Raw genomic sequence first — 72,089 nt, 5'->3', positions numbered from 1 at the left:
AAAGAGGTTTTTTTCTTTCTCTGTTTAGGGATAGGTGAGTTGGTGATTTCAATTATTATTTATATGCATTACCTTAGCACCTAGTAATCCTAGCCATCACCCAGGACCCCACAGTGCAAGGCGCTGTACAAACATAGAGCAAAAAGATGGTCCCTGCTTCCAATTTGCATCCATACTCCAGAAGGGAATGGAACATTCCCCTCCACCCTGCCCACTACAGCTGGATCACCTCAGATAGAGCAAGGTCCTGCATGGTGCTAAAGAACCCCTTGCAAAGTGATTTCTGTGGGAGGTGACAGTTCAGAATCTAGTAGGGGCACTAAGCACTTCACATGATTTGGCACAGAAAGACTTTTTTTTCCCTCCAGCTTGCGCTGCTGAATCAGACCATTGGTGCATCTAACCCAGCTACCTTTTATCTGATGGTGACTGGTTCCAGTTGCTTCAGAGGATGTTTTGAGATAATCTGTCTTCAGCAAAAGTTTCCTCCTAGCCCTCATTATAGGCTCGCTTATGCCCTGAAGCATGACGTTTATATACCTGCACTTCCTTTTCTCATAAACATCTGTCTCAACCCCCTTCACTACTTCTTGCCCCTAGTGTAGCCTTTACTATTCATTTTAAACTTCTTGGTTCATTCACCCATTGGATTCTGTTAACGACTGAAGAAAATTGGAATCTGTGGAGCTACTGACAGCTGCTATTCAATTCATTTATCAATAACAATCTTGGGGCCTTCTGGTGGACTTTGTATGAGAATCTCATCTTTACAAACATAAGTGAATTCATTGCAACACCCCTCTGAGGGACCATGAGTAATAGCTCCATTTTAAAATGTGAGGAATACAGGTAAGGGACTTGCTCATGGATAAACAGCAAGTCAGTAGAAGAACCTGTAATAGAACCCAGAAGTGCTGATTTCATCAGTTCCTTTTGCCAGCCAAAAGACCACAGTGCCTCTGTCGGGAGCAGCTGGACTTTGTCCTGAGATAAATGATTCACAGAAGATGTGGCTCTAGAACCTAACCTCTTGCTGAACTCTTCACTCTGTTGAACATCCACGATGACTTGAGGTTGCTTGTGATCTCTAGTTATAGTGTGGAGCAATCCAAAAGGCCAGCATGAAAGCAAAAATCTGTCCCTTTAGCCTTAAAATCTTTTGGATTAAATTTCAAATAATAAAAAATTAAGGTGCATTTCTTAACATTTTCATAATTAGGTGCATTTGATGCGAAGAAAAATAAAATCTAAGCACTTTTTTTCTCTTCTGGGTACAAACCCTCAGTTGTCCAGATACTTGCGAGTTACTGAACAGATAATCTTTTTAACGTGTTTAGAAAGTGACTCGTGGTTACTTTTTTTCCCTCCCTCTCCCCCCCCCCCCATTTATAGCAACTTTTCTCCTTCCCAAAACCAAGCCACAAGGCAGCTCTGTTCCCAATTAGATACAGAGATGGAACGGCTTGCGGGCTGGTGCAGCTAGATGTCAAGTTGGAACATTTTAGATCTTCACTGTGCTGCCCTTTATAGTAAGAGATTTTCTGCACTTTTGGGTGGATTTTTCAGACCCGTTTTTTTTTTCCCCCAGCAGGGCCTGATCACTCTGGGAATAGAAGACACTGAGCAAGTTTTCCTTCACAGATGTGACAGAATGCACTTTTAATTCTGAGATGGAGCAGCTTTTACCATTTCTCAGCACTGGAGCCTGTAAAACTCTGCTAAGATACTTTCAGATACAGCACCCGCGTTATTCCAAACCTTTGCCTTCCTGCAGCTCTGCCAATGTGCCTCAGCCAGGATATGTGACACCCGGATTGGCTGAGCAGAAGTTGACACATGCGTTTAGTGAGGTGGGAATGAAATTAAAACCATTAAACTAACTTCAAAACATGTGACATGGCCCAGATTAAATACAGGTCTCTAATGGCCAGAACACATTATATCCTCCCTCCACTCCTCATCTGATGTCATCTATGTAGGACTGTTCAAATCTATCTATTTCAGTATGTTCTCTATCCTGCTGTTAGCTGAGGAATTGGCTTTATGCAATAAAATGCAGGTTAGAAAGGGGATGCTACAACACATTGCAGGTTCATGTTGGACCCAGTAAGACCAAAAGCAAGCGACTGCTTCCCCTGATTGAGATCGCACATTATAAGATTAACATTTAATTGTCTGGCGGTGGTTCTAATCCAGTTTCCACATTTGCCTTTAATACTTGGGGAAAGACTCAGGCTGCCTTGTCCAGCCGGATGTACACAGTAGGTGAAATATTTGTATGGGGGACCATTTCTTTTTGTTACTGAGCACCTTTGAGCTACAGTGCACCCTCCCTTCCACTGAAGTACCTAGGGGTCGAGAATGCACAGCATTTCTCAAGATCAGGCCTTAGTCTGCAAGGTGATACATCTCATCCTTCTTTCCTATATATTTATCTGATCTAAGTAATAAGTCCACCTACTTTTCTTTATAGACTTCCATTTCCCTCAGTATCTGAGCACCTTTCTAACATACATATGTTTGTGTGTGTGTGTGTGTGTGTGTGTGTGTGTGCGCGCATAATATAAAAGAACAGTTGAAAGAACAGTTTTTCATTCACCAAGGAATGTATTTATAAAAATAATATTGCTGTGGTTTTTAGCTGAGATTTCCAAAGCCACCTAGGAGATTTAGACTCCCACCTCTGATTGACGAATTGTGCATCAAAACCCCCTCAGCAGCTTTGAAAATCCTCTGCCTTTTTCTTTGTCTTGTATTCCTCTTCTCTATGATGTCTAATAATACTTTGTATATGTGTATCCAGAACAAAACTGCTCAGAGTAAGTTGCTGACAAAGATCACTCTGTTTTCTCAGAAATTACAGCTTTTTCCATTCCTCTTCCAGACTTTCTTTGCTAGCAGTTCCTATTCTTGATCTTCAGGGCTCAGCTTGCTGGTGGCACTGGTGTGGAGTCAGACTTCCTGTTTCTGATCTCAACCATATAGTCCTAAACACCAGAGGTAGAAGCAGCTGAACGCCTCCTCATTTGGATTTTCTTTAATGGAAAGGACAAAACATAAGGGGGTTGAGGGAGAAATACAAAAGTCATCAAACACTGAAGGCAAAAAGGCAAAGCCACCCTGTTTTTCTGCTGTCCATGTGTCCTGCTATGATTTCCATGCACCAGCATGCAATAACATTCCTACAGCTGGTGCATCGGGAGTATCTGGAGAATGGCTTCTCCAGTGATGTGAGAATTTTTCGATTTCCCCTTTGCAATGCATGTCCTTGGGATGTATCATGCATGCATGCATGTGGATTTGCAAGTAATGGATGTGAAGATATGCATGTAAATACAAGAGTGGATAACTAAGCTGGAATGTATAGAAAGACAGATCCCCTGCTGGGCTAGACAAATATTTGAAGTCCAGGAGGCTGTGTAGTTTATGAACAGGTGTGTGCATGTGTATACACACACATGCACCTAAACACATGTAAGTACTTATGTCTGGGTATGTGTGCATTTGTGTTACTGCATTAAAGACCTAAACATATCCATGTGTGCTAAGGGGGTGTGCATGTAGTGTAGGGGTGAGCATATTTCCTTGTAGAAATTGTGCAAACGTAGGTGAATCTGTAAATGTATGCACAGGGTGTGAATGCACATGGACATTTTTGGGAGGGAGCACATTGTATGTACGGACCTGACTAGAGCGGGTGGATGTGTGGAGGGTGTCTGGGTACACATGGTTGTGAAGTGATGCATACATGTGCATGGATATTTACTGAACTATACAAAGATATGTAGACACGTTGTAGATGTTTGTATGTGTAGGGTATCATTTTTGTTTAGGAATAGAAGTGAAAATTGGCTGCCTATTAACAGGGGAGTGGCTTGCTGTGAGTGCCTGGAGTTTGAACAGTTGCTTCTGTTGCTGTATGATACTGTATGATACTGTATGATACTGTAACATACTGTGATGCGTTATGCCACAACGTATAATTCACAGGGACATAAAAGGAAATAATGGATTATTCCAAAAACATGGTTACAGGAATAAAATGTGGTTACATTATATAGTTAATTACAAAATAGTAAGAGAAATGCTCCTGGCATGTACAGGCATAAGGCAGACATTCATGTGAAGTGCTCCCTCATTCAGATCAGTAAAGATTTACCTGAGTCAAGCTCAGGAACCAGCTTTCATAACTGTTTCTCCTGTGCTTTTTTTTTCCAACATGCTTAAATACTGAGATTGGAACTGAAGTCACCATTTTTTTTGCTTGTGTTCTGCATTTTCTCTGTTCCTTTTAGTAATAAAATAGTCATAATTAATAATTGTAATTATTTTGCTTGTGTTTAATCACAATGCCCCCGAAGACATGGTGAGAGCTAGGGCCCTATGATAGTAAAACAGCAAGGAATCATGACCATGAATTGGCCATGGGAGTCTTCTCCTTGAATTGGCATTAAGAGAAACAATTATTAAGATTTGGTCCCTACTATTTCTTGTTTTTATAGACTGTGTATTTTTTTAGTAATCTTAGGTGTAAAATGACTTGATTCTCAACACCTTTAAAACACTCTCTTCTACTTTACAGTGCTCACAAAGCTTACGTTAATATTGCTAAGGTGCACCCAATGAAATATATTTGAGCTGATTGGGGGAAGCATGTCAAGGGCTTTGACTGTAGTGGTTTATAGTGGATCCTGGAGATAGGCTTGTACGTAGATAATTGAAAGGGAACCGCAAGCTGGAGTGAAAACGAGACTGCTGGAAATTGCTGGGTAGATTGCATTTTTGCCACCAGTGTTCCTCTGCAAAGAGTGCAGTTCTTTCCAAATCATGGTTGTTTTGGTTCTCACCTCACACCCAGGTGGATGGAGGATTTGAGGGTGCAAGAACATTTTTTTTCCTCATCGCACTTTTCTGCTTGAGTCTCAAAGGGTTCTGAGATTATTTATAGAAATTAATCTAATCTTTTCCTAATGCTGATTTCAAATCTAGCCATGTGATCTGGTGGTTATTTTCTTCCCTCTAGTGCTGGGAAAGGTGTCCAGTCAGTTGTTTCTCTAGTAGCAAAGTTGAAGCAAAGAAGATGGGTCTTGCATTTGGCCCTGAAGTTGATAAGAACTATAATGCTCTCTGAAGTTTTAGAAATCCATGGATGGTGCTAATACAGATTGTACTATAAATTATTTGTCTGAATGTGTAAGTTTTGAACCTTGTAGAAATATTAATTATCAAGAATGGTGAAACACTTTTCAGAGGCTGAGCTGAGCGTATCACCAGTAAAGTCTGGTCTGCTTTATGCAATCACTCTAATAATCCATTCTGAAATGTGGCTACTGCCTGTAGATTATACAGATGCAAGCAAACTAAAAGGCCTGGTCTCTATTAGCTGATCCTGCAACTCCTAGAATTTCCCACTGTGGCAGCTCCACTTGTGGGGATGACAATGAGCATTGGAGTTAACAAGGTGCTGGAGGCTGCTGGCCTTTTTATATCTGTATAGACCAGCTTTGAGCAGCTTTTCTCGCAAGAGGTCTGGTTCTTCCTTCTTCTGGTTGGGTCTAAGATTGTTGCAGGAGTGCTCTCACTCAAACCATTTCATCACTTTCACTTTTGGACCTCTAGAAGTACTGAGAGAAAGAGAGCATGAGAATGAAAAATGTTGGGTAGGGATTTGGTGGCAATACATAGGCCTGTGGTGAAGTGGCAAATTTGAAACTTGATCTAAATTCCTGGTTCAGGATCTTCAAAAGATAGAGGCAGTTTGCAAACTCTGGAGCTGGGCTAGGATTGCAAAGACCCACAATATTCGATGGTGGATAGATCTGGCTTTTACCTATTTCTAAAAATTAGACTTTTTTTAAACCTCACCCAAGGTTCAGTTCTCATTTTGCTTTCAGCTCTGGGTGAAGGTTTAAGTCTGTTGTTTAATCCAAATAAGTACACAGTGTTCTTGATCTTAGACATGGGATTTCCAGTTGAATCTGAACTTTAGTTCAACTTCTGACCTGGAGGAAATGATTTGGGATCCACAACTTCTTCCTTGTCTTTGTTCTCTGGAGCAACTACATATGATATCTTTCTCACTTTTTGCATTGTTAGTAATTTGGAAGAGTGGAGACAGGTTGTGCTTCCTCTGAATACTGGATATTTAAAATGCAAAAACAAATTGAACAGGGTTAGTTGGTCCCTCCTCCCAGACATTTCTCTTGGATTTGTTGTACTATTTTGCATAGATGCACAATGCAAGCTAGTGTAGATAAGGCTTGTTTTTCCTATAAACTCACTGGCATAGGAGTTCTTATCTGATGGCTGGCTTTTCAGACATACAACTTGGATAAGGATTTTTTTTATTTTTTTTCATTTTGTGCTGCAGCAAATGTCAGTTTATAGATTCATAGATACTAAGGTCAGAAGGGACCATTCTGATCATCTAGTCCGACCTCCTGCACAGCACAGGCCACAGAATCTCACCCACCCACTCCTATGAAAAACCTCACCCATGTCTGAGCTATTGAAGTCCTTAAATCATGGTTCAAAGACTTCAAGGAGCAGAGAAGCCTCCCTCAAGTCAACCATGCCCAATGCTACAGAGGAAGGCGAAAAACCTCCAGGGCCTCTCCAATCTGCCCTGGAGGAAATTTCCTTCCCGACCCCAAATATGGCAATCAGCTAAACCCTGAGCATATGGGCAAGATTCACTAGCCAGATACCCAGGAAAGAATGTTCTATAGTAACTCAGATCCCATCCATCTAATATCCCATCTCAGGGGATTTGGCCTATTTACCCTGAATATTTAAAGATCAATTACTTACCAAAATCCCATTATCCCATCATACCATCTCCTCCATAAACTTATCGAGTAGAATCTTAAAACCAGATAGATCTTTTGCCCCCACTGCTTCCCTTGGAAGGTTATTCCAAAACTTCACTCCTCTGATGGTTAAAAACCTTCATCTGATTTCAAGTTTAAACTTCCTGGTGGCCAGTTTATACCCATTTGTTCTTGTGTCCACATTGGTGCTGAGATTAAATAATTCCTCTCCCTCTCCTATATTTATCCCTCTGATATATTTATAGAGAGCAATCATATCTTCCCTCAACCTTCTTTTAGTTAGGCTAAACAAGCCAAGCTCCTTAAGTCTCCTTTCATAAGACAAGTTTTCCATTCCTCGGATCATCCTAGTAGCCCTTCTCTGTACCTGCTCCAGTTTGAATTCATCCTTTTTAAACATGGGAGACCAGAACTGCACACAGTATTCTAGGTGAGGTCTCACCAGTGCCTTGTATAACGGTACTAAAACCTCCTTATCCCTACTGGAAATGCCTCTCCTGATGCATCCCAAAACCGCATTAGCTTTTTTCACAGCCATATCACATTGGCAGCTCATAGTCATCCTATGATCAACCAATACTCCAAGGTCCTTCTCCTCTTCCGTTACTTCTAATTGATGCGTCCCCAACTTATAACTAAAATTCTTGTTATTAATCCCTAAATGCATAACCTTACACTTCTCACTATTAAATTTCATCCTATTACTATTACTCCAGTTTACAAGGTCATCCAGATCCTCCTGTATAATATCCCGATCCTTCTCCGAATTGGCAGTACCTCCCAGCTTTGTATCATCTGCAAACTTTATTAGCACACTCCCACTTTTTGTGACAAGGTCAGTAATAAAAAGATTAAATAAGATTGGTCCCAAAACCGATCCCTGAGGAACTCCACTGGTAACCTCCCTCCAACCTGACAGTTCGCCTTTCAGTAGGACCCGTTGCAGTCTCCCCTTTAACCAATTCCTTATCCATCTTTTGATGTTCATAGACAACTACAAGGCTAGAATCAACATATTGTATGTGGTCTATCAGGATTCTGGAGGCAGATGCTCAAGTCTGATCACACAAGCCCATCTATGAAAATGAATAGTAGCCTCTCTTGGGAATCAGAATTTTAAACCCTCCTGGATTCCCACTGCTTGTTGGCCATTTGTACTGCATATGCGTTTCATACCATATTTGGCTTGAGATGTAAAGCTAAGTCCTGACCCCTTCTGGTAATTAAAGATGTCATGACAATTTTTATGCGAGTAGGGAATTAATTCCAGGGATCTGGGTAAATTCTGACTTGGGTAATTGCATTCTGCCTATTTAAATTCTCTTGAAATTTCATTTGGATTTAGAAAAGGTATTCCTCTCTCTCCTTCCTAAATGCTTGTTTAGGTTTGCTGTGTTCTACCAGGCAGTTTCTCTGTTTTACCCCACTAGTTGCTACTTGTCAATGAAACTTCCCTTAGGATAAAAGCACTATGTGTGAGCTCATTATTGACAGTGCCTGCAAATATGTGTCGCCTGGCTATTAAGTTGTTAGTGTGATGATGATAATGCACAGGTCATAGTTTTGATACCCACTCTGGTCATTTACCAGTTGCATTTTGAGTGCCTTGATATTCTAATGATGGGCACTTCGGAAATACATAGTTATATACTAAATGCATATATTCTCTTTATTAGGTTATTGATGGTGACCCAGAATACAGCTATTCTCTGATCCTCCTGAATCACAGGCATGTTATCTCTGCAGTCTTACTGCTTTAATATCTCTTTCATTAAAATTTCTGTGTTCCTAACAGAAAAACAAACTAAACAGAACCAAAAACCATGCAATGAAATGAGAGAAAATAGACTGTGGAGCAGCTATTAAAAGGAAATGTAAAAACACAGGCTCCTGATCTGAGTGTTAAAGGGGGGTTACGCCTTATGTGGCAAAATGCCACCATGACAAAAGATTAGTCAAACTTTGAAGCTCTGTCTGAAGCTCCTTTTTCCATCTGAAAAAGGGACCTTCAAAGGCAAACTTCAATACTTGACATGCAAAGCCCCCTTTTCCCCACATTTCAGCCTTGCAAACCACGAAACAACCAGTGACAACAGAGGAAAGGAAGTCAACAAAATCATGTAAAGCATCTTGGAGTCCCTTTCATTCAGCTCTGAGCTGAAGGTGGAGGCTCCCCCCGCCCACCATTTATTATTTTATTTCTTGTGCATATTTTGTCTGTTAGTTAACTCCTCTTGTCTTCTACAAAGAGAAACTTGGAGCTAGACTTTATGAAATCTGAGCCTTTACAAACCTGTATGCTAGCAATATAGGGGCAGATTTTTCACAAGTGTTAAGCACCCAGAAGCTCTGAGAGAGAGGCTGAGTTGGGTGTCTCTGCTAACCTCTCCCTACTACCACAAAAATAAACAAACTAAACAACTTAGAAAGAAAAGGAGTACTTGTGGCACCTTAGAGACTAGCAAATTTATTTGAGCATAAGCTTTCATGAGCTACAGCTCACTTCATCGGATGCATGCTTATGCTCAAATAAATTTGTTAGTCTCTAAGATGCCACAAGTACTCCTTTTCTTTTTGCGAATACAGACTAACACGGCTGCTACTCTGAAACCTAAACAACTTAGGGCAGTTTGCACTGAGTAATAGGGCCAGGGATACCATTTCAGATTTGGGGGAGTCAACTTTAACTGTGATTCCTGGGGCTACTAAGGCACTTGAAAACTCTAGTTTTTTGGCAGATAACTTAGCAATTAACTGACAAAGAGCCCTGTATCTAATTCCTTTATAAAAGAAAGAAAATTAAATAAATATTAAACCCACTCAGCTCTAATAACATGTTCTGACATCTTGTGGCAAGTCACTTAAGGGACACTGGTTAGGTTTAAAATTTTAATGTATATTCTTACTTCATTACTAACTCTGTGGAGAGAGTGTCCCCATCAGGACTCCTGGGTTCTATCCCAGCTCTGGGAGGACAGCAGGGTCTAGTGGGTTACAGCGAGGAATAGATATATCTGGGTTCTATATAAGATTATCAGAATGGCCATACTGGATAAGACCAATAAGATCAGTATCTTGTCTTCCAGCAGTGGCCAATGCCAGGTGCCCCAGGGGGAATGAACAGAACAGAAGGTTTCAGAGTAGCAGCCGTGTTATTCTGTATTCGCAAAAAGAAAAGGAGTACTTGTGGCACCTAGAGACTAACAAATTTATTTGAGCATAAGCTTTCGTGAGCTACAGCTCACTTCCGATGAAGTGAGCTGTAGCTCACAAAAGCTTATGCTCAAATAAATTTGTTAGTCTCTAAGGTGCCACAAGTACTCCTTTTCTTTTTGAGAACACAAGGTAATCATCAAGTTGCCCTGTTGCCCAGTCCCAGCTTCTGGCAAACAGAGGTGAGGGATATTCAGAACATGATGTTGGGTCCCTGCCCACCGTGGCTAATAGCCATTGATGGACCTATCATCCATGAACGTATCTAGTTCTTATTGGAACCCTGTTATAGTTTTGGCCTTCACAACATCCCTTGGCAAAGAGTTCCATACGTTGACTGTGAAGAAATACTTTTGTTTGTTTTAAATCTGCTGCCTATTAATTTCATTTGGTGACCCCTAGTTCTTTGTGTAATGTGAAGGAGTAAAGAACACTTCCTTATTTACTTTCTCCACACCAGTCATGATTTTATAGACCTCTATCATATCCCCCCCAGTCATCTCCTTTCCAAGCTGAAAAGTCAAGAATTATAACATTCAAAAACCAGTAGGAGAACACTTCAATCTCCCTGGACACTCAAAACAGACTTAAAAGTGGAAATTCTTCAACAACAAAACTTCAAAACCAGACTCAAATGAGAAACTGTAGAACTGGAATTAATTTGCAAACTGGACACCATCAAATTAGGCCTGAATAAAGACTGGGAGTGGATGGGTCACTACAAAAACTAATTTCCCCCTGCTGATACTCACACCTTCTTGTTAACTGTTTGAAATGGGCCACCTTGATTATATTGGCCTCATTAGCACTACAAAAGTGATTTCCACCCCTTCTTGTCAACTGTTGAGAATAGCCCACTTCCAACTTAATTGAATTGGCTTGTTAGCACTGAACCCCCACTTGGTAAGGCAACTCCCATCTTTTCAAATGCTGGGTATTTATATTCTCTACTGTATTTTCCACTCCATGCATCTAATGAAGTGGGTTTTAACCCATGAAAGCTTATGCCCAAATAAATTTGTTAGTCTCTAAGGTGCCAAAAGGACCCCTTGTTGTTTCTGTCTTTTTAATGTCTCCTCATACAGAAGGTGTTCTATACATGTGATCATTTATGTTGCCCTTCTCTGTACTTTTTCCAAATCCAGTTTATATAGAGGCAATATGATATTTTTCTCTTATTATCTATCCCTTTCTTAATGATTCCCAATATTCTGTTAGCTTTTTTAATTGCCATTGCACATTGAGCAGATGTTTTCAGAGAACTATCCACAAATGACTCCAAAATCTCTTTATTGATGGTTCAGCTAATTTAGACTCCATCATTTTGTATGTATAGTTGAGATTATATCTTGCCAAGTGCATTACTTTGCATTTATCAACATTGAATTTCTTCTGCCATTTTGTTGCCCAGTCACCCACTTTTGTGAGATCCCTTTGTAGCTCTTCGCAGTCTGCTTTGGACTTAACTATCTTGAGTAATTTTGTATCATCTGCAAATTTTGCCACCTCATTGCATATCCTTTTTCCAGATCATTTATGAATATGTTGAATGGGACTGGTCCCAGTACAGATCCCTAGGGGACACCACTATTCATCTTTCATCACTCTCACTTTTTATTCCTATCCTTTGTTTCCTATCTTTTAACAGAAGTGCTTGGCAGCGCTTTTAGGATCATTTAAAGATCCTTAATTTACTTTAATGACAAGCCTTTTGTTATCCTAATCACCTGCCTCTGTTTATAAACAAACTCCCAGCCCCAAAGGCTGTGCTGCTCCAAGCTTCCAAACTCATCACATATCACACTCAAGTGTTGCAGTTAAGAGCTCATTCTGGGGCTAGGGTGAGTAGACAAAACTTGGGGTGGGCGGAGGGAATAGCGCCCTCCTCTGTACCCCCTTAATGGCGCCACTGAAAAGGGCCCCAACAAGAAACCAGCATCAGACCAAATGCAATTGCCGAGTCATTCAAACATCTTTTCTGGCTCTGATCCTTCTTCTCAGGTTTGATATTTCCAGACACTTAGTGCTGCTATACCTCAGGCCAAAAAACAAGTCACATTTCACTAGTTAAGAGATGTTGTGCTTGATCCGGTACTTGGTTGAGAGACCTCCAAGGAAAACTCAAGTGCTGCAGGAAGAAGCAGTAGAGATTCACTTAATGGTCCACTGACTCAGTGTCCCAGAGTGATGATGTGGAGGGGGGAATTAGTGATGCCAGTAATGCTAGGGGTTGTTCCTTTGAATGAGAAACAAAAATGAGGTCCTTGATCACTCTTGGTAATGAGACCCCATGGCCTCACCCAGTTGCCAGATTCTAGTCTGGGTAACGTATTGCTCAGTACCTGAAGTCTTAACTCTTGTTTTCATTGGGTAAGGCTTTCTTCACTTCCTGTCCTAAACCTTGTTGTGCAGTGTTTCATTGTTATGCAGTTACTGATGCTTCATCAGAGTGGTGATGGTGCGTTAGCCCTGGTTTACAAGACAAACTTACGTCAATATAACTGCGCAACGCAGTTATACCAACTGAACTCCTGGTATAGACAGGTCTGTGTTGACAGAAGGGCTTTTCCTGTTGACAAAGCTACTGCCTCTCGGGGAGGTGGAGTAGCTGCACCAACAGGAGAAGCTCTCCTGTTGCTGTAGGTAGCGTCTTCACTAAGCACTACAGCTGAGCACTAAGCTGCACCACTATAGTGCTGTAAGTGGAGACAAGCCCCGAGTACATGAGGTGATGTGTGTGTAATTTGTAAAGTGCTGTAGGCTCATGGAGTTTTTATATGTATTGTCAAGTGGGTAGAGTACATTGGGCAAGTCACTTAACCACTCAGCCCATGAGTTTTCTCATCTGTGTGAAGGGGATAATAATTACTTACATATATTTTTTGCAAAAATCTGAACCATAAGACCAGCTACATAATTCATATGTTGTCAGTAAAGTCTTCAGAACAAATTTGTAAAACTGGGCAGAACCTTGCAAATTTTCTGAAATTCCACAACAAGGTCATTCAAAGTTTCATCCTCACTTCCATTGATAAATCTATATCACATTTGCTCTCTTGATGTAAAATTTCAGTGCTGACAAGACCACTGGTATTTTTTACCTTGATTTAGCTAGTTGTGGGCAACCATATATCCCCAACTGGGGTTGACTTCAACTAACTAAATCAGGGTAAAAACTACCTTATCTCCACTAGGATTTTGCATTGCGTTAGCTAATTCAATATCAAAACACCCCCCCTTTTTGCAGTGCAGACATAGCCAAAGTGGTTTAAAACATTTTTAAGGAGTGCTTCTATATAATCTATTTTCTGCTTCCTAATTTCTTCTTTTATTATGAATGGTAATGTGCATCTGGTTGTTCCCTAATAGGTCATCTTTGGCTGGTACACTCCTTGAAGTCACCCACTGAAGTCAAATCTTGGGTCAAATTATTCACCTCCTGAAGTCAGGTCTTCAGCCACATGTTCTGCTGATGTAACTCTGAAGTCAGTGGATTTATACCAGGAGAGAGTTTGGCCCAATGTGAATGGGGCATCATAATGTATTAATTGTTAACATCAGTCTGACCACTGACCAATAAGTCTGGTGTTTATATGGAGGAGGAAAAATGCATCTAGAAGAAAATCCATTTTTTTAACCACCCAATAATGCCAAGTGAAAACAAAGTGACCTTGTTTGTTGTGCTCTCTTGCTTTTAAAATACTCTCTAGGTTACACAAATAGGAAACAGAGCACCAGATTATGCTGAAGTGAGCTTCTGGTCATGCTCATCTATGTCTATCTCAGCCTTGAATTCCACACACACAGGGTTTAAAAAAACCCCATCAAAAATAAAAGGCTTTTTTGTATGGAAATAATGTAGTTTCTCCAAGCACAAAGGTTCATCTTTGTAATAGAAGAGAAAGTGCTTCCTTGCAGAAATATATCTATTGCCAAGTAGGCTGAGAGCACAGCTTGGGCTCTTCCAGCCAGTGTTGTCTTCAGTAGGCTTTTGCTGCTTTCAAACCAGACACTTTTCCATGGCTCTGAGATAGGGTTTTTTTTAAACAGAGTGCAGATTGGGGTGGATTGAGACTAACATGTACCTGGGAACCTGAGCACCCTTAAATTCTTCAGCCTCCCCTGGACAGCTGGCAATTGGAGTCACATGACTACTCCTACTCCCTTCGCTTTTCTATGGGGCACCATGTGATGCAAACTGAAGTATTTAGGGGGACCACAGTACCAAGGCTCTTTCTTTCCTCCCTGTGTACGCTCTGCACTGGCAGTCAGCAGCAATTAGCTATGTATATATTACCTTCTGCTTGCTGTTTCACTGCTGCATTGAGTTTGCATACCAGGCCCATGTCAGGTTTCAGTACTGTCTGGGTCCCTTCCTTGTGTGTGGTATGGAGTGGTGGCCGTCGGTGAACGTCAGCCTTTAGCATCTGCTTTTTGTTCACTTTCTACCAGTATTCTAGTGAATATTTCCCAGTGGGAATGTTTGCAGGTTCAAATTAAGTCAATATCAGGGAGTACACATGGAAGTGAATTTTGAATTCATAAATGTGAGTTTTCAACCTGGAAAACTGATCACAAAGGTTACATCCATTGACTCAAGGAATAGAAACAATACCATATTACTTATGTGTATAACTAAAATGGGCTAAACAAACTATTACAGTGAATAACTTACATGATGAATCTGAGCCCCTGTTTTCTCCTTCACAAACAATTGCTGATTTTTATGAAATTGTTCATTCAGAATTTTTAGGCTTTCTGTATTTCCTGCGGATTGCTTTTTTGCAGACTATCCCCTTCAACTATTTCCTTTTCATTACTCATGGTCTGAAAGTGATCACCTGTTGTATCTGCTCCCTGATAACAAGGCTGAGAGTTGTATAAAAAGAAGGGGAAATCTAGGAGAGCTATGAGAATTTGAGTATGCATGAGTGTGACTTTCCGTGAATCTTCTTGTGATGTTGGGAGCTTACTTTGTTCATTATTTTGAATGTTCATGGCAAATAACTAAATGCATTATGAATCCTACTGGAGTGAGATTATGGCTTCTGTGGAAGTAACTGAAATTCTGTCCATCATAAACAAAAGCTCTTCCAAGGCCTGGACCCTGTCCCCCCACAAGAGAGTCTTCATGTTGAGGTTTAAGCCTTTTACTAGTGGAGCAGCTTTGCTGAAGGAGAATTCCCTGGATTGTTTTGAAAGCTTATATATTCTGCTATTGAGGCAAAGAATAGCAATTCCTAAAAACCTTTGCCTTCTAACTTTCTTCTCTTCCCCCTTTCCCCCCATCTTCTGGGACATGAATGAATAAATAAATAATCCCTGATTGCGTAGGCTGCCTTCTTGACTCAGTTCTTGAGGTACCTTTGACTCAGCTTTCGAACCCTGTAGTCAGTTTATTGAAACACAGCAGGATCCTTCTGGGATGGGCTCCAAGATGATCCTTTGAAAGAGATGAAATGCAGTCACTAATGAGCGATTCCTCTTTTTTCTTGGTCAGGATGCTGCTTGGCTTCATATTTACACTGCTCTGAAAAATGGAGATGTACTGTCTGTCTGTTTGTTTATTTATTTTTAAAAAGTCCCTTTAAGAGAAGGGAGTTGGCCTATGAAATCCCTTCCTTCCCTTTGCTCCATGGGGATGTGCTAATGTAGCTGCAGGCTCTGAGAATTATTATAGAAAGGGGTGGGGAAGTTTTTTTTTTTTTTCTGCTGAACACCTGGACCTCCCCAAAGGCTTTCCTGTCATCTGGAGCCTTAGAGGTTGACCATGTTTGTTTGGTTGTGGTTTTTTGCTTTGAACTGGGGCCCGAGCTGCACAGTTTGGATATGGATTTCAAGCAGCTCAAGAGCTGATTGGAAAATGTGGAGAGGAGATGTGTGTGTGGGGGAGTGATTTGCAAAAATATCCTCAACATTTTCCTCCTTGCTTCCCATTAAATCTTCCTGACAAATTTCTGACCAACTGTAGTTGCTGCTCTCATGAAAAAGGCATGCTAGAAATTCCTTATCAAGTTTTCCATTTGAAGGAAAGTGGGCCTTCCTTTAACCGAGCCCTAAGTTGAGTTTGACTGACTGTGTATAGAGATCTCTGTTTCCAAAGGCCAGATTGGTGTTGTCCTCACATCATTCAAATCTCCGGTCCTTATTTCACTGAGTACATGCTGTTGCCTCTGCTCAGAGTTTAATAACAAAGCTCTTAAGAATCCGGCTGCAGCCAAAAATTATAGCAATAAAAATAAAGACATTATTAAAGCCAGAGACAACTGATGTGAAATCACAGCCAGTGTAATATGACTCAATCAAATCCCCAAGAGAGTCAGAGACAGAAGGGGAAGGGGAGAGAGAGAGAGAAATCTTTGTTTAAAAGTTCTGGACCCCAAACTCCTTGTGCATTGACTTTGATAATTCATCAGACGACCACAGAGAAGAATGCCTCCCCCACTCCAGATGCAAACCTGTCTTGTCCCAGCCCCTTTTTCCACAGCCTGTGAAACTCACCACATCAAGAGGGAGAGAAAATAAATTTTAAAAATGTCTATTTATGCTGGGTGTGTTTGAAATACCATCTCTATACATACAGCATGTGTTTTTATATACATATTAAATTTTACTTGGGAAAGAGAAAAATCACTCAAAAGGACCATTCACAGTTCACACCCAATGCAATTACAGAAGGAGGAGATCTCTGATCTCTTTACAGGCCCACTCATACTAAATAGGGAGAAATCTGAGAAGCCCAGACTATGGAGTACAAAGAGTGGGCTCAATGGCTGCCAGTAATCAGAGATGGATAAAAGTACCCACGCCCCAGCAAGAGCATCAGATGCACTGGAGGATTAGCTCAGAGTTCATGCGACGCTGCGTGGAACAGTAAATGTAAAAGGATCCCTGATGAATTAATTTGGCTGCTGTTTTGTTTGCTCTGCTGAAGAAACAGGCAGCTTTGCTGCTGTGCAAAAGGGGTTGAAGAGGAGGGGAAGTGGGGATTGGTTACAGTTCATCTCTGATGCTGTCAGACTGGGATAGTGTAGCTTTTCATGTCCATAGTGATGGTAGTAACCCCCACTTCAGGTGGGTGCCATGAAATGAGTTCCTTCAATCCCTCCTTGGCAAGTACAACTTTAGCTTTGACATATGGCCTCAAGTGAACGTGTTCAATTCTAAGGTTTTGCTTAAGGCCCAACTCCAACTATTGTGAAGTCCTGCTATTTATGAGAGTCTGGAATACTAACCTACACATTATTTGAATGTTCTGAGTCTGCAAAAATTCATTGAAAATCTCATGAGAGAGTCTGCTTTCTTATGATTTTTGCTCTCTTTGGTTCTTGAGTACTCCTGGCCAGGCCAGCAATACTGCAAGCAGATCAGGTAGTGTTTGAATTTTTTTGGATGGAAAAACAGCATTTTTCGGAAACTGTAAACTTTTGCAGAATGCTTCAATTTTTAATCAAAACTTGAAATTTCATAATTTTGACATTGGGTTTTCAGTGTTCCCCTGTATCTTCCTGCACACATCCCTCTTGTTGCCATTAAAGCAATGCAGTGATATCTAGGTATTTTTCTGTTTTAATTTTTTTTAAAAAATTCTTTTATCACTTTAATTTCCCAAATCTTTTGAAAAGTTAAAGTGGCAAAAGGAAAAATGGAAAAAGAAAAATGAAAAAGTAGAAGGGAAAACTGAAGACCCATTGTATTGCATTAAATGGCCAGTGTTTGTTTTCCCCCTCCCTAGCATTTTTGAAATGTTTCAATTTTGAAATTGTGAAATAAATGTTTGTGGGAAAACTTTGAAAAAAACACAACTCATTCCAGTACAAAATTTAAATCACTTTAAATTTTTTTTTAATTTTTTTTTTTTTTTTGCAACTGTTTTCCTTTGACCAGTGATAAATCTGCAGTTCTTTTTCCATCCCCAGCTGGGGCCAGGCAGTGCAGAATGTCCAACAAGATAGGTGTAGAGAACAGTTAGCTAAACCTTTTCAAGCATTAAGAGACTTGAATCGAGTTCTGGATGATGACCTGGCATGATGGTGAACTTCTTGATCTATCCTTTTATGTATCTGGTCTCTGCTTAGTTCCTCATAGACTCTGTTCTGAAACAAAATCTCCTCACAATTTGGCAAGCTCTGCTGTCTTGGTTCAAGATATTCCAGTACCAGAAAAATAGAGTGTAGCATTGCAGCCCGGTCTGGACTGAGGGGTGCACTCTTATGAGTTTGCAGGAGGACTGTATGTGCCATGGAGTGGTTGAGTTTGGTTTGGTTTGGTTTTGTTAAATGCACATGCTATGTGTTTATATTGCAGAAAGTAATTGAGAGAAGTTGCACCTTGCACTTTGATCAAAAAGTGGTGAGGTTTGTGATAACCCTTAGTTCCTGTGGGAGTTTGTTCCACAGTCTGGAACTGGGCTCTGGAAAAAGCTCTGTCTCATTCATAGATGAACTTTACCCTAAAGACAGAAAGTTCTACTGTGCCTTAGGAGTGGAATTGTTGACCATGGTCCTCATCCTGGAGCTTACGTGATTTCTAGGTATCCTAGGTATATTCGTGGTGCTCTAGGGAATCCCATTTTTAATCATGATTATGTTTGTCTACACTAAGGTTGGGATTTGCAAGGGACTCTAATGGAGCTAAATCCCCAAGTCCCATTGAATGTCAATATGATTCGGGTATATAACTGCCTTAGGTCTTGTCTACACTACGAAATTAGGTCAATTTTATACAAGTTGATTTTTATAAACCGATTTTATACAGTCGATTGTGTATGTCCACACTAAGCGCCTTAAGTTTGCGGAATGTGTCCTCACTACCATGGCTAGCTTCGACTTTCAGAGCAGTGCACTGTGGGTAGCTATCCCAAAGTTCCCGCAGTCTTCTCTGCCCATTGGAATTCTGGGTTAAGCTCCCAGTGCCTGATGGGGGCAAAAACATTGTCGCGGGTGGTTTGGGGTATATGTCATCAGGCCCCCCTTCTTCCCTCCCTCCGTGAAAGCAAAGGCAGACAATCGTTTCTTGCCTTTTTTCCTGGGTTACCCGTGCAGATGCCATACCATGGCAAGCATGGAGCCCGCTCAGCTCACTGTCACCGTACGTCTCCTGGGTGCTGCTGGCAGACGCGGTACACCATTGCTACACAGCAGCAGCTCCTTGCTTTCGTGGCAGATGATGCAGTAGGACTGATAGCTGTCATACATCTCCTGGGTGCTCCTGGCAGACCTCGGTGAGGTTGATCGGGGCGCCTGGACAGACATGGCTATCCTCCTCTTACAGCACCTAATGGGAGTAGAGACTCCAGGCCATTCTCTTCTTTAAGTTTCATCTCATGGAGATCCAGTCCTGTTTGGAATATCATGCGAGCTGGAGGCTTCTGCCTCAGGCTGCTCTCCCAGCCAGCAGCACCACGCAGTCACACCTACCCCAGCCTACCCCTTGCTCCCATGGCTTATGAAGCCTGGACAGTAGTAAGGAGCAGTTCAACTACAGGCTGAACAAGTGCAGAATGGTGGTAGAATATGCCTTTGGATGTTTAAAAGCTCGCTGGTGTTGTTTGCTGACTAGGTCAGACCTCAGCACAACCAACATTCCTATTGTTATTTTTATGTTATGTTTATGGCGGGGTGGGAGGTTGCGGCAAATTGCCTGGCATCCGATTTTGAACAGTCGGACATCAGAGCGATTAGAAGAGCACAGCAAAGAGCACTACACATCAGAGAGGCTTTGAAAATCAATTTCATGACTGGCCAGGCTTTGGTGTGACAGTTGTGTGTATTTCTCCTTGATGCAAACCCGCCCCCATGTTGATTGTAATTCCCTGTAAGCCAACTACCCTCCCTCCTTCGAAATAAAGTAACTATTGTTTTGAAACCATGCATTCTTTCTTTCTTTATTAATTAATTAATTATTTTTTAAAAAAGAGATAACGGACAAGGTAGCCCAGGTGGGGTGGAGGAAGAGGGAAGGACAAGGCCACATTGCTTATTGTAGCCACACTAAAAATCAAACTGTTTGAATGACAGCCTTCTGTTGCTTGGGCCATCCTCTGGAGTGGAGTGGCTGGGTCCTGGAGCCTCACCTCCCACACCCCTCCGTGTTCTTGGGTGTCTGGGTGAGGAAGCTATGGAACATGGGGAGGAGGGTAGGTGGTTATACAGTGGATGCAGCGGGGGTCTGTGCTCTTGTCGGCTTTCCTGCAGCTCCAACAGGCACTTTATCATGTCTGTTTGCTCCCTCATTAGCCTCAGCATCGCGTCCTGCCTCCGCTCTTCATGCTCACTTAATTCTTTCCTGGTCTCTGCCACTGAATGCCTTGACGAATCAAGCTGTGTCCTATCAGTGCGGGAGGACTGCATGAGCTCGGAAAACATGTCATCGCAAGTGCTTTTTTTTCGACTTCTAATCTGCGATAACCTCAGAGATGGAGATGATATGGGGAGCGTAGAAACATTCTACGATTCTGGGGGGACTGCATGGTCACCTGTGCTGCTGAGTTCGCCATGCTGACCAAACAGGAAATGAAATTCAAAAGTTCCAGGGGCTTTTCCTGTGTACCTGGCTAGTGCATCAGAGTTCAAAGTGCTGTCCAGAGCAATCACAATGGAGCACTCTGGAATAGCTCCTGGAGGCCGATACCATCGATTTGTGTCTGCACTACCCCAAATTCGACCCAGCAAGGTTGATTTAGCGCTACTCCCCTCATCGGGGAGGAGTACAAAAGTTGATTTTAAGAGCCCTTTAGGTTGAGGGGATGGGGTTGGTTGTGTGGATGCAGTCATTTTTAAATCGACCTAACATGGTTAAATTTGACCTAACCCCATAGTGTAGACCAGGCCTTAGGCTACTTTGGAAATTCCAGCCTAGATGCTAAGTGGTGTTCAAAAATGTGTTGTTGAAAATCGTTGTTGTTTGCAGTGTTGTAGCTATCTTGGTACTAGGGTGTGAGAGAGACAAAATGGGTGAGGAAAATGGCTTTTATTGAACCAACTTTTGTCAGTGAAAGAGACAAGCTTTTGAGCTTCACTGAGCTGAAGAAGAGCCATATGGCTTTTAGCCTATGCAGTAGAAGCTTATATTTTTAGCTCCAGAGGTCTCGGGTTCGATCCCACCCGCCGCCAACCGGGGTCTGTCAGTGTTACAATATCACTGTGCTCTACAATTCAAATGTTTTTAGCTGAAGCTTATTCAAATGTTCAGAGGCTATCTCCATTGTTGGCCCTCCCTTTCTCATTGAGAAGATTCCTGTCCCCTCTAGTCTCAGCGGTAGTCTTCAGGGGATTCTTAGCTGCCATTAGAGAAAGGGAAGCTGTCATGAAGGGAGGAAGGAAAATGAGAAGTCTCAGCACCTCTTGTGTGTCTTCAGGAAAAGGTTCCATTGCTTCCCCCGCCCCCTTCTGAAATGCTCTTTGGGGGAAAGGCACTCCGTCCCACTATCTACTAGATCTGCAAAACTTTCCTGCAGTGAAAACTCAATTTGCTCCCCTCTCACAATACCAGGGAGTGGCAATGGGCCACCTGCAGCACCCTTTGGATTTGCCTTCTGTGGCTTTGCCCATTTTTGTATGCAGGGCATCTGGACTGCTCCAGAATGAAACATCCCTTGTAAACCAGATTCTGCCACTGAGGAAGGGGAGGAAGGGTGGAGTTCTTCTAAACCTCTGAAAAGTTTGGGGGTTAGTTCGAAGGATGTTGTTGGATTGTTGTGACTGTTGTCTTTCCATATGTGATCCCAGCCAAGGAGCAACTGAGAGCTGTCCAAGTGATGACTTCAGCAAGTATCATTAAGAATTAAGATCAGGCACTGAGGGAAGAATTGTGGTTGTGGTCTGTTGGTGCAATTTGGAAGTTTTTCTCCTTTCCCAATAGATTCCGGATACTATATTTTATCAGTTTCTGCTAATTTGCTCTAGCTTCCAAAAGACAACCTTTAGCCTTAGAACTGGGGATGTGAAATATCTCAGTTGGCCACCACATCATGAAGAAGGATTTATTGCATCTGGTTAAAAACATACTCTCTCTGGGGGCTATATCCTTTGCTAGGAGAGCCATGGATGCAATGATCTAATAGATCTTTTTCTATCTCTGACTTCTGTGACTTACCATATGTATAAACAGCGATTATCTCTTTCTCCAATCAGCATTGATAGACAGACTTTCAGGCTTGGAAACATTATTGTGTATGTGGGTTGGGGGGGTGATGAGGAGTATGGCCATTCACCGAGCGTTAATATCTCCAGGGCATAGGATTATTGGAAAATGATAAATAGCTGGGCAGGCAAAGGAAATATGAAAACCCTGCTGCAATGCAGGGCTGCCCAAGATTTCTGTTCATATTGCAGTGACCAAAAGAAATTTACATTGGAAAAACCCTTCTGCCTCCAAGGCTGAATGTTATGAAATTTCAAAGTGATTCTTTGATTCCCACCCCCTTGTTCTTTTAAAGGAGTGGGAGGGGTTGCTATTTCTGTGGAGAAGGGATGTGTGAAGAATCCATTCGTCATCCTGTTGGTGTGGTCATGAGGTTAGGGGAAAGATGGGAGAAGATCAAAGTAAAGCTGAACTGCAATCTGGTATTTCCTACCTACTCCCCAAATCCAGACTTCCTGGCTCCTGGATTGCTTTCAGGGATTGTCTAGCTGTCCCTTAGACTGGGCACCTTTAGCAGAATGACTCGCTGCTTATTTGCCTCTAATCTTGCTTGGATTATAGCCTTCCAGTATTATTTATTGGTTACAATAAAGAGAAGATCCTCAGCTGGTGAAAGTCACTGAAGTCAGTATAGCTATGATAATTTACACTAGCTAAATATTTGTCCTAGGTGTTGAACTGCAGGACGCTTTGTGCCTAATGAGAAATAAGGACAAACTACCGCTTTTCCTTTTTCATCATTAACTGGATGGAAAACTTTCCCAGTTTAGTTTTAGTGAAAATGAAAAACAGTTCTGTTTTCTTCATCTGTCTATCCACCCATCTAGCAATCAGTGTAACTACTGATATATACATTACATCTGAGTGCCTTACAATTACATTCCACCCACAAAATACTTTGTTTGGTTTTTGTTTTGTAAAACCACAGCCCAGTGGATCTAAGCGGAGATGGTTCCCAGGGTCAGATCATCTTGTTCTCTTGGTTTCAGTCTGAATGTTGTGTAGGTCACTGTTGTCAGGACAGGAGGAAAGGGCAGGGAATAGAAGTGAGTGTCAGTCAAGGAACATAAGATGAACTTATTTTAAAAAATTCTTAATTTTAAAAATGATTTTTTGTTGGTAGTGCATGATTCATTGGATTAAGCATGAGATTGGAAGATAGGAAACCTAGATTCTAAGCACAGTTCTTGGACAAGCTTTTGAAGCTAACATTTTTAAATTTGGGTCCCAAAATTAGTGGCCTAATTTTCAGATTTCAGAGTAGCAGCCGTGTTAGTCTGTATTTGCAAAAAAGAAAAGGAGTACTTGTGGCACCTTAGAGACTAACAAATTTATTTGAGCATAAGCTTATCCGATGAAGTGAGCTGTAGCTCACGAAAGCTTATGCTCAAATAAATTTCTTAGTCTCTAAGGTGCCACAAGTACTCCTTTTCTTTTTTGCTAATTTTCAGAGTTACTGGATGCCCATTACTTCCAATGAAGGTTGGGATTTTCAAATGGACCCCAGAGTATTAGGCATCTTGCTCTCATTGAGTAACCAGTTCCAACTGAAGTTCAGTGGGTTTTTATGTGCCTAACTCCCTTAGGCTCTTTTTAAAAGAGAAAAATCTCAGCTGAAATCCTTAGAAGATTGACTTGTTTTTTCCAAAAAGTTCATGTAAAACTTTCTTCTGAAATTGGCCTGTATTCAAGTTCATAGTGAAATGGGGGACCCCTTGAATTTTGAGTCATCCTATATATGTGAAGGATATCATCCTGCATACCTCTCTCTTGTGTCACTAGTTGTGACTGCCCTGCAGCAACTCTTGAGTGTAAAGGAAACACTACCGGAATTGAATCTTTGATAACAGATGAAGGTCATTATATCTGTGATAATAGTATTACACACGTATGTTAGTGAAGTAGGTTTAGTTTCTGTATCTTCCTGCCTCTTTTTATAAGTGAATAAGAGGAATTGTTTCTGTGAAATTTAAGAGTGTAAGGAACACAGAGGAAATTAAGCAAGAAAGGATTCAAGGGCTTGAGAATTCTGATGCAGGCACAATGAGACTGTAAGAGATACAAGGGAGCTTTCAATGGGAATTGAAAGAAGGATAATGCTGTGTACTGGTCTGCCTTCAGGGCATTACTGTAACAGCTGATCGTTTCCTAAAGTTTAGAGTGGAGTTGGAATCAACTATGTATTAGAAAAATTATTACTCCTGTCTACACTGGAAAAAACTAGCATTAAGCCTGTGTAACAAAGGTTTCATGATCACCACTATCTGTATCTGGAGCTCTGTAACTGCAAATACTATAATAATTCTTCCCCTCCCCCAAATACCATACAAGTATGAAAGACAAAATTTAAAGGGTGGATGTTTTATTTTCTACTAAGGATTTCTGTGTGCTACTGGAAGGTAAAACCGAAACCTCAGCTATTGGTTACTTAATTTTACCACTATTCTTTCCAATGAATTTTTTTTTCTGGATCCAAACAGGACCTTCAAATCAATATGTCCTCCAGATAAGATATCAGCCTCTTTCTTTGTCTTATTCAATACATTAGTGGGTTGGACTGTCTTCTGGATGGAAAGTGAGGAAAACAGTGCCTCAGGCCCAATCTGAACAGAATCTGGTGGTGTTTTGAAGCGTGCTACATTTCCGTTTTAATATAGATTTAGAAACACCAGCTATCTTAGACATTGACTCAACATTCCTGAGGTTTCCTGGCTGGTCTGGCAGGCTGTAACCCTTTTGTAGCATTTGCCAGCTTTCTGTTCCTGGAGAACTTTTTGCTTCAATAGTTCATTTGGCAAATCTGTCGCTGCCGAGGAGATAGACTATAGTCTGTCCACAGAAGAGTGGGTATGGTCCTATGATTAGCTCTCCTAATGCAGTCCCACATCAGTTTGTGCTGGAATGCTAGAATGTTTTAACATTGCTGTCGGAGTGACAGCTATAATCAGGCTGAGACTTTCAAATTACTCTTAAGGCTGTTAGTACCCAACATACTTAGGGCATATCTTCACTTGGAGCGATGGGTGTGATTCCCAGCTCGCTTAGACATGGTTGTGCTAGCTCTCATCAAGCTAGTGCACTAAAAATATCAGTGTAGCCGCGATAGTTACAGTAGCCTCAGAGGGGCAGCAGCGAGTGGCAGCACAGGCTAGTTGCCTCTAGTACAAATCTGTCTAGCTCCTGTAGGTACCTACGTGGGGTGGCTAGCGCATTGTGCTGCTGGTTGCTACCTGGACTATGTTACTATTTTTAGCATGCTAGCTCAATGAAAGCTAGTGTGAGTGTGTCTACATGAGGTGGGAATCACACCCCTTAGTTCCAAGTGTAGACATAGCCTTAGACTCCTTTTGAAAATCCCCATCTTAATGGTGATGGGCCTACAAGTTAAGGGCACAATGTGACCCAAAGTCTTTGGATTTTTATGGTGCCATTTATCCTAAAGGATAGCAAAGCACTTTACAAGCTGTATGTAGGAATCATTTTGCTCATTCCTAATGTTCAGCTTGTCTATATGAAACACAGCAACTGACATCACATTGCAATACTGGACAACAGCTATGGGCAAGAAGTGATGATACAGAAGTCTTCATTCCCTGCGACTATTTTTTTTTTCAGTTGGAGGTTTGGCCTAAACCAGCATTCTTTATTTGACAACTGATCCTTGCACTGGCCGCATATTTAAACCAAATAAACAAATAAAAGCCACCACTTATTCGTTCCCTATAATTTCTGACCTGAGATGACACAAGCTTCGGCTGGATCGTGTTGCGCTGCATCGTAGTGCACCGAATGCCACAAAGTTCCCTGAGACAGTGTTTAGCTGCAAAGCACAATGACAGGCATCCCAACAGGGCCCAGACCTTTTCAGATGATGGTGCCCTTTGCACCCCCATGGTTGGGGCATTGTATCCTGCCACCACAGGCTTAACAGGGCAGGGCTTCTTCAATTCTACATGTGCAGGCTGCACAGAGTGGCTCTTGTGTAAACACTCCTATAGTTTCTCATCTTCAGACAATCCCCCTAGGATCTTCATTGCATTGAGCATCACAACAAGAGCAACCTTTCATGGGGAATTGGATAAGCCAGCCTCTGATCTCACACTGGTGTAAATCAAGAGTGATCCACTGAAGTCAGTGGATTGTGTATACCAGCGTAACAAGGTGGTATACACTAGATCAGGGTCAGATTGCAGGGCAGTCTTTGCCAGCTCATCTGCTTCTGACAGTGCACAAATGCGCCCCCCTTCCTGTGTGCTAATTTACAGTGTTTTCCTTATTTTTTTTTTCCTGTGTTCATAATCCTTTAGCCATGCTTACCCCAAGTTGAACTGTTTCTTGGACCCCGACTCCTGGTTGTCCTAGGGACACAGACAGACGCTCACATTTTTATATGAGATGGAAAACTAAGTGACCACAAAAACTTTGATTTTTTTTACAGCCCAGCTTTTTTTCCCCTAACCAGGCACAACCTTTATCTGTGTTTTGGTTATTAATAGATTTGTTTTTTCTGTATTCAAGGTCTTGCATGACCCCACTTCTATTTTACAGGGTAGTTTACAAAGGGTTTTTGTGTGTCTGTGCATTTTAATTCTGCTGGCTTCTGTGTCAGCTGATGAGCTTTGATTGGTCCAGTTCTCCTAATAAATAATCAAACAGAGACAGTCAGAGTGTGGTTTATTCAGATACGTAGTTTCTTTCTAGGCGAATGATTCATTGTCTGTTAAGAGAGACTGCAGCTGGAGAGCAGAAGCTTGCAGGAATGGAGAATGTATCTATCCCTTTCCCTGAACTCTCAACAGCACCTCCATCTGTTGTCCATCATTCTGTGAGGTTCTTGAGAGACATAAAAATAGCAACCTTGCAGTCAGCATTACAGATGAACTGTAGGGCCTTAACCTGCCACCCTCCCATCCAAAATGAACCCTGACCACAGGTTGGCAGTATGTACTGTATTTGGCTGAAGACATTTCACAGCCTATAAATACACATACCGTACACTCTTAAATATCACAAACATTGGCAGGTCCTTTAATAGTTATTATATCTATTATTGTCACCTATATTTTACATTCTGCATATATGGCCCAAATCTGATCTGCATCTAAAAATGTTCAAATTTCTCAACTCCCAGAATTGTTGGTAAGTGGGAAAGATCGGTACTTAACAGCTCTGAAATTCAGGCCTCTTTCATTTAGGTGCCTTAAATAAGGATTTAGGTGCTTGATTTTAAGTGCCTACATTTGAAAAATTCTGGTGTAAGTGATGTCTAAGTCTACATGTCAAGCCAGTGGCAGAGCCAGGATTAGACCCTGGGTTCCTGACTCCCAACCTTGAGTTCAATCCGTCGGACTATGCTGCTCCTCAAAATGAGCCTTTCTTCAGGAACTAGAATCTTCATATCGAATTCCACATATATAATCTGAAACTTCCGAAAGCTTTTTTGTCCATTCAAACTGGAAATGAGACATGACTTTAATAGCGAGGATAATTTAAGTGTAGGAACTATTTACGAAGGGAAGTGATAAATTCATCTTCAGCTGGAGTCTTTAAGAGATTAGAAGTCTTTCTAGAAAATAGGCTGTAGTTCAACCCCAGTTTTTGGGGATTAATCAGGTTCACTTATGTAGTATGGAAGAATAATTTTGTCCTTTTCAGTAATTAGGGTTGGAATTCCATGGCCTGTATTATGCAGGAGGTCACACTAGATTATCATACTAGTCCCTTCTGGTCTTAAAACTTACTTTAAAATTATTCTTTTTCCCATTTGAAGAACATTTATTGTTTTGTAAAATGGAAACAAAGGACGCGGGGATTTTTGCCATTGTTTGGGAAGACACATTTTTGTATACAGATGTAACTTGAGACACTGATTTAAAGTTTTGGCCATTGGATTTGTCATTCCAAATCAAATGATTGGCTCAGTCAGTCTGATATCCTGCCTCCAGCACTGGCCAACAGCTGATGCTTCAGAGGAAAGTGAAAACTTCTTAGAGGCACTTGCTTTTAGATAATTGTGCATTATTGTTCATGGGGATCGAGGGGTATAGAAGTTCTTTCCTGACCCCTCTGATGATCACATTACAACCTGTAGCATGATATCTGATCACCCAAATCTTAGTTTGCACAGCTACACGTATGTAAGGATATGTGGGACTAGACCCTTGGTCTGCGGAGCCTGGGATGTTCCTACTTTGGCACCAGGAGGCCAGGAGGAGCCATATCCAAGGAGCGCTGTGGTTATTAGTGCTGCAGAAAGTACTTTTCAGTTATTAGGGTTGGAGCACTCTGTAGCCTTCTGATTTGTCCATCTCACTACGTAAACCTGGAGGATGGTCCAGGAAGTTGTCAACCATGCAGATTTCTGGTTTGCTGCAACTCCAGATGTCACACAGCTTTCTGATCTCCAGTCTTTGCCCCCAGCCTGATTCTGACTCTTTCCTCCTGATTCCAGCCTGGTAACTATCTCTGATCACCAGCCTCTGACCCTGACTCTTGCCTGTTGATCTTGGCTCTAGCAATTACACTGATCCCTGCTTGCTGATTACCACCTCCAAGTCCTTGACTTGCGGACACGAACCCAGCTGTGGCTGCTATCCCAGACCATGTATGCCTCAGTCCCTTACAATGTGATATTACTGATCATAAAATTAGCTAGACCTTTTAGTAATCCAGCTACAGTAATTAACTTTCTGACCTCCCATGGCCATGAATTCTCAGACTGATTACACAACTGCTTGAAGAGAGCTTTTCCTTGTGTGTGTGCTTATGTGAACTGTTAATTTTTCCAAGTGATAGTTACATCTTGACCTTGCATTAAGGGGCCATATAAAACACAAGGAAGGAGTGGCCAGCTGACATTATTCCTGTCACAATCTTAGAAAGCTCGGTCAACACTTTGCTCATTTCCAGGCTAAATGACCATATATTATGATGTTGCTTGTGATAGATAAACCTCACCCATTTGTCTAACCATCCATTGCCTTTTCCAGGACATTAAATCAAAGCTCTGGAAATCCGTCTCAAAAGTTGTTGTGAAATTGTTGTTCTCTGGCTGGCTCTAGTGACAATGGAGCTCACACTAAAAACTCCACCCACTTTACACACACTCCTAAGGTTTCTCCATGTGCCAGCAAAGTGTCCGTGGTGGGTTTAATGTCTGAGGATGGTGCAGGGCTGGATGGCTAGGCCTGATAATCTGTGTGGGTGGGGCGGGGGGTGGAAATAGTGACTATGTGTTCACAAAATATTAGCAATCTTGATTTCTCAGTCCCAAAGCTAAGCTGTTTCTTGCAACATTTTGCCAAGACTTTGCATCTAAACATCCAGCCAGCCTCTAGAAATGTTGCATGTTCTCATCTGCATCAGAATCAGTCCCAACCATACAAGATGAACCTTGCCTCAGGGCAAACTCCTCATAAAGTAAGATTTATTTTTGGGGGGGTGATGGTAAAGGAGTTCTTAGATTGGTTCCTAAATTATTAAACCACAGTGACTCTATTGTAGGGGGAGCATGTGCTAATGAGTGATGCTTTGATAAAGTAGCATGCACTCCTCGCTGCAACCTTGTCTGCATGTAGGCAGGGACATCACCTATATCTCTTTTGGAGCACTGAATACTGATTCCAGTGCAAGTGATTCCCATATTTAAAAAACAGCCATGTTATGGTTGCAACCTGATGGGAATGCAGAGAAGGCAGAAGACTTCCTGGGCTGTTGCTTCCCTGCCCATCTACTCTGAAGAAGCCATACTTGGGTATCATGCAGCTCCTTGAGATCCTCAGATGGAAAGCATGGTAGCATCATAAAGTGTTATTTATAATAATACGGTCAGAGTAAATAGAACGTTCATTTTACAGTTGACTTGCCTTTGCCAAACCAAAATTTTCAGCAGATTGAGTGATAAATAGCTCTTGCAATTTAGGACCCAGCAATGGTAAATTACGTGAAAGCACTTTGAAAACACTGTACCCATCATTGTTCTGTCAGCCCTCCCTGTATTCCATGTGCCTCTTGGTAATATCTGAATCACATTTTGTGTCATTGCACTTAATACAAATACAAGCATTTTGTTCTCAAATTTAACAAAATATCATGCCAGCGAATGATTAATTACTAATTAAGCAGTGATTTTGTTTGTGACATTAGTAAAAAGGGGGAGGGGGGAATCACCTGCATGCTTTCAGCCATTACTTGTTTTGAGAAAAGAATTATTTGAGCAAAATTATTTTAATTAAGTAATTCCTGAATGTATTTTTTTTAAATGAGTTTAATTTTGTCTTGCACTAGTGGTACATAAATGGGAAAAAACTGAATTCTCCTCACAGATATATGGCTGCAACTCGTGGGAAAGACTTTCAAAATGGCCTAAGGTATTTAGGAACAAAATCCCCACTGAAAGTTGGTGGGATGTGTGCTCCTAAACTTCTTTGATTCTTTTGAAAATTTCCCCATCCATCCCACAGGAGAATGTGACTTACTGTGGAATCGGTAATTGTCTTGTGGGGTGTCTTTCTGTCTAAAAACAACTAAATAAACATTATGGTATATATTTTGGCTGTGTAGAAGAGTGACTAGAGCTGTAGTAAGTGGACATACACAAATGCGTACCTGTATTTTGCAGGTACAAACACTTGTGAGCTCATACTACTCAGCAACACCCAATATTCCAACAGCTACACATGCAAATGTTAACATTTGTAAAGGGCTTTAGAGGCATGGGTTCTGCACATGCACATGCTTCCATTTGCATTCAGCAGGTTTTACTGTTTGCACAAGTGCTAGAATTTCTAGCAGGGCTTTTCGGGCATAAAGTTAGAGGGCTGGCTGACCATTTTCTTCACGGAGTCTGGATGGGTGCTAGATAAATAGCAATTGAGTTAAATGAACTACGTGCATTGGAGAGAGTTAGGTCAACCAAATGAAGTGAGTGTTGACAGCAAAGTAGAAAGGCAGACTGGAGGAGGGGACTGTTCCAGGCATAAAGGTAGCATGTAAAAAGGCACAGGGACATATGGTTTGCTACTTGAAAAGAGGCAGTCATCTTGCATTTACTCTGCTCAGCAGCTAGACACTGTCAGGGGGTGTGCCTGCCTTATAGTGCCCCGCTGGCTGAGTGTGGTGGTGCAGGCAGTTCTTGCCTCAGTTTCCTCTTCCCTAGGATTTTCTGTCTCTCCTGGGTGAGGGTGCGGTTTGGGGCATCTCTGACCACGTCACTCTGAGTTCAGTCCTGATTTGGGGTAACAAGTCCAAACAAAAGTCCCACACAAATCAAACATTCTTCTGCTCCACTTGGGCTCTTCAGCCCTCCCTCTGGGCTCAGTTCTCAGCCACTTCTAGGCTACCTTTAAGTTTCTCTGCTCTGAGATAGAGCACTGAGTTCCAGGTTGCTTCCCTGGTATCCCCTCACAGTCTCAACCCCGATGGGTTACCATTCCTACTTCTGTGCTCTGGGATAGAACCCTGGCTAATTCCCAGGCTGATTCCTTGGAGGACTCCTAGACCCTCCTTTGCAGCCTTCCATAGGAGACCAATTTGCTCCCTTCGTTCCTCTCTCAAACTGAGTCAAGGAATCACCCAGTTGATCAGGACCAGATGAGTGGGATGGGTAGCTAATCTGGCACAGGTGTGGCTGAGTCCAACTACCTTTCAAGGGCTAGCCAACCTGTGACAGATGCTATGGAGTATTACAGGGGCAACACTGATCTGAGAGCTTGAGTGGTTTCACCTGATGACCACTTTGCTGTGTTTTATCACAGTAAAATTCAGAAATTGGGTCGTGTTCTTGCATGGTGATAGTGACATAGACTCGTCTATGCCAAAACTGTAATATACTTGTCATCTGGAAGAAATAACATGAGAAGTTTTCTTTAAAGAAAAAGTACCATAGCCCTAAAGAGAGAGTGGGTGGTGGTGTGTGTGTGTGTGTGTGTGTGTGTGTGTGTGTGTGTGTGTGAGTGGTGGTGTGGGGGGAGGGAGAGGGGAAATTAGAATAGCCTAATCCTCTGGTACCTAAAGGATTAGGCCTTGTCTATACTATGGACACTTAGTATCTTAGCTACAGTGCTATAGCTATGCCAGCAAAACACAGCCTACAGTGACAGAAGGAGTTTTTCCATCCATGTAGGAACACCACCTCCCCAAGCAGTGATAGCTAGTTCAACAGTAGTATTCTTCTGTCAACCTAGCTGTGTCTACACCAGGGGTTAGGTGGCGTTAGCTATGACACTCACAGGTGTGGATTTTTAACACTGCTGAGCGCTGTAGTTATGTCAACCTAAATTTTAAGGGTGGACCAGGCATTAGAAAAGAAGGTGTAGTTGTTGGTGTGGCAAAGATTTTTTTTTACATCCTGAGGAGAGCTTATTTCTTTGGGATCCAAAAGTCACCAGTTAAATTCTAAGCATCATAGCATGGTTCAAAACTGGTCTGTGCTACTTCTTTGTGCTTGCTGGAGTTGTGTACACACACACAAAACTGAATGCATTGGAAAAACTATAGATGTCTGAACATAAGAACGGCCGCACTGGGTCAGACCAATGGTCTATCTAGCCCAGTATCCTGTCTTCTGACAGTGGCCAATGCTTGGGAGGAAGTGTTTTGTTTCAGTGGAGAAGGTATGTGAGGGTCTCGCGACCTGGAGGTGACTGGAGGCCTGAGAGAGTCTATCATTTACTGCAATTGATCACTAATGTGCTTTACTTCTAGTGTCTATAGCTACCATTTTTGCCTGAGAAAAGTTCTCGCTTCAAGCACAGAGAAATTCCCTACAAAAAATTTCTCTGATTGGTCTGCTTTAGGAGAGGTAAAGAGGAAAATTATTGACAATGTGTAATGCTGTCTTGTTATCAACTTCTGAATGCTCTTAAGTGGAATAAGACTACATAGCCTGGCGCAGTGCAGACTACTCCAGTGGTCTAGCCATTTGGGTCTGGACAATGAAGGATTTGTGTGGTATTCTTTATAACTATCATATGCCCTCAGTTCCTGTCTGATATTAATCTGCCTGACTGCCAGGAATTAAATCAAAGGAGGCTGTTACGGGAGAAACCAACAGCAAACAAAACCATGACAAAGATAAAGCTATGTGGGGAAACAATAGAGAAGCTATTGATTGGGGATACCCCCTGCCTGGCTCCAGCTAGTCTGCCAAGGTGTATTCTTCCCAGACCAAAGCCTCAGACCAAAAAGGATTCTAAACCTTAAAAATGCTGGATGAAGGAAGGAAGGCTGGGAGTTGAATGAGTTGTCAGCAGACTGAGACTGACATCCAGACCGACAGACCCAAGGATGTGGAGGGTCGTGCCCAGTGATTGGAGCAGGAGTTGGGTGCAGTAGCTGCAGCCAAGGGTCAGAGCTGGAGTCAAAGGCCAGGTGCCCAAGCCAAGGGTCAGTCAAAGTCAGGAATTGAAGCTAATGGTTAGGACTGGATTACTTCCCATGAGGCAAGACCGGGCCAGGGCTGGCTTCAAGGCAGGAGCAGAGCTGCAGGCTGGCTCTCCCAACCAAGAGATGGGAATAACCGGGACCTACCTGAGTTATGGCTAGAGAGGTTCAGCTTAGGTAAAGAAAATATGCACATAAGACTCCGTTGCATAAATCCATTTTCCTCAGTGCTGCTGGTTTTAAGTCACTTTAATCATCTAGAGCAGGCTAAACCTGGAATAACTTCGCTGGCTCCAGTGGAGTTGCTGCAGCTTTACACTGATGTAGTTGAGGACAGAACTTGGCTCCTGTGTTTCATTTTATTATAATATTACAACACTGCCCATATGTTATCATGGAAGTCTATTTTTGTGACTTCCGAGCAGCTTGGATAGAGGGTTTGAGGCCTCAGTAGTGTAGCTGGTGTGTGGGAATGCTTTTTTTGTTTTGTTTTGTTTTTGTTACAGGGCCCATGGGTAGGATAGACCTCAGATGTGCATGGAAGGCAAACTCTTTTATAAAGGCCCTAAGGGGCTGTTCCTTCCTTCGTGACAGACATCGAAAATCAACCTTTTCCCTGAGCTCAGCATCCACTCCACTACCCATTGTTCGAGGCATGTTAGGTTCCCTACACTTGGACTATTTTTTTTATTCTGGCGGAAAGCATGTTCTATGCCTGATCGTTGACTTCAGCTCTATAATTAAGGTCTTGTATATGTGCAGCTAGATCATAAGCAAAAGGGGTGAGGGATGTCATCAAGTCATAATTTCCACAACCTAAAGGCATTTTTTTGTTACACCATATATTTTTTTCTTATTATTTTGGGATTTGGCAGCCCGCTCCTTTAAAAGTAGGCCATCATGTCCTTTCCTATGGTTTATTATGAGTGGGCTGCTAGGAAAGCTTCGGACTGCCAAAGCCTCTATTTTGGTTTCCTTTTGCAGTATGAGGACAAAGTTTCCTTGAGATAAAGTTCTAGTCAGTGAGCTCTGCTGATGGACCACAGCATATAATTTTATTCAAAAAACAAAACAAAGGCACTATAATCCACAACACTTTCACTATATGTATCTCTATAGATCCATATAATATAGTCAGTGCTGATGTCAACCACTCTATAGTTAGGGTTGCAGAAGAGTTTCCATTATGACACCCTGTTTTCATATGCTGAGAAGTTTTGGAAACATTCACCCACTTGTAAGTGGGCAATTTGTCCCACCATAGTATGGGAGTTTCTCTGTGTACACAGTACCCTGCTGAACAGAGTGATATAAGGATCTGAGTCCCTGCCCCCATTCACTTACCCAAGTACTGGCCCACCTTGTGGAGCCAGTGCTCGGGGTGGGGGCAGCACGCAGAGTGCCGTGACCCACGCCCCACCTGGGAGCTGGACCTGGACCTGTTGGCTGCTTTCGGAGCGCAGCGCAGAGCCAAGAGAGGTAGGGACCAGCCTGGCTTAGCTCCCCAGCCCCATCGACTGGACTTTTAACAGCTTAGTCAGCAGGTCACACTATTCTGCACCCTTTGCCAGAGCTGGCTGGGTCTTCCAGACCCTCTCCTGTCCGTGGCAGAATGAGGATCAAAGCGCATGCAGCTTCCAGCCCCGCCAGTCTCAGAGCTCCGCTCACTGCGACCTGGGCTCTGCAGCATCCAGTGGCCCCTAGTGGCAGCCACAAATTCTGCACAGGAAACAGGGAATTCTGCAAAATTGTGCAATGGCACAGAATTCCCCAGGAGTATTGGGAGCAGATGTCTGTCTGGGATTAAGAGAACAGGAACAGGCAGGGTTCAGGCAAATAGGCAGGGACCATAGTAACAGCCAGCCAGGGATTAATCTAGCTGCTCAGACAACTTCCAGTGCCTCTTTGGGGTTTAATTAGAAGGTCGCAGCCAATTGATGAGGCTGGATATCTTCCCCAATCAGAAGCTTCATGGGTGGGGTTCTTTGTGAGCTAGAACCTCACTGGCCTCCTTCTTCAGCAATTTAGGTGAGCTACTAGATGACAGCCATGGTCTGAACCCTAACAGGGGACCTGAGGGCCTGTGTTTGAGGCCTACAATTCCTCACGCCTGCATGACTGAAATGTTCTGTTTGGTGACGGCCTCACAAAAAAATGTTGTGCAAAATCCATCTAGTCATTTTTTGAATTATGAAAGAGCAAAGACTCCCCACAATCCATGTGGCAAGAAAAAAATTCTAACCACACTTTTTTTTTTAGTTCCAACTCCAGCAAAAGTGGCTGAATTCTGGGCCTTGAAATTCAGCACGGCCCTACTTCACATTGAAGGCTAGCCCCTTTATTTGATGGGGAAGTAATGCACAATTGACATTGGCTACGATTTTAGCATACTTTAGTGCAGCACTTGCCCCATTTTGATATTACTGCACATTCTTACTGCTTAGCTTGATCCAGTGACTGTGTGGGAATAAAAGTTGCTTCTTTCAGGTTGCTGCTAGGAGAAGTTTCATGATGGAGATTGCTTCTCATCGAAACATAAACAGCAAAATCCTTCCCTCTAAAATTACCTTAATATCTAGTACAGAGGAAAATGGAGAGCACAATAAAAAATACATTTCCCACATTAACTTTTGCCACATTCCACAATATTCTATACATCCTAAGCTTTAATTATGAAAAAGTTTTTTCCACTGTGAAGATAGTTATGAAAATGGAAGCAGATGTGCTTCTGCCCTGTCAACTAAGTTTTGCAAGATACTATCTCCAAGCACAGAATTGCATCAGCAAGATGTGAATTTTAAAGCCTAAGTGAGAGAATTTTAAAGGCTGAAAAGATTATTCATAGGATTTTTTTTTCAAAAGAGCTGCTTCTGATTCTCAAGGATTTAATAGGTGTTAAAAATCCTTGAGATGGGCATAAATGTTAAAACTGCTAGTGAGACAAGGTGAGTGAGGTAATATATTTTATTGGACCAACTTCTGTTGATGAGAGGGATAAGCTTTGGAGCTACACCAACCTCTTCTTGGGTCTGCGATAGATAGTCAGAGTGTCACAGCTAATTACAAGGTCAAACAGATAGTTTAGCATAAGTAGTTAGCACATATTCTAAGGGACACTTCAAGGTAAAAGGGCCAGTTAACATCTCTCTGGTCCTAGGACAAAAAAAAAAAAAAAAAGGCAGGGTAGGGGGTTACAGATTGTTGTATTAAGACATAAATCCAGTGTCTTTATTAAGACCATGATTTTTAGTGTCTAGCAAAGTTATGAATTTAAGCTCCCAGGCTTGTCTTTTGAAAGTGTTGTGCAGGTTTTCTTTGAGGACAAGGACTGATAGGTCCTATACAATGATCGTTTTGGAAAAGTGTTCACCCACAGGAGATATGCTAGTAACAGACAGGAATAAATGTACACGTGAAAAAATGACACAAGTGTGGTGAATCTCTAAAGGCAAACACTCAAGCTCTGTCTCCATTTTAGAAAGTCACACTGGTGCAACTGCATCAATGGAGTTACGCTAATGTAGGTGAGCAGCTTCCACATGAAGTGGGCTGTGCACCCATGCAACTTACTACAGTAAATTACCAGAAGAAGCTGTGTAGGTGTAAGTTACACTGGAAGCAGTTATAGCAGTGTGAATTTTCTTAAAATAGCCAAGGCCTCAGACTTTGTACATGCAGTAGTACTGAGTAAATTTCCCACTGTTCATTAGTAGAGCTGGGTGAAAGATTTGAAAGAAATAACACACACTTTACACCTTTTGATATCTGAGAATTATCAGTAATGAAACGTTTCAGAGTAGCAGCCGTGTTAGTCTGTATTCGCAAAAAGAAAAGGAGTACCCGTGGCACCTTAGAGACTAACAAATTTATTAGAGCATAAGCTTTCGTGAGCTACAGCTCACTTCATAAATTTGTTAGTCTCTAAGGTGCCACGGGTACTCCTTTTCTTTTTTCAGTAATGAAACAACAAAGTTGTTTAGCACATTCATTACTTCAAATTATTGTGAATTTCTACAGTGAATAATATTTAATCTATAGATTGTTTATGAACATCTTGTGTGATTGTGCAAAGGGTACATCTACACAGCAATAACAACAAAAACCACCCCGCAGCAGCCAGTCTGAGCCCAGGTCAACTGACTTGGTTTCTCAAGGCTTGTGCTACAAGGCTAAAAATTGTGGTGTTGACATTCCAGCTTGGAGTGGAGCCTGGGCTCTAAAACCTGGGGAGAGGGGAGGGTCTCAGAGCCCAGGCTCCAGACCAAATAGGAATGTCTACGCTGCTATTTTTATCTACCTAGCATGAGCCCTAGTCAGTTGACCTGGACTCTGAGACTTGCTGCTGTGGGTGAGGGGTGGTGGAGTGTAGAAGTACCCACAAATCTCACTGTTAGTTATGTTTCAGAGTAGCAGCCGTGTTAATCTGTGTTCGCAAAAAGAAAAGGAGTACTTGTGGCACCTTAGAGACTAACAAATTTATTAGAGCATAAGCTTTCGTGAGCTACAGCTCACTTCATCGGATGCATTTGGTGGAAAAAACAGAGGGGAGATTGATATACACACACAGAGAACATGAAACAATGGGTTTATCATACGCACTGTAAGGAGAGTGATCACTTAAGATAAGCCATCACCAGCAGCGGAGGGGAGGGGGGGAGGAGGAGGGGTGTAGACGAAAACCTTTCATGGTGACAAGCAAGGTAGGCTATTTCCAGCAGTTAACAAGAATATCTGAGGAACAGTGGGGGGGGGGGGGGGGGAGAAATAACATGGGGAAAGTTTTACTTTGTGTAATGACTCATCCATTCCCAGTCTCTATTCAAGCCTAAGTTAATTGTATCCAGTTTGCAAATTAATTCCAATTCAGGGCCAATTTCAGGGCCTAATCACATCAGTCACACTATCAGAGGCTTGTTCACCTGCACATCTACCAATGTGATATATGCCATCATGTGCCAGCAATGCCCCTCTGCCATGTACATTGGTCAAACTGTACAGTCTCTACGTAAAAGAATGAATGGACACAAATCAGACGTCAAGAATTATAACATTCAAAAACCAAAAAGAAAAGGAGTACTTGTGGCACCTTAGAGACTAACAAATTTATTAGAGCATAAGCTTGTAGCTCGCTGTAGCTCACGAAAGCTTATGCTCTAATAAATGTTAGTCTCTAAGGTGCCACAAGTACTCCTTTTTTTTTTGTGAATACAGACTAACACAGCTGCTACTCTGAAACCATTCAAAAACCAGTTGGAGACACAATCTCTCTGGTCACTCGATTACAGACCTAAGAGTGGCTATCCTTCAACAAAAAAGCTTCAAAAACAGACTCCAACGAGAGATTACTGAATTGGAATTAATTTGCAAACTGTGTCTCCTTACAGTGTGTATGATAAACCCATTGTTTCATGTTCTCTGTGTGTGTATATCAATCTCCCCTCTGTTTTTTCCACCAAATGCATCCGATGAAGTGAGCTGTAACTCACGAAAGCTTATGCTCTAATAAATTTGTTAGTCTCTAAGGTGCCACAAGTACTCCTTTACTGTTAGTTATATAAGCCATGTGGCATTGTTTTTCTTTGCTGATGGTTTGACTTAATGTAATAATCTAATCAACAACAGTGCAAATTTCTAATTGCACGTTGGATTCAAAATTAGATATTCTGTTCCCAATTTGGAATTTGAATTTCATGCTATTGACTATGCTGTTCAGAATTCCTTACAGAAACTATTTGAACATTTGCCATTCCAAGTTTCTTTTAACATGTTTCACCTGCAACTTTCTTTCAAAATTTTGGCCGCAAGATATGGGTCTGATTTTCAAAAAGTGTGGTGTCCAATTGCACATATGAAAATACAAGTACAATTGCATGCCTAGTTTGTGCACACAAAGGAGCGAGTGCACAAATTGAGCATTTGCACATATATGGTGGTTAGTTATGCATCCTGCTTGCTTGTTAATATCTTTCTGGAATCTGCTAATATCTGGTGTTTAATATTGTATTTGCAAGTGGCCAGTGATGTGTCCAAGCGGCCATTTGCATTTGCAGATAGCTGATTTGCAGATGCCACTGTAGTAACTGCATATGCAAATTATTCACAATATTGAGGACCACATCCTCCATTGGTGTACAGTGGTGTAATTATAATGAGTCAACAGAGCTATATCCATTTATACCACTTGAAAATCTGGCCCTGAGGGTGCATTTGTCAGGTACAAACCAACAAGAACAATCTATTTCACAAGAATCCTGCAATGGGGCAGACAGTCCGCACGATGTAAAGGAGAGGATTACCGAGAGCATGTGGACACAATTGGCTCTGTAATGCTACATCTGCTGCAGATGTCAGACATGGAGAAGAGAGTTAAAAGGAGGAGACTTAAACCATTTCAGGGCTGAACAGGGAGAGCGAAGCTCTGCTTCTCCTGATGTGAGACAAGCCTAACTGCAGTCCAAAGACTGAGGCAGTTTGCTGATTAGTTGGGCCTCCTGGTGAAAGGGATGACCAGACCCTGTGAACCTGGCCAGAGTACAGATTATTTGAAGTCAGGCTCTGAATAGAAGACTGGGGTCTTACTGAAGGTTCATTGGATGATCCTTGAGTTGTGGTTTTTCCAGATTTCTTTTGAACTATAACAACCCGGAAAGGGTAGGACTGATGTGTGCCTTGGATTGAGGGCTAAAATAACTGCTTCATTGGATCCTGTGAGATTCAGGGAACTACTAGTGGAGACCACATGACTCAGTGAGTTTCAAAGGGGTGCAGCGGAGGTTATATATCCAGCTATACTCTCTTTTTGTTTAAACAACGATTCCATCGTCCTTCTGCATCAAAAGCTGCACTGGTAACAATAAGTGATGATATACGAGAGAGATCAGAAATATAGAAATAACAAAATTGAATATATCTCGGGAAAATCCCAAGTGAATACAGTTGGAGAAAAACAGTCTGAAACACATTGTTCGTGGGAGGAAGAAAGTGTGAGAGACTTAGCAATGACAAAAGACAAGTGATTAGACTTGTTTGCAGTGGAAGATGGTAATAGAAAAGGTCAATGCAACTTTGGGTTTCATCCTCAGAGACATCACTGGGCACTGGCTGCATTTCACCCCACAACTTTTGATGATTTAGCCATTCATCAACAGAAAGTTGGACACATACTGAATATGGCTGATTAATGTGCCATATGAAAATCATGTTGAGCTCTTCTGCCATTGGAGCTCTGTGGGTTTTTCAAGGCTGGCTAGCTAGTCTTGTGCAGCATCCTGTTATACCGGTGGCACTGGAATGTGTTGTGTGTCACCTCTAGTGGTTGGTCCACAGACAGTATAAATTTACTAGAGCTACACACTAAAGGAGTTAATCTTTTAGCTCAAGTGGCAGCAGTACAAGCTTTTAGGAGTGCAGGTCTTGGGTTCAGTCCCTGGTGACATCCCATGGTGGCAGTCATACACTGTCACTTAATTCAAACATAGGTGACCTCTGTATGACACGTAATAAAGATTCTCTTTTTACCATGGTGAATAAATAGGGTTCGGTGCTAATTAGAATCACTCTGCTTCATGAGCATGAAACTGCATTTAAAGGTAGCTTTAACTGGTGTGCATGTGTAGTAGAAAAACAGTGATCTTGTGCTTTTTACAACACCCATTTCTCCCCCGTGTGTCTTGTTCCCTTTCTCAGGACATATTGTGGAATTAGCCATAAGGCTGGGCTTCCTCTGCACGTCATGGACATTCCATGGTTGAGCTCGGCTTGCATTCTAATTATTAAGCATTGGGTTTTATCAGAAGCTGCCAAGACGCATCACTTACTCTTGGGGAAAAGAGCGTGGGGGGGAGGCAGAAGTGTTTTGATTTGAATAATTGAAAGGCGCTTCTTGACAAGTGACTGACCAGCAGTTTACACACAATTATTTCTCTTTTAAATGCTTAGCAAACAGCAGGGCAGAGATCTGTATGAATTCTGGCACTGCTGGTGTGTATGATAAATTGATACAGGTTATAAGCTGGGCCAACTTGTTTGTAGAAAAGCCCAAGCCAACCCACAGAAGAGCTGCTTCGAATTTTGGATGCTGAACAAAGTTTTCATCTCCAGTAGGGCCCGTATGTTTCTTCCCTTACCCCTCCCTTAAACTCCCCCTTTCCTTTGTTTATTTAATTTATTGCTTTTCATTTGCTTATTTCCCTCTTTAAATTCTCAGATCTCTAACAGCTCAAACATGACTGGGATGCAGGCCAAGCTCCTGGCATGTGATGCCAGACTTTGCTGGCCTTGATCTGACAACAAAGTTGGTACAGGTCATGGCAGTTTTCTGAACAGCCAGTGAACACGCCAAACTGGTGGGTGATGTAATCTAATCCGAGGGCTTGGCTTGGTATAATAGGCCTGAGGTGATTGGTTTAAAAAATATGTGTGCCTGCTGTGACCAGCACTGCAATCTGAAAATTCACCAAGTGCAAAGCCCGTTCTGCCACACACAAATGAAGAGATGGAACTGAAATTTAAATAGTGTTTTTGAAGCTGCTGCTTATAGAGAAATGTGACCAAAATATTCGTTACTGTTTATATCACAGTAGTACCTAGATATCCCAATTGATATTGAGGATCTATTGTGCTAGGTGCTGTACAAATACATAATAAGAGACTTCCCTTTACTCAAAGAACTTGCAATCTAAATAGACATGATAAAGAGCTGGGGGGGAAAGTGTATTGACATTTTGCTGATAGGGAAACTGAGGCACAGATGAACTGATTTGCTCAAGGTGATACAGCAAGTCTTTGGCCAGCTGAAAACTGAATGTGGCCATCATTCTATTCTATTCCTTATAGCCCTCATCATTATAGTATCTGAGATTGCATTCCAGCAGTGTATTAAATGACATGACTGATGTGTCACATGTGATTTTGTTCTTTCTCTCATCCTCTTCCCAGAAGAGAATTGTGTATGCCCTGTACTGTTTCCTTTTGGTTGCCTTTTGTTCTTGGGTTTTTTGCTTGTTTTTATATGTATGTGATGGTCTACATTTATGTTTGTTAGTAAGAGAAATGAACTTGCATTTGGAATGGAAGTTGATGAGGTGAGATGGTGATGGTCCTTAGTTCCTGTGGGAGTTCCTTCCCCAGTCTAGGATCAGCTCTGAGAAAGTTCTGTCTCCTGCAGAGGAGCTTCACCCTTATGGTAGAAAGCATCATTGTGCAAGAGGAGTAGAGTTATTGACCATGATCCTTATCCTGGAGCTGTAGATGACCTTTAAGATATGCTGGCCCTAGGCCAATGAATGCCTTGAAAAGAAGGACTGAGGCCTTGAATTTGACCTGATATTCTATGGGAAGCCTGTGTAAAGAATGGAGGATGGTTCTGACATGCTTGCAGTAGCCCATGTTGCTGAGGAGCATTCTGTACAGTAGTTGTAGTTTAGTAAGGGCTCCTTTCTTCCTTCTGTTGCATCAAAGATTTGTGGTAATGGTAGTATAAGATCCCAATATTAGGAACTCTTGAGTTTGTGCTCTGATACAATAGTGATTTAAAGGGAGAGAGCCTTATAGCCTTTATCATAAATATTTGGGTTTTAATGAGATGGACTTGTCTTTTCAGCCAGGCCGCATCTAGCTTTGACTTTAGCCGGTGCAATTTTGTGCACACAAATAAATGTGCTAATTTTTCTGAACCTGCAATCCATTTTTGGAGCAAATATAAGTGAAGTTTCTAACTACTGGCAGGAGAGACATAGGCTCAGACAAGTAGTTGTGTATCTCACTGTGGTGGTGTCTCCAGATGCAAAGGTGCAAAATTGTTCCCACAAAAATGGTGGCCAAGTGTAAAAATCAGGTCCTAAAACTCTTCTGATGTGTAAAAAATCAATGGATAAATACTGTGCATTTGTATTGGAAAGCAGGGAGGCCTTGACCACTTGGATTACTCGGCTTATGCAGCTCACCCTCAGTGGTTGCCACTAGTGCTCATTTCTCTCCTCGAATCCTCCAAGATAGTCACAATTCCCTTCTCCTTATTGCCCTACCCTTAAACACATTCGTAAACCCATCCCTGTTCAAGACCTCACTCTGGTGTGTGCTTAACTTCAAACATCTGCAACAGTCCTTTTGACTTCAAGATCTCATTGATAGCAGCGACTTGGCGAGATTCAGAGAGGGACTGGACACTTAATGAGTGCGTAGCAGGAATATCCAGTGCTGCTGGAGTTAATGCTAAAAACAGAACAGCTGCAAAACGTCATGCTTCAGGGCTTTAGCCAATCTGTAGCTCTTAGGGGTTAGGAGGAGGGTTTCATGAGGAACAGATCATCCCATATTCCCTACGGTGGCGATCCTTACTCCTATCTCTGAATCAACTGATGCTGGTCACTGTCGAAGAAAGGATACTGGAGATGGACCATATCTCTATTCCTGTACGGGGATACCTTCCTGAACTGGATCCACAATACCCACACTCTGAATGTCACATAATTGCCCTGTACTTTCTCTCCTGAATCCCCCTGTCCCAACTACTATGCCATGGACATCACCAGCCTTGTGTCTCATATTTCTCCCCATTCATCCACCTTCTCTCTCATGCAACCCCTATCGGCCCTCCTCCTCAGTGGCTGAGTGTGGAGATGTGAAGGTTCAAAAAAAAGGTATTGTGTGTGGGGGTTAACTATTAAAATTCAGCAGGGAGCCTAGAATGATTTAATGTTGAGAGGGAAGCCAGCTGGGCCATTAAAAAGCTACATTTTTGATGCAACAAGGAGGTTATATTCTGTTTAACAAACTTGTACTGCATAGTGTAACTATACAAAGCTGAGCAAGCAGCATGGTCTAGTCAAATCAGTGCTGGACTGGGAGCCAGGAACTCCCAAGTTCTAATTCTGCTTCTGTCATATATCTCATTGTGTGGGTTTGGGCAAGTGACTTAACCTCTCTGTGCAGCCTCTGTTTTCCCATGTATAAAACAAAGTTGTTAATATTTCTCTTGCTCCTAGGGGTAGTTAATTCATTTTGTAAAATGTTTGTCCAGTACTCTGAGGACATGAAGTGTTAAGAATTATCTATTGTTAGTAAAAAGAATTGGGATTCTCAAAAATGCATATTTCAAAATGCCACAGAATAGATAATGTTAATGAATAAGAGTGGTGGTGTTTTGTAATACCAAGTAACATATATTGGAAAGCTACTTGAGAATATCCGTAGGTACAAATCACCAGATCCCAAATCCCAAGTCATAAATATCTCCCTCCTCAGACACACTACAAAATGGGTTGATTTGAAACAGATCCATACTGGCGCTGCAAACCCATCCATGGGGACTTCCAAGCAACATATGGTGAGACTGTCTAAGAATTCAAATGTTCTGGGAAATGATCATGCAACTAATTCAAAAAATATTGGTCTCTCCAGTTAATTTAAATATGTTTGACTTGTTAGGTGTAAATAATGCCTCCCCTTGAAGGAAAAAATACTTTTGACCCCAGCCGTTTTTGGCAGCTTGCACAATCCATACATTCTTACCTTATCTACTTTGTTTAATACAATCCATTTAATCTTAATGACAGAGAAATTCACATGACTTAAAACAACAAGAATATGCAGTATTTTGTAATATGGTCCCTGTCTATCAGATATACCGCACCCAGTAAAGATGCTACAGAGCCAGTTTAACTTCCATTATTCCTTACTAAATTGGGAGAAGTTAATTTACTATTCTTGTAACATTTTTCTTCAGGGTGGCTGGAGCAAACAATGTTATAGGCTTTGCTTTCTCTACTCTGTAATTCTGCTGATACTTATCTGTTGTATCGGTCATGTGCTTGCAATTTTATTCCAGATATTAGATGTTGCCTTCCGTATTTATGACTGTACTGGATTCTGGTTCAGAGTTTTCTGCCTTTCCCTCTTATTCAGGAATAGGATATCTCCTCCTAAGCCCTGACAGAAGGAGAGAGACCTACAATTAACAGCCATGGTAATGGACACAAAAGTGACTCTCAGTAGCACCTGGTTTCCTCCCTTTTCTGCTTTCCTTAGGGTTGGCTCTCTACTTGATGCATGCTTTTTTAACTGTGCTTGTCCCATTAACACTAATAGCAGTTTTGTGCATTAAGCACTTGGCTTTGTTTTGAGAACCTACCTCATGTGTCTCCCAAGTTAGAGCTATTCATTTTAATGACAACTAGTATTTGTTTCCCTACAGAGTCCATGTGGCTGCAGGAGACCAAAATGTACCCACTTCTGTCTCATCCATTGGTATAGGGGAGAGATTTTCAAAGGCAGAAATGGGAGTTAGTCAATGTATTAGGTACCTAACTGCCCTGTGTGCCTTTTGAAAATATCCTTCAGAATATCCAGCTGCATTCTGATTCTGAAATCTTTGTAGTTATCAGCAATGCACGGAGCCCAAAAAACATACTTTGACTTCTTAGATTCCACATGCAACTTCCACTGTTGACAGATCAACCGTTTGTTTTGGCTTGTAAATATCAAATTTCAAATATCAAATCTGATATGGAAGTCACTGATGAAGTGAGCTGTAGCTCACAAAAGCTTATGCTCTAATAAATTTGTTAGTCTCTAAGGTGCCACAAGTACTCCTTTTCTTTTTGCGAATACAGACTAACACGGCTGCTACTCTGAAAACTGATGGAGAATAAACACAATGAGGATATGCAGTATTGTCTGAACACCAGCATGACACTCTTTAGTCAGGACATTTTGAAAGGCAGCTGTTTAGAAGGCCTGCTTGCTCACTATAATGTCTAAGAAGCAGACCTTGTCCTGAAGTCAGTTATTTCCACCAGAAAATTAACCCGTAAAGCATTTAAATATTAAAGGAAACCTTAGTCAGTCCTAGTGGTAGCAGGTTGTGAAACCAAGATTATTTCTTCATAAAGGTGGCCATACTGGGTCAGACCAAAGGTCCATCTAGCCCAGTATCCTGTCTTTCAACAATGGCCAATGCCAGGTGCTTCAGAGGGAATGAACAGAACAGGTCATCATCCAGTGATGCATCCCCCGTTGCCCATTCCCAGCTTCTGGCAAACAGAGGCTAGGGACATCATCCTTCACTCCTGGGTTGCCCATGATGGAAAGTAGCCTGGTTCTTGACCAATCCCCTCCAGCTGATTCATAGATGGAAGCATAGGGAATTCCAATGTGGCCTCCAAAACCTGCAGTCTAACTTAAAAAAAAAGCACATGATACTCCATGAAAAAGAAATATACAAAAAGCACTTAAAGTTCCTTATAATGGGAATACTAGCCTGGGAGCCATTTTCTGCACTGCCATGGGAAAGACCCATAGGCTACAGTGTTGAGTGAGGTCTAGATAGATTGTTTGTGATCTAACCCAGTCTCTCCATGGGCCAGCAGGACTTGCCACCTGTTACCATTCCATTTAAATACCACCTAATATTTAAGAATAGAAATAAGAGCAATCTTTTGCTCACTTTCTGCCTTCCCAGCCTGTTGAAGAAATTGCCTGCTTAAATATAGGGGGTTTTAACTGTTTGTGTATGTGAAAAGCATTTTGGGGAGAGTTTAATATGCCTACTACTTCACAGACAAAATAAAACACAGGGTCCCTCTTCTAAAGATAATGGATAGTCTTGTTTTGTTGTTGTTTGTATTATTGTAGCACCTGAGAGCCCTAGTTATTGACAGGACCCTATTGTTTAGACCAGGGATCGGCAACCTTTGGCACGTGGCCTGTCAGGGAAATCCACTGGTGGGCCGGGATGGTTTGTTTACCTGCAACGACTGCAGGTTTGGCCGATCGCAGCTCTCACTTGCAGCGGTTCACCATTCCAGGCTGCAGGAATTGGTGTGGGCTGAGGGATATGCTGGCCGCTGTTTCCCGCAGCCCCCATTGACCTGGAACAGCAAACTGCGGCCAGTGTAAACTGGCATCGGCCGAACCTGTGGATATTGCAGGTAAACAAACCATCCCAGCCCACCAGCAGATTTCCCTGATGGGCCGTGTGCCAAAAGTTCCTGAACCCTGGTTTAGATTCTAGACTTGGACTTTGGGAAAATTACCTGACTGGTAGTCTCTATTTTAAATGTACAGAATCTCTCTGAAATCAGTAATATCATCCAAACCAGAATTAACTTGTAAAGAATGCCTACTGTATATCACAGCTGGTGACCTCAGCAAAGAGGCCAAGGAATGACTGAATGAATGAATGAATGAATCATCAAGCCCTCGGATCGCTACCCCTTCCTGCTTCTCCACGTGGGCACCAATGACACTGCCAAGAATGACCTTGAGCGGATCACTGCGGACTACGTGGCTCTGGGAAGAAGGATAAAGGAGTTGGAGGCGCAAGTGGTGTTCTCGTCCATCCTCCCCGTGGAAGGAAAAGGCCTGGGTAGGGACCGTCGAATCGTGGAGGTCAACGAATGGCTACGCAGGTGGTGTCGGAGAGAAGGCTTTGGATTCTTTGACCATGGGATGGTGTTCCATGAAGGAGGAGTGCTGGGCAGAGACGGGCTCCATCTTACGAAGAGAGGGAAGAACATCTTTGCCAGCAGGCTGGCTAACCTAGTGAGGAGGGCTTTAAACTAGGTTCACCGGGGGAAGGAGACCAAAGCCCTGAGGTAAGTGGGAAAGCGGGATACCGGGAGGAAGCACAGGCAGGAATGTCTGAGAGGGGAGGGCTCCTGCCTCATACTGGGAATGAGGGGCGATCAACAGGTTATCTCAAGTGCTTATATACAAATGCACAAAGCCTTGGAAACAAGCAGGGAGAACTGGAGGTCCTGGTGATGTCAAGGAATTATGACGTGATTGGAATAACAGAGACTTGGTGGGATAACTCACATGACTGGAGTACAGTCATGGATGGTTATAAACTGTTCAGGAAGGACAGGCAGGGCAGAAAAGGTGGGGGAGTAGCACTGTATGTAAGGGAGCAGTATGACTGCTCAGAGCTCCGGTATGAAACTGTGGAAAAACCTGAGTGTCTCTGGATTAAGTTTAGAAGTGTGTGCAACAAGAGTGATGTCATGGTGGGAGTCTGCTATAGACCACCGGACCAGGGGGATGAGGTGGATGAGGCTTTCTTCCGGCAACTCACGGAAGCTACTAGATCGCATGCCCTGATTCTCATGGGTGACTTTAATTTTCCTGATATCTGCTGGGAGAGCAATACAGCGGTGCATAGACAATCCAGGAAGTTTTTGGAAAGCGTAGGGGACAATTTCCTGGTGCAAGTGCTAGGGGAGCCAACTAGGGGGAGCGCTTTTCTTGACCTGCTGCTCACAAACCGGGTAGAATTAGTGGGGGAAGCAAAAGTGGATGGGAATCTGGGAGGCAGTGACCATGAGTTGGTTGAGTTCAGGATCCTGACGCAGGGAAGAAAGGTAAGCAGCAGGATACGGACCCTGGACTTCAGGAAAGCAGACTTTGACTCCCTCAGGGAACAGATGGCCAGGATCCCCTGGGGGACTAACATGAAAGGGAAGGGAGTCCAGGAGAGCTGGCTGTATTTCAAGGAATCCCTGTTGAGGTTACAGGGACAAACCATCCCGATGAGTCGAAAGAATAGTAAATATGGCAGGCGACCAGCTTGGCTTAATGGTGAAATCCTAGCGGATCTTAAACATAAAAAAGAAGCTTACAAGAAGTGGAAGGTTGGACATATGACCAGGGAAGAGTATAAAAATATTGCTCGGGCATGTAGGAAAGATATCAGGAGGGCCAAATCGCACCTGGAGCTGCAGCTAGCAAGAGATGTCAAGAGTAACAAGAAGGGTTTCTTCAGGTATGTTGGCAACAAGAAGAAAGCCAAGGAAAGTGTGGGCCCCTTACTGAATGAGGGAGGCAAGCTAGTGACAGAGGATGTGGAAAAAGCTAATGTACTCAATGCTTTTTTTGCCTCTGTTTTCACTAACAAGGTCAGCTCCCAGACTGCTGTGCTGGGCAACACAAAATGGGGAAGAGATGGCCAGCCCTCTGTAGAGATAGAGGTGGTTAGGGACTATTTAGAAAAGCTGGACGTGCACAAGTCCATGGGGCCGGACGAATTGCATCCGAGAGTGCTGAAGGAATTGGCGGCTGTGATTGCAGAGCCCTTGGCCATTATCTTTGAAAACTCGTGGCGAACGGGGGAAGTCCCGGATGACTGGAAAAAGGCTAATGTAGTGCCCATCTTTAAAAAAGGGAAGAAGGAGGATCCTGGGAACTACAGGCCGGTCAGCCTCACCTCAGTCCCTAGAAAAATCATGGAGCAGGTCCTCAAAGAATCAATCCTGAAGCACTTAGAGGAGAGGAAAGTGATCAGGAACAGTCAGCATGGATTCACCAAGGGAAGGTCATGCCTGACTAATCTAATCGCCTTTTATGATGAGATTACTGGTTCTGTGGATGAAGGGAAAGCAGTGGATGTATTGTTTCTTGACTTTAGCAAAGCTTTTGACACGGTCTCCCACAGCATTCTTGTCAGCAAGTTAAGGAAGTATGGGCTGGATGAATGCACTATAAGGTGGGTAGAAAGCTGGCTAGATTGTCGGGCTCAACGGGTAGTGATCAATGGCTCCATGTCTAGTTGGCAGCCGGTGTCAAGTGGAGTGCCCCAGGGGTCGGTCCTGGGGCCCGTTTTGTTCAATATCTTCATAAATGATCTGGAGGATGGTGTGGATTGCACTCTCAGCAAATTTGCGGATGATACTAAACTGGGAGGAGTGGTAGATACGCTGGAGGGGAGGGATAGGATACAGAAGGACCTAGACAAATTGGAGGATTGGGCCAAAAGAAATCTAATGAGGTTCAATAAGGATAAGTGCAGGGTCCTGCACTTAGGATGGAAGAATCCAATGCACCGCTACAGACTAGGGACCGAATGGCTCGGCAGCAGTTCTGCGGAAAAGGACCTAGGGGTGACAGTGGACGAGAAGCTGGATATGAGTCAGCAGTGTGCCCTTGTTGCCAAGAAGGCCAATGGCATTTTGGGATGTATAAGTAGGGGCATAGCGAGCAGATCGAGGGACGTGATCGTTCCCCTCTATTCGACACTGGTGAGGCCTCATCTGGAGTACTGTGTCCAGTTTTGGGCCCCACACTACAGGAAGGATGTGGATAAATTGGAAAGAGTACAACGAAGGGCAACGAAAATGATTAGGGGTCTAGAGCACATGACTTATGAGGAGAGGCTGAGGGAGCTGGGATTGTTTAGTCTGCAGAAGAGAAGAATGAGGGGGGATTTGATAGCTGCTTTCAACTACCTGAAAGGGGGTTTCAAAGAGGATGGCTCTAGACTGTTCTCAATGGTAGCAGATGACAGAACGAGGAGTAATGGTCTCAAGTTGCAATGGGGGAGGTTTAGATTGGATATTAGGAAAAACTTTTTCACTAAGAGGGTGGTGAAACACTGGAATGCGTTACCTAGGGAGGTGGTAGAATCTCCTTCCTTAGAGGTTTTTAAGGTCAGGCTTGACAAAGCCCTGGCTGGGATGATTTAACTGGGACTTGGTCCTGCTTTGAGCAGGGGGTTGGACTAGATGACCTTCTGGGGTCCCTTCCAACCCTGATATTCTATGATTCTATGATTCTATGATTCTATGACTGGAGTATGAGGCCAGACAGCTGCCCCATGTCAGTTCTGAGGCAAAATAGGGAGCCTTGCCATGCTGTTGCCTATACTGTACCAGTTTAAAAAATAATCAGCCTGAAGGACTGCCAGACTGGCACATTTCAAAGCTTAAAAAAAATAATGATCCAGAGATCTGGTCTGAAAAAATCTCCCTGTAGGTTTTAGTCCTGATTTTTCCTCACATTTCTCATGTCCTATATACAGATGCGCCTGGATGGCTATAAAGGTCCATGTGGAGTGCATTACACTAGCCCACCAGAACGAAAATAAGGAAGATGATTTAGCAGTGATGCTTAGCAGTACACATAGGATCCCGCCCTCTTGTTTCCTGACCATCCTGGTAAGAAAGTATTTTCTTCATGCTTCGAGAAGGCTTTGGCCACACCTCATTTAATTTACTTTCCGGACCAATCGGGTCAAGTCCCTGCAAAATCCCCTTGGATTGCCTTTTTAAACAAAGATTTGTTGCCTTTTAAGCAAACAAAATAAAAGTTTCCTTTTCAGGTGGCATGAGCTGGAGTCCAGATGCGGGGCTCTGACCCAAAAACAGCACTCAATGAAGGACCCAAATACCAAGAAGGGTAGCTGATTTTTTCCTGTCCACCCTCTCCCCCCTTTTGTTTTTTGCCTTGAGAAAATCTTTGTGATGCACAAGGCTACAGACTCTTTAGATTTCTCTCCATATGCAGGCTTGTGTGAAGAAGAAAAGAGTGGGCGCGTGGACACAATAGGGCCTAGAAAGTAGTGCTGTTTAATCAAAACCAGTCACGAACAAGAGAAAGCTGAGGAGCCCAGGAGGATAATTATATTTCACACATCAATTAACATTCTTTCGCTGCCACTTAAGAAATCCCATTTAATTGCCCTAAGTCTTGATTGCTGTAGATGTCGTACAGAAGGTGAACGGGCTATAGCAGACGGTGCCATGTTATGCAAACTCTACAAAGCTAGATCAGTAGGAGAAGGCCTGGCTTTCCAGCATGTTAACCCTGCATGCTCCCCTGAGTGGATAACACTGAGGCGTGTTTAGTTTTGTTCAGGCTCTGCAGCAGAATTACAGGCACTGATCCAAAATCTAGTCTCAGTTACTCGATGCCACTTAGATTGTTTGCTCTATTTATTCACGTATGATAGCACCTAAAAGGTCTCAGCAGAGATCCATACAAACATAGTGAGGCACAGTCCCTGACCCAAAGAGTTTACAGTCTAAATAGACAAGACAGACAAAGGGTAGAAATAGGAAGTGTTGTTCCCTGTCTACAGATGGGGAACTGAGGGATGGAGTGATTTTCCCAAGGCTACCTAAGAAGAGCTAAGAAGTAAGCCCAGATTTCCTGAGGGGAATGAACTCTCAGTAATACTTCTGGACCTGTGTTCTTCTGTTCTATTTAGGTTTTTATACAAAACCCCTCACCATGGCATGTAAGCATGTAGACCATGAACCAGACCACCAACTCATTACACCACCAAGCATCAGATGGTAGTGACTTAAAATTATCTTCTGATGACCATACCAGAACTCAACTAGTGATTTAGATACAGGACTCCCTTTATCAGTCAGCTCAGTCCTACTTCCCCTTCTGAGCTGCTTTTGGGACATTTTTCAATAAAAAACATGGATTTGGAGGGAAGGGGGTAATGCTTATTGGGAAAAGGCATATATTTGCCCTATATCTGTGGTGTGTAATGTACTGCATAGATAAAGAGGGGCCAGGTTTTAAAAATATCCAATTTGTCATGGGCCATCTTTAGTTTGAGTGAGACTTAGGCTTCTGAGTGCCTGAGACATGTTTGAAAATGGGATTTAACGCCCTAAGTAAAGCGAGTTGAGAATTTTTTGATTAAATATTTTTAGCCAGAAAATGCGGATTTATCGAACCTGAAACTTTTCATAGAAACATAGCCATTGTGATGAAACTTTCAATGGGACTGTTTCTCAGATTCAGGATGTCAAGAGGGAGCAATAGCCTGTTGGTCTGTGCCTTCACATGGGAGGTAGGAGACACAGGTTCAAGTCCCTGATTTGGAGGAGGAACTTGAACTGAGTTTCCCACATCCCAAGTGAGTGCCTGAACCACCAGGCTATTGGTTATTCTGTGTGTCTCTTGTTTTTTCTGTGAAACATTTTGAAAGGTCTCATTTTTGTTCTGATGGGGAACAAAAACAAATGTCCAAACCTTGACATTTTTCACCAAACAGAATTCTCGTTTTCCAGCCGACATAGAGCTGTCCATACCAGTGCTTAGGTCAGCGTAACTCTCATTGTTCAGGGTATGTGTGTGGCTTTTTCACATTCCTGAGCAACGCAAGTTATATCGATTTAAGCAGTAGTGTAGACCTACCTTAAGAAATTAAAAATGCAGCACAATTGCTTCTTTAGTGGCAGCCAAGATAAGTGCTCCTTTCTCTGTGGCCTGAAAGGTACAGTCATGGAGCTGGGGTGTGTGTAAATCAAAATATCAGGGGGAAAGGGTCTGATTCCTTTCCTGCTTCAATCCTGAGAGAGAAAGATGGAGAAAGCCTCACTTAGTGGAGCTGTTTGGTGGAGACAGCCATCCCATCCCTTGATACTGCAGCTCTGTTCTAGCTCATTTAACACCACAACCCTCCATAAACCAAAGGGAGTACAACATGCCTAACGTAGCGTGAGGAGCAAGGCGGGGTTAGCCTGGCTGTGGAGAATTACTGCAACCCTGGAGAATGATGGGCTTTAGTGAGCAACTCCCCCCCCACCTTCAGCATCACCACCTCCCACTCCCTCCCCCCTCCCATGCACTCTAAGCCTTTTGCTTTTCCTCATTAAAAGTGCCAAGATGCATGTCAAATGCCTGGAGCAGTCTCCTGCTTTATAGTTGTATTATGGTACTATTATGACTTGTCTAATTTCTTTTTTTGTGGGGGTCTTAGTGCTTATACTGCAAGTGTTTATGTCAAGTGGAGACAATCTTGTGTGTGTATGTGTGTTTGTTTGAGGAGGGGGTTCTGCTCTTAAAGGGACCTGCATCTTTTCCTTTTTCTCCTCTTCCTGTTTATGAAAATCTTTTTCATACGAGAAAAAAGAAATGTCTCATTCTTCTTTGAGTAGTGTCCCTATGGGCCCTCCACTGCACAATGTGTGCACAACTATGCCCTCTTGACTGGCCATGGGTTGGAAGCAGGGAGAGACTATCATCCCCTATCACTGGCCATTGACTCTCACCACTGGATGGTGTTGCCAGGTTCGGACTTCAATCCCCTGACAAGGAAGATCATTGTATTTGTGTTTCATAAATTGGGTCAAATTCATAGTTCCTTTGTCGGTGCAAATCCAGAATAACTTCAATGGGTGGAGTGATGGATATATTTGAGCTGTTGTAAGAGGGTCCAGTGTGTGAACACTAAAAGTTCTGACTGGGTGTGACCTTAGCCATGTTGTTTTGCACATGATGCTTCACTGGAATAGGTTAGGTGCCACTTCTGTGGGATTGTACCAAATGTCCCCAGGGCAAGGAAAACTTTAATGCAACTATAGCCACTGTGCAATCTTAGTTCTTGCTTCTTTGAGCCTGTCTCATCCTTTTCTCTGATAGCTACTCTTGCTAAAGCTCAACCTACCTCAGAGCTTTGGATCGCTTTCTGTACACAACTAGCATTAGCCTCCTCTCTGTCCCTTCCATCAGTCTTATCACTGTTAGTGACAGCCTTCTCCTTGGCAGCTTGTGCCATCTACAGCAGCATTCCCATAGCTCTCTGCCACATCAGTTTCCAAGCTTAATCTCTAAACATATATCTTCTCCTTGTATCTCTCAATTCTTCTTTCTCTGCTGACATTTTGTATTTAGCTTTATAAGGCATTTGGGGCTACAGTTTGTAGAAAAACACCCTGCATAATAAAGTTGTAATGTATTGTACTGTATTTCCTCCATATAGCAAAACCAAATTTGGTCTAGTTTCCTTTCCAGTGTCTTTAGTTCTTTCGGCATTAATTGTTGCTGCCAGACTGGAAACCATAACAAGGAAGTGTAGAGAGTCAGAACATTGCTGTGGGGTCAGGACCTTGGTTTTGTGACTCATCCTTCTGGAAAGAAACCTTTCCACATAAAAGTGATACTGAGATGGCACTGCTGTAAATGGGATGTGAGATAGGTTCTCAGCCAAGATCCAAGCTGTGTTCCCATTTGGACAGGAACAGGGGAAATGGACCTGCCTCCAAGCAGAACTCAGAATCCTTCTTCTGCCTTTTCACCTCTAATCCTAACTGTTGCCCTTCATTCACTAATCTTTAGAATAGGAAAAGTAAGTTACTTCCTGTTCTCAAGTTCTGGATGCTTGCTGAGTGCACCAGTGCCGGCTGGGTGTGAATGGGGTACAACTTTCCTGTAACTGGTTCAGACCTGGGAATCCCAGCCTTCCTTGTAAACTATCCTCCCGGTCCCACTTCTCTGGGCACCTGTTGTCATGTTTTGTGTGAGACATTTTGAATGTCTTGTGTATCCCATGTGAGACATGTACATTGCGGAAAGCCTGGTATAAAGCCAATTTCCAATGTCATGAGTTAATTTTTCTTCAAATCTTCCAGGAAAAGGAGCCCCTTGTTAAATTTTCAACAGGTATTGAATTTCCTACAGACTGTAACATGAAGAAATCCATTTTGACTGAGAGTCTTTGCCATCAGCAAGAATAAGCAGGGACTCCACGGCATCTCGATTGTTGCTTGTGGTTAGTTTGTGACCTAAATGTTTGCCCACTCCAGATAACTCTGAACCACTTTGCAATGGAGAGTAAGGAACAAAGAAATGTGCCTTGACAATCTGTTGTTTTGTTCTGTGGGAACTAAACCTCAAAGGAGTACTCTCCGTCTAACAGCAGAACTGACACGAAATCTGATGCAGCTGATTTGCCATGGACACCCTTCAAGTCCTGAAATCTCAAACTCTCTAAGTAGTGGGCTGCTATGCATGGACACACTTCCTGCTAATCTCAGGGCATAAACACTCAGCGGCTCCAGACGCTTGGAGAAATAAACACACTGACTCAGTATTAATATTTCATCACAGCGCACTAAAGTTAAACCTCACTGATCCAGAGTGACCTGCAACCACTCAAGAAAATGCTTCGTTTCTTTTTTTAATAATTTAACTTTTTATGGGGTAAAATAAAGCAGAAATGGTTTCCTGCATGGCAGACGTAACTTGGATAAGCAAAGCCATTTCAGCTATAGTAAAGCTGCTTTTTTATAGAGACGTTACTTTGAAAGTTCAAGGAGGACAGTTAACTGATTTGGTGTTTTGCCTATGTCATCTAAGGTGAACTAACAGGATTGTGTGTGTGGAATAGCAGGATTCATGATCACTGCACATTGAAAGCAGCAATTTCAGTAACGTATTACATAGTAGCCATTGTTACAATGAGACACAGCCTTGAATATGTGCACATGTTCCCTCCCTTTCTCCACCTTTTAAAAAAGCACAGACATTTATTCAATGGCTAACAACCCATACCATCACTTAACGCCCTGGACTGCATGTGAGCAAAGGCCATTTCACTCACAAGCAGGTGTTAGTCAAGTGCTGAGTAGAGGTAGCTTCCAGCCAAAAACAGCTGAGCTCAGTGCCAAGGGTCTGATCCCAACCCCATTGAAGTCAGTGGGAGTCTTTCCATTGACTTCAAAGGGCTATTGGATAAGGCCCTAAATGACTTTGCCAGAGGGAGATTTTTCCTGTAGTCATTCTGGGTAGAAGAACATCTCACACCAGATGGATGCCAGCTCCTCTCTTGGCTATGAAAGCCTTGGAAAACACAGACAGTTCAAATGGGTTGGGGGACTCAACTGATTGTATAAAAACCTCCAATGTGTCTGGCCAGCAACTGGCAGACACCACATGGATAAATGTTCCTTAAGGTCTAAACTAATATTGCTAATCTTTCCTTGTGCACTAAGTTGCATCTGATCTGAGATCTCTAGAGGTGAAATGTCAGCACATAACTACTTGTAGCATCTGAAGCATGAACCCCAACAAAAATATTTTTGTTTCTCTTGTAGGATAATGTAGTTGAATGAACATGTTAGTGGAGTTTCTTTTTCCATCTAGTTTGTTGATCTGAGTTGTTGACTGTGTTTAAATCAAGTCTTAAAGAATTATTTAATTTGCCTTGCTTTGTAATGTATGTTTTATTTCATTTGACTGTAAGTACTCCAAGATATGAGCATGAAGCGTGCTATATAAGTGTAAGCCACTGATTGATTGAGGCAGGGAAAGAACAGGAGCAACATTTTCTTCTCAACAGTCTGTTCGTGGCAACCAATACCACACGGGGCAGTGGAGAGCATCAGACAGAGTTGTGATGTCTTCTACTGGGAAACACATACACATGGCAACATTTAGTAGTGTAGGTGCTCCAATATTTTACCAGGTTTACAAGGGCCACAATGAAATATAGTAAAAACTCAAGTGGAATTTAAATGGTAACATTTTGACAAACTTGGGATCAGCTGGTCTTGATCGCAGTGCAGTGTGATGCAGGAGTACCACTTGTGCATTATGAGTGGGGTGAATAGGAAGCTTAAAAGCAGCTGTGCTGCTAAATTTGCTCACTCTCTATATTCAGACCTTGGCTTGAGAGCGCAAAGGAAATTAGATGTGTTTGCGTAACCTGGTTGCAATCAATGGAAGCATCTACTAATTGTCTTCTTTCAGTACCACTGCTGATCTTTCAAGAATCTAACAGGGTTCCTCAGAGGTGAAGGACAATTTCATAGAAAGTTTTAAGCCTGTTCAAACTGTGCAAGTTAGAATCATGTTTAAACAAAGTTCTTGAGAGCATGGTGTTATTGTGGTCAGAAAAACAAGGGCTGACCCGCTGAGTGTCTTGTTTCCAGGTTTCCAGGACCTTGCTGCAGATCAGTGGTTCACAGTCTTGCCAGACTACTGCACTCCTTTCAGGAGTCTGATTTATCTTGCATACCCCAAGATCCACCTCACTTATAAACTACTTGCTAACAAAATCGGATATAAAAATACAAAAGTGTCACAGCACACTATTACTGAAAAATTGCTTACTTTCTCATTTTGTCTGTATGGAATGTGTTTGTACTGACTTTGCTAGTGCTCTTTATTTAGCTTGTTGTATAACTAGGGAAATATCTAGATGAGTTGATGTACCCCTTAGGAGACCTCTGCGTACTCCCAGAGTTACATGTACTCCTGGTTGAGAACCACTTTTGTATATGGTCTCATAGACAGTTTTTTGGAAAGTGGCTTATAAGGGGATTTATTCCTGTCATCACTGCAAACCAGGGGACTGGGTTATAATACCTTGCTAGCGAAAACTCTGTTTATAGCATCATTCTTTCTGTAAGGCTGAAAATATAGTAGAGATGAAGCCAAAGGCCCTGAAGGACAGAGGAATTGGGAGAGCTTGGACCAGTACTGAGAACTTGGAAAAGCAAGGATCCATTGAGGATGCTCAGCACTTCACAAGACCAAGCTCTGTCTCCTTATGTGTTTATACACTGCCTAGATCTTCACTGGGGCCTTGGGTTTTACAAATCCTAAATTATTACAACTAATAATCTGCGCCCTGTCTCTCTCCCTCCTGCTTCTGGAGCCCACATGTGAATAAGATCACCAATTTCCTCCACACGCTCCTGTTCTCTTACTGCAGCATCAGATCAAAATCCTCAGCTAGGCCTATGAGCACAGCACAACTCAATACGTGCTACTTAGTGGTTTGAGGTGAAAATGGGTATTGAGCATGGAGCAAGACCCCCTGGGGAATTTGGAAGCCTGTTGGCTGGAGGGTGGGTGGATTGAAGGACAGGACACCTTATGTCCACAGAGTTAATCCGGCAGCCTATCTCTATCCACTTCTCTGGAAGGAAGTGGGTGTTTTTTTCTTATTTTAGCCCACCACGTTGAGAGGGTTGCTTTTCTACCTCTGGTTGAATTTATCCCTAAAAGCAATGAGGTTTGTCTAACTAATTACTGAACAAGCCTTCTATGCATGCCTGGATTCTACTTGTGGTTTCCAGCAAAATGCTCTTGCTTGAATTTTAACTAAACCTAAACAGGAGCTACAAAAGACCCATGTCTTAGAAGCACTGTAGAGCTGAATACATAATCTTTGGCATGGCTACCAGTCTTTACATAGAAGGAGTCGCTCTTAAATTCCAGGCAATAGAGATTGGAGCCTTTCTCCCCTGATTCCATCCCCTCTTCTACCTCCTCTAATCATGGCTAAATGGTAGGTTTGTTCTCATGTGCCCCTCTCCCTCTGTAAACACAAAATTCCTTAAACAAACCCAGTGATGGACACATTTTTTTAAACTCTTTTGTTTATTAGAATGAGCTAGCTAATCCCCGTGTTTATGTGCAGTAGGGTGTGTCAATCTATAAACAAGCCCAGCTAATGAAATTCATCTGTCCTCCACCTTCCAACTGAAGGGAAAAGGGGAGGAGGGAAGAAAAACCCACCCACCCCTCAGTGTAATGTGGTAATATGACCAGCAGTGGTGTTTGCAACCATTTGCTCAGAAAGGGAATAGTGGGGTGGGGGGAGGTAAAGTGACTGAATGGGAGAAGTGAAGGGAAATATCCCCCCTTCAATTAGAGTAATTAAAAAGTAGTAAAAATAAACCACCCAAATGAGAGTCTGGCCAAAACAAAGTCTTAATGCACAGTTATGGTTTTGAAGAGTCTGCCGTCGACCATCCCTGCGTGCTGGCACGGTGCTCTGGTGTCTGTCTCTGACATTAAGCAGACACCACCGCAAGAATGAGGACGGGGCAGCATTTGGATTTCACTTGGGTATGCAGTGTAACCAAAGGCTGAGCTGGCAAGGCACAGCACTAATCTAAGAGGGCCTGCCAAATGCCAGTTTCTGTGGCTTTTATCGTTCCAGGCTGCAGTGTTTAGTTGAAGTTTGGTACACTAAGTACTGCAGGGAGCCATTCTAGAGGTCGCTCCAGCCCTAAGGAATTGATATATGGAAGGGAATTATAAACCCCCTTGACAGCAGTACGGTCCCTAATAATTCCCTCTAAACAGGCAGTTGTCTGACTGTCATTGTCTGTTTTATTACAAAAGAACAGCTTGGTAGCTTGGTATAACTTCTTGGTCTTGTCATCCATTTTTTCTAGCTTTCTTGATTCATTCTGGGCCAAATTAAGAGCCACTTTATTTTTTTTTAAATTCAGTCCTTGCTCCCTTTGACGCCAATTGGAGATTTGCCTGAGTGAGGATTTCAGGACCAGGCTATTTTACAGGAGATTCTCACTGGTATTTTTTTTTGTCAGTTCAGTGTTTATGAAATGAAATATCTCACAAGCTACAGTCAGATACAGTACAGAGGAGTGTTGTGGGAGCTCCTTACACATTCTGTGCTGCCTAAGGAACCTCAATTCTGACTCCCAGTATACCTCCACTGATCGTCAGGCCACATTGCATGGTGGTTTTGTGATGTGGATAAGAGAGAGGCACTAGGGACCAGATTGGACATTTCAAACTAGTGAGTGGAGGGTTTGATTCTATGTGAAAACATCTTAAAACTTCTGCCTTTTTATGCTACAACAGGCTCTCCTGCTACAACATGTCAGTGTGAGAAACACCAATTCCCGTTACATATATAGTGATAATATAATTACCTCAAGCTCAGAGGCAGGAGTTGTAGTTATTCCAACCACTAGGCCTTGTTGCTTCTAGTGCTTGGCTGGGTACCGAAGGAAGAATTAATAGTAAACTAGTCTTTCCTAGACTGATAGAGAAGAGAGGATGCAAACACTCTTTGCAAACGTCAAAGGCTGGAATTTGCAAAGTTAGATATCTAAATGTAAGTTCTTCATTGCACGCAGACATTTAAATCTAAGTGGCCTGGTTTTCCAAGGAGCAGAGCATTTGCAGCAGCCACTGACTTCAGTGGGGTGTGGTGCTCTGCACCTGTGGGAAATTTGGCACCAGGACTGTGAAATTTAGGATCCCGACTTTGGGCACTCAAAATGGAAACCTTAGAAAGACAAAACACAGAAATATTCTTAAGTAAGCTCCTGGAGGTTAGTTCAATAGTGTCACTTCCCTGTTTCCTTGTGCTCTCCTAAACTGTTTTATGCACCTGTTGTTCATAGTCTGACACTTAGATTGTAAGCTCTTCGGGGCAGGGACTGTCTTTTTGTTTGTACAGCACCTAGCACAATGGGAGCCGTGGCCTCTAGGCACTAGCATAAGACAAATAATTGTAAGATACAAGTGTGTCTTATCAATGAATAGTGACTCCTGTGGTGGATGAGGATTACCAAAGGTTAATACCCCTATCACGTGAAAGGAACTGGCGTCAAGAAATAAATCCAGACTGTTGTAGGCATCCCATTTATTATAGGGGGGGGATGATTTTTCCCGTGTGGTACCCAAGAGGCCACTTCAAGTCTACATCAGTTCCTGCTCACAGCTGCATTAGCCAGCAGGGAAGTACACACCCGAGCCCCATCTACGCTACAGCTTTCACCAGCAGAGCTGAGCTAGTGGAGAACTGCATCTCCGCATATTGCTGGTGTAGAGTGATGAGGATTTTAAACCTAAGTCAGGCACAATATCTCCAACAGCTCCTGTTGGATCAGTGTGCACTGCCCCTGACTGGAGCCAGTGGCTTAAAGCAACAACCTGTCCAGTGCTTAATTTGTAATGAAAGAGGTGCCGGGGCTTAAGCAATTTTTTAAATTTCATAACTGATGTGGCAATTCCAGAGGTGCCGGGGCTATGAACTGCCAAGCCTAGAGGTGCCAGGCTCAGCCCTGGCAAGCCCTGGCACAAATTAAGCACTGAACCTGACCCTAATTATATTTTTGGCTTTGAAGTGCATAATATGTATAAACACAAACAAAGGTGATTGATTTTGCTTTGACAGAACTGCCCAGGCAACTAAGAAGCTTGTTTTCTTTACCCTAGTTGCTGTTTGTTTGGCTGCAAGGGCCAATGGAATGTAAAATGGAGCTGGTGGGAAATCATCCAGTGGTACTCGGAGAGTGCGGATTTGTTGAAATACAAATGTTTCAGAGACCACTTGATTTTGTCACACTTGTGACGGAACCCAGGTAGGATTCTGTCAGAAACCTGCCTGGGTTACTCCCAGCTCCTTGGCATCCCATGTGGCGAGGGACTGTGGAGCACTGACTGCTAGGCTCCTGGCTCTTTGGAAGTCCCCCAGCAGGCTGACAGTAGCCAAGATCCTGGAAACCCCAGCTCCCAGGCTCCTCCACACCTTGCCTGGTGAGATGCTGCAGAGTATGTCTCCCAGGATCCTGGTCCCACATCAGCGGCTGTGGCTCTAGAGCAGCCTGCAGCGTGACCAGACACTCCCAAATTGGAATGAAACCAAATTTCAACATATCAAAATCTTCTGCAAAATCATTCTATGCACAGCTCAAATATAAAACAAATGGACTTCACACAGGAGGCCAGTAAGTGTTGATGCAGCCTTGTGTAATCCATCTTGCTGTCTGTCCCCTTGGCACCAGAATCTTTTCCTAATTAAATGACAAGATCAAGACCATTCCCATCCTTACTGACGTACCTCAGTCTCCCCTTCTGGACAGATGTATTACTCATAAATAAGAATAAAACCAGCTGTTTCATAGTGTGCTGGAAGTCTTCATTCATTGATGTTTGTGAAACGCTTTGAGATCTTCCACTGGAAGGTGTTTAAAGAGTGTAAACTGTTGGGGGTTTTTTGCGTAGGGACAAAGTTTCAAGGGTGCCTCCGTCCAGTCTCTAAATAGGATTTGTGATTGAAATCTCACGGCATGAAATCTATCGACCTAATTTGCTCATGGATACCCTCTTGGTATGCTTTTGAAAGTAAAGGATTGTGTGCACAAATGTATCCTTGCAAATTTAGGGGCCATTTGTGAAAATTTGGCCAATCATGTCCTTGTTTATAAAATAGCTTAAACAGTGAAACCTAAATAGAGGAAATGATTGGTCTTCCTGCATTTTTCCTGCATTTGGGATTCTTTGCCTCTGCTTGGTGACTCTAGCAAGACCTTCATTGTCAGGGGCTGAGAATTTAAAAAAACAAAACAAAACAAAACAATCAAACACATGTAGTAGTGTGGGATCAATCAAAATCACCCCATGGACTGGGGAAAGTAGAGCAAGACCTGCCTGGAGCAGAGAAGCAGCCCTGGAATTAGCAGGGAGTTCCTCAGCAATAGCTGGGGGAAGGAGCAGCAAAAGGCCAAGCTAGGACCCCAGCTCTCTGTCTCTGATAGTCACAGACCCTAGACACCTGCAGACCTTAGAACTTCTTACCATGGGAACTCCCTTCTGTCTGCTGATTGGCTATTTGTTCCAACTACCTTTCCACCCTGCAGAACACTGCCAGCCTCACTCGCACTGCCCTTCGTGCCACTCAGCTTTTATCTCCGTTTTTCTCCTTCCTTCCCCAGATTCCTCCTCCTCTTCCTTTTACCTGTCTCTTTTGCTCCCACTAACTCAACCCTCCTGCCAGTCCCCCTCACTGTATCACCGCCTTCATAATAAAATAAAGATTAAAATTATGAATGAATAAAGTAGTGTATCAGCATTATTATATGAATCATACTAACTATGGTGCAGATGTGTTGGGGCCGTATGCTGTCTAATGTTGGTTTGAAGGTATGGTGGCCACCATAGGCCATACTTTGAAGCTGAATTCTTATGTAGCCACAGAAGCACAAATTCTTGGTTACCCTTTGAAGTTTCAGGAAATAGGTCCCGTGATATGTATATTTAGATGGGATGAGAATACAATAGGGTAGTGGAGTCCAGAGACACCATGTGCAGGGCTTGGTGCAGAAGAACAATATGAAGTATGAAGGTCCGCCTTTAATCTGAGAGGCACGGATCAAAGCTGTCTAGGAAAAAAAATCACAGCTGAGGTAGGGTTTATATTTTATGCCTGGAGAAATGCTTAGTTAATAATTACATAATCACCATAATAACCTATTGTGGTAACTACAGGCAATGATGCTTGATAAACATCAGCAGCACTATGCCAGCTTCCAGTGTGTTGTTTTGGGATAACTGAGCAAAATTATATTAAGTCACCCCTTGATATAAAGATGACATCTTGCATCAGTGACTGAGTTCTGGACAACTCTGGTTGAGTCCTAAAAGTGTAGTTGAAGTTTCTGAGCCAATTCTCAGGTCTGTGATCAGCCTGCTAGGTGCTATACTGAAATTGCTCATGCCATAATGGAGACGAGAGTATCGGCTACTGGGAGGGGAGAGTTGTATTGATGCAGTTGATAAGGAATCTAAATTGAAGCATAAGAGAGAAGAGGAGAGGACGCTATAATATTTAAAAATGGCAAACTAAATAATATATAATTTGCAGAAAATGACAGGGTAATGCTGAGCCTATTTTTAAAGATCGACAGTAAATTAGAATTCAAAAAACCTCTGATAGGTTTAGCAGATGGTCTGGATCCTAGAATCCAAACCCACACACTTTATTTCCTAGTATGCTAAGAACAAAATAATGTCATGTAGCCTATGTAACACAGGCCTGAGATTACAGAACATTTGTAGTCATTAAACTGTTCTGAAGTTAACTTTTAACCACGTCTGGATGTACTGGATCTGGAAACCAGTAACAACTGTAATCCAGCTGGTAAGTGAGTAAGAAACAAACTGTCTGGTATTTTAGAGCCACTTCCAGATGGAGAAATTTAATTCAGCTTCTGTGGATACAGGGTACAAGTCAATTCCAGGTCAGGGAAATGGGGAAGATCGGGGAATGTGATATGCAGTCCACAACCTGTATGGCACTGACTCCTATATGGTCCAAGATAGTCATGTTTTCTGTTATTCATCCATTTCTAACCAAGTGGACACAATCCCATTCACCTTCTACAGAAATTCATATAAGCAACTTTTTTGTTTGCAAGGATGTGGAAAGGGAAGTGTCCTGAATACTCTAATGAATTTGTCTCTATTCATTGAAATGTTCATGCAGCCATCTTGAAAGTTCACTGTGGGACTGAAAATCATCCCTCAGGGAAGTCATCCAATCAGTGAGCAGAAAGACCACATACTGTAAGGTGCATTTACACTAGGAAAACTGGTACCTGTTTTCTAGTAGTGATGCAGCTGCATTCTTGCTTCTACTAGTGTAGACAGGGCTCACTGTGTCCTGAAATCCTCTCTTAGCTGAAGTTGCTCTAAATACTAGACAATTCACTTATTATTCACTTACTAGCTGGACTATAGTTGTTGCCAGTTTTCCAGTGCCAATATCAGCTGCATTACATGCAGACCTGGTTCAGAGCAATTGGTTAAAACACCTGAGTCCTTTCTACAGTAATGCTTACATTGCTGTTAGCAATGGTACACCTGCAGCATTGCTGAGCAAAGACTACTGGTATTTCTAGTGTAAGAATAGCTTTCTGTGACCGACCACACATCATAATTAGCAAATTCCAAATAAGAAATAGTTTCAGCAAGTAGTTTCCAGTCAGTCAATAGACAGAAATATGTTAGTATAAACCATTCATTGAATAATTTAAAATAATAAACATCCATAAAAATGTAATTGCTCACAGATAATTCGCAAATGTCACAGGGGCTTGATGAAGTCCACTCAGGGGGCCTTATTCCCATACACACTAAGACCCTTTTAACTGCTCAGAAAAGAGAACCTAACTGCCAGAGTGGTGTTAAAGGGTCTTAATATAACTGAGAATTCAGCCTGACTATGAATTGTATGGTTGGCAGACATGACAGTACTTTCCTTTCACAGTCTATGTACGTATTTTCTACCAATTATCTTCAAGATAACCATCTTCAGGAACTGGAAAGGAGCACCAGCAAACATGAGCAAGCCATAAAGCTAAATAAACAGTTGTCACATTGCACCTGGTTTTTGTGGGGTGGGGGGAGAGAGAAGCCAAATAATGGCAGGCGTTTTTGGCTGCTTCTGGGTAGTTTTTAGTACACCATCTATTCAGGCTATTCCTTGCCTCTCTTGGCAACTTCACGCACTTTTCCTGGAAGTGACATTGATGGCCAAAAATATGGATTTTTTTTTGTTTTGGGTGGGGAAAAGGTTTCATTCCCCATCTATCACTATAGCTATAATTATTTGTTTCAGCGCACATGAAAGGTACCAGATTGACAGCCCTGGAGACAGAAATGCTCTGTTTATCCACAGAAGGGATACAGCTTGGGCAGCAGCAGTGCAAGCTTTCCCTACCTTGCTCCATCAGTGTGCCTTTACCATCTCAATGGATGAGGGTAGTTCAGTGTCGAAAGCTGACTCGGTCATTGCCTTCTCTGCTGAAATTGCCAGTTCATGCCAACTTTGATGCTTATTTTTGGGATAACTCTTACGCTCCAGGCAGAAGTCTGGCACCGCCAACTTATTTCATGTGATGTAACACTTTGAGCCAGAAAATACCAGCATAAGAATTTTCATACCAGATATGATCAGTGGTCCATCCAGTCCAGTATCCTGTCACCAACAATGTGCAGCACCAGATATGCAGAAGAAACATTGTAGTAGACAATTATGGAATCACTCATGACAATTATGGAATCATGCTCATAAGTTAAGCTTCTTCCTTATCCTAGATGGTTAGTAGTTGACTTATGCCCTTGTATTTTTTTTATTCCATCTAATATAACTCAAAGTTGTAATTATCAATATAAATGACTAATCATTTTTTGAATTCCTATAAGCACTTGGCCTCAACAATGTAATATACAAGGCAATGAGTTCCATAGCTTAGTTATGTGATGCGTAAAAAACAAAATGTCCCTTTATTGGTTTTAAACTTGTTTCCCTTTTAATTTTAGGGGATATTTCTTTGTTTTGTGTTACAAGTATAAAAGGAACATCCATTCTGCCTTCCCTACCACTAAGTTTTATTGACCTCATTTTTAAACTAAACACGTCATACCTTTTCTCTCTTTTCAGATGGAAGTATTCTATGCCTCTAAACTCTTTCCTTGCCCATCCCTAGACCTTTTCTATTTCTGCTATATTGGTTTCTGAGATGGAATTACCAGGACTGAACATACTGTTCCAAGTGAGGGTGTGCCTTCAATATATTCAATGGCATTAGTGCTACTCTATAGCAGAATGTTCTGCAAATATTGGCCCAATTTTATAATATATATAAAAAGTGAATTGGGCATTGTGCATTAAATTACAAATATTAGTCAAGTTTGTGCTTGGAACTCCTCTGAGTTGGAACCTTGGGCTGGAGTCACCCAAGAGATTACTTACTTTCCCCCAGGGTTTGTGGGATGGAATATCATGGTGGAAGTTGGGTAGAGATATGATGGAGGCAGAAGAATTCTTCCCACACAAATTAACAGGCAATACTCAAAGGCCGGCTCCTTAGCTAGTGTAAATCGTCAATGGAGTGATGCTGGCCCATAATCGAGATTTCCATTATTCAGAATAAGGCCAGTCACACAGATGTTGAGTGCTTTGGTTAGTGACAGAAACCTAGTTGCAGTTCCAGTTGGAGAGAATGTGGGATTCATGAAACTTTAGGAAGGTGTTAGCAAGAGTTGCCCTGATATTTCTGATTTCATTCCTGCTTTTTGTTTTATATTAGTTGGCTCACTAGAATCATTTTCACTCTTTGCCAGGTGCAGAGTTGAATGGCAGGACACACTCATAGGTTCTTCTTTCACATATCCACTCACATTATAAATTTGTTTGTTCATTGTGCTCTGTGACATACAGCTCTTGAAAATAATGTCTTTGGTTTTGACTGTGTTTGGACTTGTAGTAGATGTGTTTGAAACTGTCTAGAAAGGACCAAGTTGCAAAAAAGCAGGGGCTAAGGCCTTCATTGGCCATGATCATTAGAAGTGGATCTACCTAAGAAAGGGAATGATTTTTTGGCACACGTGCTGCTCTTGTTAAACCTGTGCTGTACCTTTCCCGTGGCTGTTTCCAAAAAGAAAATAGAAAAAAAGATTATTCTTCATTCAGTGGCATTTGTTCGGCATCAACTGTATATTTTAAGGTGTTCAAGTTTATCCTATTTCAGCCTTTCTTCTCATAATCTACTAGGAAATAGTCTAGTGGGAATTTTTTAATATCACCCTTTTGCCTGTAGCTCTCTGATTTTGATTATGCATTGCATCACGGGTGAAATTTGGGTTAAAGATAATTGTAAATATGGTATTGATATTAAATGATGTTTTCCCTACATTGCAATAATGCTTGTTTTGTTTGCTGGAGAGTTTATTACTTTTTGATCAATAGCATATGAGATTTGTGAGGGAAATTAGCATAGTGAATAACAATTAGGAGAAAAATCAATGGCATTCAGACAAATAAGTGACTTGAAAAAGTCCCATAGGTACACAAACACTCAGAGAGATTCTTTTAAGTGTAATACATCTCATTTAGAATCCCAGAAGAGGGGGAGGGCTATTTGGACCAGAACTAAAACTGATGGAGCTACAATTCCACTATTGTGGGGACTATTTGTTGCTGCTTATTGTTTTTAACAGTTTGAATATATGGCTCTAGTTTACCTATTGCCCCAGGGACCTCCTCTCTATTACTTTTCCCCCTAAAGTCTGCACCTGTCTCCTCTCTGGAGATGCCCCCATAGTGCCTCTTGTGTCCCACTTTAGGTGCCTCCTTCCCCATTCCAAATGAGGTTGCTTCTCTTGTTGCTTTTGAGGACATGGAAACATTGAGTTCCTTCTGCCACTGCAATCCAGGAGTAGTGATGCTGATGCTGCTCCTCCAGGTGAATGAGAGCAGGTCTCCCTCTTTGCTGATCCCTTTGATTTGATTTGGTTCTTCCATTGTGTTGTCTCTTTCCATCCACATTGTTAGCTCAGGGAAGGTGTGTCAAGGTGAGCCGATCCTCTGAAAGGGTTGAGGGATGCACATGTGACGGATCTGGCCTGCATCCCTAGGTGAAGGCAACAAGTGAAGTCACTTGACAAGGGCTCAGGTGACAAGGAGCGGGGCCTGCAGGGAGATAAGAGCAGACTTGGGAGAAAAAAGGACATCAGAAGGAGTCCTGCAGCAGAGGGAGGCAACACCAATGAATGGTCAGCTGCTATTGTGTTTGGTGAAGGAGGGAGTTGAGATCCTGGAGTCTGAAGAGACTTGGAGGAAGATTCCTTGGAACAGTACCTGACCCTGGAGCCTGGTAAGGGTGAGCTAGAAAAGTCAGTGAAGCTTACAACTCAGCCCAAGGAAGGAAGGCTGTGGAGTACCCTCTTTCAAGGGAGAAGAAGCTTGAGCTCTGGAAGGAAGGCAACAAGTACAGGAAGAGGCTCTGGGAAGGCAAAGTAGGGCAGGTGAGTCTACGGGGGGGATGGCCCAAGTTATTTAGGGGTCCCAGATCTAGGGACCCAGAATAGAGATGGATGTGGATTCCCCCTATGCTGCCACCTGGTTCGGTGAAGCACTGACTCTGATATAAAGGGGAGAAAGGACTAAGCTGAGCCCAGGAAGCATGGAAGTTGAGCCCAGGAAGAGAAGGACCGACCCGGCATAGGTCTGGATGGAAGACTGGTGTTTTCCTTTGGACTTTGGTTACCCCAGAAGGAGTTGGACTTTGACTTAGCTGGATGGCAAAGCCACCTCAGTGACCTGACCATGTTGAAACCCCATTTCACATGCAACTCCTGGTGGGTGGGTTGTGCAGTGGAATCCTGCAGAAAGCAGTCTGGGATAGCTCTGCAGAGTGTAGGATGGCCCTAGCAGGAGTCCCTCTGTCAGGCTAAGGACCCAGAAGGGTGGCTGACAAAGGCGAGGAGAGAGAGCCTCTGGGGCTGTAGCCCTTGTTGGGCAAAAGCTTTGCTTTATTTGGATGTTTTCTCATACATTTGGTGTTAAACCACAGATTGTACCCAGAGCAGAGGGCCTTAGATGAACTTGAGTGATCATCTGCCAAACTTCCTGGGCTGGGGTGAGAGCCCCCAGATCACAGGAAGAGTTGGTTCAGCAGCAGGCAGATGGGCAGGAGATCAAGGCAGTCCTACTGCTGCTCTTGGGCAGCTGGGAATTCTAAGCCCCTGAATACCTCAAATCTTTCCTGGGTCCCTACAGACTTTCAGAAACCCACTTTCCAGGTCTCAAAGGCTGTCTCTGCCCACAATACCCCATTGGTGTGCTAAATCCTGACCCAAGAGGGACATGTCTAGAAGTGAAAGACTCTCATGATTCACTCTCTGGTTGTTGTGCTAAGAGAGCCAAGAAAGGAGACAATCGGTGCCAGTTGTGACAGTGCTATCTGCAACGTGGGCAGCTGGCCACCAGAAGCTGGACCAAGCCTCCCAGACTTGTTCCACATAGTTTACCAGATTAATGGTAATAATTTTCTGTCACTAATACCCTGAGACACACACACACAGATGCTGTGGTCTTTTCAAGGAAACATAGGGTGATATAGGAAAAAGTCATTGTCCTGTGATAGGGTTGTTGATAAAAAGAGCTTGTGCCATGTGTTTTCTAGGGGGATAATGATCCTGTAAAGAAAAATGGGACCCAGTACCCTTTTTGTTGGACATAGCTAGATGTTTGTATTCAAGCTACACATATCACAGTATCTAAGAGCTCTCCTTTCCCGCAGATCTGTTCAAGAATCGATGTTTAGAATAATGGCCCTGCTTGCCTCTGAATTGAGCTGGTTAATAACCATTGCTGGGGAAATCAATCAGTTCTATGATATCTTATTACTTACGCTAATTTAATCACAGGGAACGGATCATTGCTTCAGTTCAGAGGGCAAAGTGAGTGTGTGTGGGTGTGACGGTACAGGGGAAAGAAGCGGGGGTGAGGAGACTCAGTGAATTGCAGCACAAGACTGAAAAAATTAAAGTCATGATGTGTGTGTTTGGATTGGGGTGGGGGAAGAGAATCCTTCACAATGACAGAATATTTCGAGGTCTCTTTTTATTGTCCAGTTTTCTGCTCATCTCAGCCTTACATGGCGTAGAAGCCACTAGATTGCGATGTATAATAGCTTAGCCCCTGACTTGTCTGTCTTTTCACATGATAAAGAAGGAGGATCACCAAGGAAAAAACAACAACCCCTCCTCCCCCCCCACACACCAAGTCACTTCAACCAAAAGTACTTGGTGTTTATTTTGGGTCTCTCTCTGGGACACTTAGCTTACCCAGGGGAAAGGTAAATGCAGATGAATTGTTCACATCCTAAGTCTTTGCTACATGGTAATTACAAACAGTCTCTGAAGTAGGTGTCTACAGAAGTAAGTATAGATCACCAAATGTTCTTATCTTTGCAATGATTGTCAAAATTTACCAGCCCAGGCACAAAGTCTACTTGCCTCTCCTTTTCCAGGGTGCTGATCATATAAAATGCCTCCTTCTAGGAACTCCACCTACTTGCTTCTGAGCAAGTGAGCCTTCTGGATAACGCTCAGGCTTGAAGTAGGAGAAATTGGTCTGCTGCAAGGGGGCTCTCCAGACAGATAAATCCAATATGCAATTATAGAATATGATTTTTTTTTCTGGGCAAAGGAGTCTTCAAACCCAGAACACAGGCTTTAATCCCCACAAGGAATCTCAGAGTAACCTACTTACACTAGTGGAAGTAATGCTTCCTGAGGGGCCAAAAAACATGCAAGTGGACAGTGAGAACTTCAGCTGTTAGCAGTTGAACCAGAAGGATTTCAGTGAAATTAACAAAGGGCAAGGAAGTAAAAATTGGGAAAGAGAGAAACAGCTCCATTGCAATTAGACTAATATCATCAACCTGTCCTTCCTCCAGTCCAGTCAAGCACCTCTCTGAATAGATCTCCCTTATGGAAAGAAACTTGCAGCACACAGTGTATGTTAACTAGGGCTACTGAGTATTCGATTACCAAAAAAGGCAAAACATTTCAGGTATCTGGGCCTAAAGTCAGGCAGTCACAGGGTGTGATTACAGTTCAAGTAAACATACCTGAATTAACTTTAATCTTGCTAACTCAGAT

This window comes from Dermochelys coriacea, chromosome 13 (assembly GCF_009764565.3).
Source record: "Dermochelys coriacea isolate rDerCor1 chromosome 13, rDerCor1.pri.v4, whole genome shotgun sequence".
NCBI classification, from domain to species: Eukaryota; Metazoa; Chordata; order Testudines; family Dermochelyidae; genus Dermochelys; species Dermochelys coriacea.
Note: the sequence above shows the minus strand (reverse complement) of the source record.